The sequence below is a fragment of the Daucus carota genome, chromosome 3 (assembly GCF_001625215.2).
Source record: "Daucus carota subsp. sativus chromosome 3, DH1 v3.0, whole genome shotgun sequence".
NCBI classification, from domain to species: domain Eukaryota; kingdom Viridiplantae; phylum Streptophyta; class Magnoliopsida; order Apiales; family Apiaceae; genus Daucus; species Daucus carota.
The window spans coordinates 52,822,030-52,894,118 of NC_030383.2; the positions used below are offsets into that span (position 1 = coordinate 52,822,030).

At 36.8% G+C, this 72,089-nt stretch overlaps 5 protein-coding genes across 5 annotated transcripts; 4 read left to right on the forward strand and 1 right to left on the reverse strand.

The window, feature by feature from the left end:
* Positions 1–3,955: 3,955 nt before the first annotated feature.
* LOC108211600 (glutamine synthetase cytosolic isozyme) lies at positions 3,956–7,094 on the forward strand. The gene is made up of 12 exons (XM_017383237.2): positions 3,956–4,141; positions 4,282–4,318; positions 4,410–4,513; positions 4,607–4,655; positions 4,771–4,877; positions 4,985–5,072; positions 5,251–5,379; positions 5,522–5,596; positions 5,721–5,774; positions 6,002–6,039; positions 6,132–6,291; positions 6,706–7,094. The coding sequence occupies exons 1-12, from the start codon at positions 4,068–4,070 to the stop codon at positions 6,847–6,849; spliced, it is 1,059 nt and encodes a 352-aa protein (XP_017238726.1). The 5' UTR covers positions 3,956–4,067; the 3' UTR covers positions 6,850–7,094.
* Positions 7,095–25,559: 18,465 nt separating this feature from the next.
* Positions 25,560–26,171, forward strand: LOC108212674 (cytochrome P450 CYP736A12). The gene has a single exon (XM_017384395.1). The coding sequence runs from the start codon at positions 25,560–25,562 to the stop codon at positions 26,169–26,171; it is 612 nt and encodes a 203-aa protein (XP_017239884.1).
* Positions 26,172–44,956: 18,785 nt separating this feature from the next.
* On the forward strand, positions 44,957–47,159 carry LOC108212675 (cytochrome P450 CYP736A12). Its single transcript, XM_017384396.2, has 2 exons — positions 44,957–45,733; positions 45,927–47,159. The coding sequence occupies exons 1-2, from the start codon at positions 45,668–45,670 to the stop codon at positions 46,752–46,754; spliced, it is 894 nt and encodes a 297-aa protein (XP_017239885.1). The 5' UTR covers positions 44,957–45,667; the 3' UTR covers positions 46,755–47,159.
* Positions 47,160–51,798: 4,639 nt separating this feature from the next.
* On the forward strand, positions 51,799–53,798 carry LOC108213196 (uncharacterized). Its single transcript, XM_017384968.2, has 2 exons — positions 51,799–51,918; positions 53,125–53,798. Exons 1-2 carry the CDS (start codon positions 51,914–51,916, stop codon positions 53,549–53,551), a joined length of 432 nt encoding a protein of 143 aa, XP_017240457.1. The 5' UTR covers positions 51,799–51,913; the 3' UTR covers positions 53,552–53,798.
* Positions 53,799–56,096: 2,298 nt separating this feature from the next.
* On the reverse strand, positions 56,097–59,613 carry LOC108215170 (receptor protein kinase TMK1). Its single transcript, XM_017387549.2, has 2 exons — positions 57,135–59,613; positions 56,097–56,833 (listed from the first exon to the last, which is right to left on the reverse strand). The coding sequence occupies exons 1-2, from the start codon at positions 59,446–59,448 to the stop codon at positions 56,301–56,303; spliced, it is 2,847 nt and encodes a 948-aa protein (XP_017243038.1). The 5' UTR covers positions 59,449–59,613; the 3' UTR covers positions 56,097–56,300.
* Positions 59,614–72,089: the final 12,476 nt, after the last annotated feature.

A 72,089-nucleotide genomic window follows, 5' to 3' on the forward strand; every position in this document is an offset into this window, starting at 1 on the left:
CTAAATAATCTTCATTTTCACCGATTAGCAAATAATTTGTATAAAACATAAGGCAAAATGATGTTTGATCAGGTAAGCTAAAAATAAAAGAAAATAAAACATAACCCAAACAAATTGAGGACACAGGTCCAAACCAAAGGAGATCTTTTGGTTTAAACCTCTAAACAGTAATCCAATCTTTATCCACTCAGTTTACAAATTTCCATTCAAGTAAAGCCTAGACTACAGTTAGCTTACAAAGTACTAAATATAATAGACATTAACCGTAATAAAAGTTACCAAAATGACACATATTCGTCGACTGACGACAGATTATAGATAACCAGAATCGGTCCACAAAACCATCAAATATGACAATCCTGAAGGCACAATAATGAAAACTCAAGCCATAAAAAATGGCATCCAACCAGGGACTAAATTTCATTAAAGACACAATAAATTCATCAATAATGACCACCATAACAAGTACTAAATTTCATAAAGAATATTTATCCTGCAAGAGATTAGAAATATCACAATTACCCATAATATTAGCACATGAGATATGAAAACATCAAAATAAACTTTAAATTTGCAAAGTCTAATGCCTAAACATACCAAATTAGATCAAGATAATTTCCTTTTGAAAAATAACCGAAGGATTTGATTTTGTCCAATTTAAAAAATATTACACATTAATATACATACATATATATTATAGAAAAACAATGTCATATTTTTAAAAAAATTGATATTCAAATCAAAACGAATTTGTCATCAATAGAACATGTACCCATAAACATGTTAAAAAACCAAAAACTTTTAAATTAGAAGATCGACCTAATTTCGAATCAATATTCTGGCCGACCATAACAAATCCGGCTAAGACAAAATATATCGGAAAAATACCGGAAAAAAAATTGGTTACATAACTTTACTTGATCTACAAACTAATCTAAAAAAAAATTCCAAACCAGATACAAATTCATGATTTCGATAACCTAAAAAATCTATACAACCTTAAAATTGAAAGAGAAAAAGCATAAAATGATTTCTATGAAGTAGGTATGCTATCATAATGTATACAAAACTCACAACAAAAAAATATCTTTGATCGCAACAAGATCGATAATCGAGAAAAAAAACATTCCCTTTGAAAGAGAAGGGATAGTTTGATTACACATAAAATTGAGAGAATAATCTTACCGATTCCAAAAATAAAGTCCATAAAATCACCACTAACAAAATCACCTTTTGAATTGATGAAGACATTTGCTACCTGGGAAATGGCAGACTCCTAGAACATCTTCGTCCAAGAAAACTAATAATTTTTCTGAAGTCTAAGAGAGGCAATTTCATGAATTGTTGTAGTTAACTACATTATTTTGTTGATTTTCTTTTACGTACACAAAAATAGGGTCGAAAATGAATCTGAGTAATTCAAGTTCGAACTCAGATTCGACTCATTAAAAACGAATATAATTCGTATAAAAATGAGCGAATTCGAATCCGGTTTTATAATTCGAACGATTAACGAGTCGGATCCTACTATTCTGGTACTCGGACATATTTATTGAGAGTAGTTCGACTAAATTAAGAGTAGTCGAGTATATATATATCAAATAAAGATACTCGGATCGAATTTGTAAATAATGTCTATTATTATGTAAAATATACATCATATAAATAATATTTATATTAATATAATACTCTACAAATAATTTGATTTTAGTTATAGTAAATAATTATTCGAGTATTCATAATTTTTTAATTATCTTCTACGAATTTGAATACGAATGTACAAAAATGAATAATTTGGTATCCATTCGAGCCGAGCCGAATCATATCAATATTTTCAAACTCGAGTCGAATCTGAATAAACTTATCTAGTTTTAGTTTGAATCCGTTCCAAATCTAAACGAGTAATTATAAATTGGGCTTTTTTTTATAAATAACAAAGTTTAAAAAATTTTTTTGCAAAAATACTGTCATTTTTTAAAACAAATTGCAAAAATACTATGTTCCTGAAATTATTTGCAAAAATACGGTGGTTGCATATGCAACCATATCTACAACCGCTAGCTACCATATATGCAACTAGAAATGCAACTTTGAAAAAATCGGTTAGAAATTACATTTAGTTGCATACTAAATTTCAGGTGGTTGCAAAAGTCGAGAAATGAGTACCCCTGCGGGACCAATACTAATATCACAAAAGCAACCACAAAATCAACTAAAAACAACACCAAAATCAATTAAAAGCAACCACACTCCCTCACCACTAACTTCATCGCCATCTGCTGCGACATCTCCACCAGCTCCATCAACTCTTGCACCGTCAACGTCTCCACCAGCACTCCGTTAACCTCACCCGCCATCTTCAAGGTATATCCAGCTTCAACCGCTCCAAAATATCGCAAATCGAGGACTAATGATCGGAAAATTGAGAATAGAATGTGAAGATATGGCCCACCGATGATATTCCAAGACAAAATCAACGACGGAGCGTTGCCAGCTGAAGACGAGGAAGACACTAAGACTCCAGATGAAAATGAAGATGCGAGAATAAGGACCGTGACATGGTATGGTGTATCCTCCCGAAGATGAGGAGAAGAAACAAAGTAGAGTAGGTCGTAAAACTGGAATAACAAAACTGTAAAATAGTAAAAACACAATGAAATTTTTGGGACCATATTTTTGTAAATTGTATGCGTAAAGTCTTATGTCCAGTAAATTCTCTTATAAATTTGAGTCGAATCTGACGATACTATTATTCGTACCAATTCGACTCGTTTTCACGCCTATACAAAAAATGTCATATAAAAACGAAGAAGATTTAATTGGATTGAAAAAGGAACTAATGGAACTTGACCTTCTTCGTTTTTTATATATACATGTTTCTGATCACTAATAATCACTGGCTAATTTTCAGTCACTCTGGCACTCAAAATTTAAACCCCAGCATTATTGTAACTAATTTGATTGCTTATCTACTATTAGAAACAGAAAATAAATAGTAATACAAACGTTTCAACAGAACTTTCACGTCAATTGCAGTTTGAGAGAAAAGTACTAAACATCCAAAATCAACTATAAGCATCATTACTTAGAAGAGCAAAAAACAAATCAAGCATCTTTGGTAAATACCTTACAAGTTGTTGAAATTGGGCTTCTTATGCATTCAACTTGTATATATTCTTGTTTATTACAATTCGTTAGTTAAAAATCAAGAATACTGTCAGTTGCTCTGATATGTGGTCCTGTTTTGAAGCATAAGAATATAATCCAATAGTGTAACGTGAAGCCGGGATCAGAAATCGCAAACTCAATTCATATTACATTCAAATACATTGAACCAGCATTAATCGGATATGAAATTGACATTTTGGTGATTAGTTAAAAGCATGTTTCAATATTAAAAATGGGAACACAACCTTTGGTGACAGACTTGGTGCAATGGCCTTTCTGGAGACCAAAGAAATGTCTCCAAAATCACCATAAGCCATTATTTTAAGCTCAAGGGTTTTGCTTGCACCCCCATTATTTTTCTTCCTCTGAATAAAAATGTAATTGCATTGCTTTCATTGCACCTACTCTTATTTCTGTTGGCTGATTTCTTAGAGTTATTTTATTTTGGCTTACACATTGACTTCATCAACTATTTAATTATACTTGTGTGCATCTTACAACCAAGTGGTATCTTATTTAGGTGGCATGTCTTATAATTCATTAAGTTTTTTATAACCAAACCCAATGAGATAGCTCTGGTGGTAATAAGGGCTTATCTAACCTTGGTTTGATTCTCTCCCCGCCCCAGATTCTTAGAATATATACTCATTTATAAGGCATATAAGTCTTATTTATAAAAAAAAAAAAATACATATTTCATACTGAATCACCAAAATATATATAATATTTCTGCCTCCTAAGTCCTAACTGGGGAATAGTTTTTATTTCCAATGGTAGACCACCTGCCACCTCTATATAAGCTTTTACTCTGTTTGCCTCAATCCTCACTTCTCTGCACTACACCATAATTGTCCACACACCAGTCGATTTATAGTTACCTAGTGCATTTTACAAGTACAATGGCTTCACTCACCGATCTCATCAATCTCGACCTATCTGATTCCACTGACAAGTTTATAGCAGAATACATATGGTAAGTTATGGTTTTTTACTAATTTGTATATTTTCTTAGCTTTATTGAAGATTGGATAGGACTTTATAAATGGTGTAATGTAGTAGTCATGCAAGTTCTTACAGTCGAAGTAACAAATATGTGTATTATACTTTTCTCAGGATTGATGCTGTTGGCGGCCTCAGAAGCAAAGCAAGGGTAGGTTCTGATAATTTTGAATTGGTTTTAGAATTAATACTAATCATTAAGGGCCAGTACTCATGTAGTTTGTCGGTTTGACTGTATGCAGACACTTTCTGGTCCCAATAATGATCCCACTCAACTCCCAAAATGGAATTATGATGGCTCCAGCACTGGTCAAGCCCCTGGAAAGGATAGTGAAGTGATCTTGTAGTAAGTGTTCGCCACTCGAATTTAATCTTATTTAGTTTTCTCGTATGAATGAAACTTGGTTACTTATTCCTTTTGTGTGATATAATGAAACAGTCCTCAAGCGATCTTTAAAGATCCATTCAGAAGGGGTAGCCACATTTTGGTATGTTAATCCCCTTAACTTTTTGAATAATCCAGTTACAGATATTTAATAGCAGTTAAAGTTGTGTTGAACACCATGAAGCCTATCGTTGATCTCTCCTTTTCCTATAATACAGGTGATGTGTGATACCTACACACCTGCTGGTGAGCCAATTCCTACAAACAAGAGATGTAATGCTGCTAAGATTTTCAGCCACCCTGATGTGGCTGCTGAAGTACCCTGGTAAGCGTTTGAAATCTCAATGTGTTGTTATATTTGCACTTCATATTATGAAATGTTCATATTTACGGCACATAAGTTTATCCCATTAAGTATTATCATTATTACAGGTTCGGTATTGAGCAAGAGTACACCTTGTTACAAAAGGAGGTCAAATGGCCTCTTGGGTGGCCAACCGGAGGATTTCCAGGTCCACAGGTACTTTAGCCGGACCTTAGCATCTCATTTGTAGCACCTTATAATTTTTTGCTTGATGATTATATCTGGAATCTAAATAAATGAAGGCCCTTAAATGCTAAAGACTTAAAACTTCTAAAAAGTTTTCATCTCTATAGAGGTTTTACAATTTGATTAATCTTTTCTGTGATTACATCAGGGGCCTTACTACTGTAGTATTGGTGCTGATAAAGCCTTTGGAAGGGACATTGTTGATGCTCATTACAAAGCATGTTTGTATGCTGGTATTAACATAAGCGGTATAAATGGGGAGGTCATGCCAGGACAAGTATGTATAACATTTTGGTGATATTTATTGATAATTCTCATATATTCACTGTAGGCAGAGTAAACTATAAAGAGTCAGGTGTCAGGGTTCATTACCTTTCAGTAGGAATTAAACTCAAGATTTTCTTCATCCTGTTTCACAGTGGGAATTCCAAGTTGGCCCTGCTGTTGGTATCTCAGCAGGAGACGAGCTCTGGGTGGCCCGTTATATTCTAGAGGTATTCATTCCTATGTTCTTTTCCACGGAAAAGTATTGTGCACAACAGAAGGGCATTTTTTATATTTGGTTAACCACAATAAAAGAGTTTTCAGTAAAATTTATTAAATCTTCTTGGTATGCAGAGGATCACTGAGATAGCAGGGGTGGTTGTTTCACTTGATCCGAAACCTATTCCAGTAAGTTGTCGTTATCATTTGCTAGCCAAAATCTCATTCAGTAGTTCTAACATTATACAATTATATATCCAGAAAAAAAATGATATGTACTATGGCTAGTCTTCTGTTCTTCCTTCATATTGTTTTCACTGCCACCATAGAAAATTCATGTAATGGGATCACTCTGAATACTGTTATTAGGGCTCCTAGTCCTCCTAGATACATTAACAGTATTGTTTTTTCAACAGGGGGACTGGAACGGTGCAGGTGCCCACACTAATTACAGGTAAGAAGTGTGAAATCGGTTTCCTGTTTAACAAGTCCATATCCTCTAACTCGTGTCACTACTTTTGCATGACATGCTGAACATTATTTCAGCACTGAATCAATGAGAAACGAAGGAGGGTTTGAACTTATCAAAAAGGCCATTGGAAAACTTGAGATCAAGCACACACAACACATTGCTGCGTATGGTGAAGGCAATGAACGCCGTCTCACTGGAAGACACGAGACAGCTAGTATGCACAAGTTTTCATGGGTAATTTGCTTCTCTGTTGTGTTAATCTCCAACATTCACAAATGTTCAACCTATTCCACTAACTAGCAGAGCATCCTCTTTATGAACCAAAATTTTTACTAAGGATTCTTATGTTCATGTTATCTTCAAAACATAAGTAATATTCGACTGCATACTAGTAGGCGACTTGGTGTCGTGGCCTTTATGTTAACTTGAATGATACGTTTTGGGAACCCAAAGAGTTGAAAGGGACGCATTAAGACCTTTGTTCTAAAAATCGGTGATTAATCACCGATTAATCCCTGTTTCGTAACTCGCCAAACTGATTAAATATCTAATTATTAAATTAATCTCCGATTAATTCTTCTTCGTCACTTCACCAATCAAGTCTGATTCCCTATTTTACAACACTGAGTCTCTCTTTTTTCCCCACAGGGTGTGGCAAACAGAGGAGCGTCAGTTCGGGTGGGCAGAGACACTGAAAAAGAAGGCAAAGGTTACTTTGAGGACCGCAGGCCAGCTTCAAATATGGATCCCTATGTCGTCACCTCCATGATCGCAGAGACCACACTTCTGTGATTCATTCCTTGAGGGAGAATTCATGTGGTCACCTCTATGTGGAAGAGTACCAAAATTATGTTTCACAATAATCCCACTAGTTTTGTCTTTCTATTTTATTTCTACTTCTGGTTTAAAGGCTCATGGCCCGAGCATTGCTCGTTTCTTCTGGTTTAGCATATTCTGCCGTTCGAAGTTGGAGCATATACAAACTAGATCCATCCGGTCTGTCTGTTTATCAAATAAACAATTTTAAGTTAAAAGAATACTTATAGATTTATGATTTTGTTGTTTGTCAAGTAAAAAAAAGCGATTGTCAAGTAATTCATAAATCGAATTATAAAATTATGAATCTATGCATATTTCAGTTATATATATATATATATTTTAAAATTTACAATTGAACTCAATAATATATATATATATATATATATATATATATATTATTGACTTTCAAGACCGTTTGTCTTATCTTGTTTTTCTTTTTGCAAAAAAAAATATAAATGTCTTATTACTAATTTTTAAAGTAGAAATTATTAAGCTATAAATAAGTAATTAATAATAAATATTATTATGTAAATCTGAAAGTTTTAAGTGAGATGAATCTTTAATTCTTTTAAATAAAGCGGTCAAAATGCCGATTATAAATTATGTATTAGACATACACTTACTTAGTTTAATAATGAAATAGAGTAATCATAACACGTCTCTAATAAAATGGAGAAAAATTAAGTGAAACATCGAGCTTTTTAAAAAGATATTATTATTATTATTATTATTATTATTATTATTATTATTATTATTATTATTATTATTATTATTATTATTATTATTATTATTATTAAAGAGACTTGTTGATTCCTGTTAACGGGAGAAATTGGTTAACAACAAATGTGGGCACTTACGTGATTGTAGGAAGAATATCCGAAGAACACGGGACGAAGCGTGATGGATGGTGTAGCTGATCTTGTGGTTTGATCCTCGAGAGAAAGAGAGAAAGTGTTCTCAGACGTTTCCCATCAAGAATCAGCTTATTAGCCACAAGAGGCCTACGTACCCTATTTATTAGGGATTCAAGCTACCACGTAGTTCTTACGGGCCAAACTTCTTAGCAAGGGCTAAGTGTCAGTCCGGTCCATCAGGGCCCAGGTCCGTAGGACCTTGAGGGCTGCCGTCGGAAGAGGCACGTACTCGCATGGCCTAGGCCCATATGGCAAGAGGCTGTCATGGAGCGGGTCAGAGAATGGATATTGATCCAATAAGTCCTCGTATGGGTCGAGGGAGCCCGTTCATCCTCTATGGGGCGAGGGAGCCCGTTCATCCTCGCATGGGTCGAGGGAGCCCGTTCATCCTCTATGGGGCGAGGGAGCCCGTTCATCCTCTATGGGGCGAGGGAGCCCGTCCATCATCTTACGGGGTGATGTAACCCGATCATCCTCTATGGAGCGAGGGAGCCCGTTCATCCTCGTATGGGGCGAGGGAGCCCGATCATCATCTTACGGGGTGATGTAACCCGAAGTGGAAGACGTAGCCCTGATGCCAAGAGCCCAAAGGACTTAGTAGAATAAAGCACGTGACCTCTCCGACGAGGCCACCTTGTAGTTGAGAGGACGAGGCCTAGAGGCCTAGCTGGAGAGTGAGCCATGGGATGGGGACCCCCCCAGACTGGCAACCTTCATCTATAATGACCCCCAAGGATAATGAGGCCATGAGATAGTGAGGCCCTATGCTCACTGTTATATCTTCATGATGACTTTTTGGGATGATGAACCCTATAGAGTCCTCCTTAAGTCTTCATAAATCTTCTATGTAGCGGGAGCTCACCAGTGTGATGGCCTATTAGAATGATGAGCCCAAGGAACTCAGTCTAGAACAATCATTGAGTCCAGAATCCGCGGCTCAATCCTCTCTCCCGGCAGGAGAACCAGATAATCTTCATAAATAGAGGTGGACAGGCCCACCTCGGTGATCCATATCTGACTATGGGCCTGCCGAGGCCCATGCCGATTTTTGGGCATAACAATTACCCCCCGATTCTTGCTCGTCATTAGGGATGCGAGGAAGAATCTCAGCGAGGCCTTCGAATCCTATGTTGGCATGTAAATGACTCCGCCCAGCAGAATGATGAGCCCTCAAGCCTCTATATATATCTTCTAAGTAGTCAGGGCTCACTAATGCGGCGACCCAGCAGAATGATGAGCCGTCAGGGCTTCAAATATTTTTTAAGTAGTGGGGGCTCATCAATGAGGCGGCCTAGCAGAATGATGAGCCCTCAAGTCTTCATAAATCTTCTAAGTAGTGGGGGCTCATCAATGAGGCGGCCTAGCAGAATGATGAGCCCTTACGCCTTCAAATATCTTCTAAGTAGTGGGGGCTCATCAATGAGGCGGCCTAGCCGAATGATGAGCCCTCAAGTCTTCATAAATCTTCTAAGTAGTGGGGCCTCATCAATGAGGCGGCCTAGCAGATTGATGAGCCCTCAAGACTTCATAAATCTTCTAAGTAGTGGGGGCTCATCAATGAGGCGGCCTAGCAGAATGATGAGCCCTTAGAGCAACCCCAATGGTGTTACCTATTTTGAACCCCTAAAATATAATAAATTAATGGTTACCTAAAATATAAGTAACCAAAATGTTGTTTTACTCCAATGGTATTCCCTATAATCATCCCTATATTTGAAAAAAATAATATTTTATTATTACTTCTACCATGATGGTGGAGATACAAAAAGGAGGGAAAATAAAAATGAAAGAAAATGAGAGAGGGAGATGAGATGGAAGAAATAGGGGCTCACTTTTCTCTCCCCTAAAGAAGGGGTTTTATTTTCTCTCACCTAAAAATTTTAGGTAAGGAGAGGAGGGTTGGAGTGGACAATTTTTACTTAAACCCCTATTTTTGTCCACATAAGCTCGTTATAGGTAAGGGAGATGTTCCCTTGGAGTTGCTCTTACGCCTTCATAAATTCTTTTAAGTAGCGAGGGCTCATCAATGAGGCTGCCTAGCAGAATGATGAGCCCTTACACCTTCAAATATCTTCTAAGTAGTTGGGGCTCATCAATGAGGCGGCCTAGCAGAATGATGAGCTCTCAAGTCTTCATAAATCTTCTAAGTAGTGGGGGCTCATCAATGAGGCGGCCTAGCAGAATGATGAGCCCTCAGGCCTTCAAATATCTTCTAAGTAGTGGGGGCTCATCAATGAGACGGCCTAGCAGAATGATGAGCCCAAAGTACTTAGTCTAGAATAATCACGAGCCTAATGTACTCGATCCAGTCCTCCCTCCAGTTTGAAAGAAATTAATGTTTTTAAATAGAGGTGGATGAGCCCACCTTGGTGATACATAACCGAATATGGGCCTGCCGAGGCCCATGTCAAATTTGGGCATAACAAATACCCCCCAATTCCTGTTCGCCATTAGAGATGCGAGGAGGAATCCGAACGAGGCCTTCAAACAATGTGTATGTATGTACATGACGAGGATAGGACAACGATCCCAAAAGTAGCAAGGCCTCACCTAGCTACCTGGTGGAGCCAAGCCCAGGTGAAGCGACCCTCAAGGAGCGACCCGGAGAGAGCGACCTTGAGATACAGCGACTCCCGGTGGAGCGACCCCAGATGAAGCGACACTCAGGGAGCGACCCCGAGAGAAGCGACATCGGAATACAGCGACCCCCGGTTGAGCGACCCAAGGTGAAGCGACCCTCAGGGAGCGACCCCGAGAGAGGCGACACCGGGATACAACGACCTCAGGTGAAGTTACCCCAGGTGAAGCGACCCGCAGAGAGCGACCCCGAGAGAAGCGACACCGGGAGACAACGACCCCTAGTGAAGCTACCCTCAGGGAGCGACCCCGAGGGAGCAACACTTAATGAGGCGACCGAGATACAGCGACCCTAAGTGAAGCGGCCCTCAGGGAGCGACCCCGTGGGAGCGACCCCTGGTAAAGCGATCCCAAGATAGCGAGGCCTGAGTATAGCAATCCCATTTGGAGCGACCCCTAGTGAAGCGCCCCCAAGATAGCGAGGCCTATGGTAGCAACCTCGGGGGACATCATGTGAGCTCGTAATGACCCCTCTCTCGGGGGAGGACCTTGAACTTGATAAATCTTTTAAGTAGGGGAGGCTCATTTGAGAAATTCTTATGCCTTAATAAATCTTCTAAATAAGGGAGGCTCCCTAGCAGTCTTCAACAAGGACAACCCCGAGGTAAAACGAGGCCAAGAGGTAGCGACCCCTAGGCCCGTTGCTGATATGTATAGCGACCCCCATTGGCGATGACCCTTCCAGGGTGACGACCTCACAGGGCGAGGACCCCTCGGGGTAACGACCCCCGAGGGTGACGATCCGTCAGGGGGATGACGGCCCCTCAAGGCGAGGACCACTCAGGGTAACGACCCCCAGGGCGACGACCCCTCCAGGGTGCTCTTCAAGTCTTTTACGTTTAAATTCCCCAAACAGTCGTCCTCATTAAGGTGGCCCACGCTCGTAATTGTCATCATGGAGAGAAGGGGAGGATCATTTCTCCTACTGCCCCGAATCTTAGATTCTCCCTCATCCTCATTGTTCCGCAGCCTAGATTGTCGGCGGGAATGATAAGGAGGAGATCTCACCCGTCGTGGACCTTGAGTGGTGCGACCGCTCCCTCTTGTCATGATGAGAGGGGGATCGCTCCTTTATGCGCTAGCGCTCCCTTTCTCTCGTTACAAATTGTTTGGCCTCTAGCTTGCGGCACTTGGGCTCTCCCGCGCTAGCTTTGAGGCGCTACCAACCCCGTTAAAAGTGAGCCCTAGATGGTGCCTTATGTTGACAAGAGGAGGCGATTCTGAAATGGCCCGAGAGAAGGGAGCACGTGGCAAAATGGTTGGAGGGAGCCTCTTCTCTTCTTCCACTTGTACCAGCATCCTCCTCAAGTCATGCACGTTCAAGTTCCCCAAACGATCGTCGTCATTAAGGGGGCCACACTCATAATTATCACCATGGAGAGAAGGGGGAGGATCATTTCTCCTACTGCCCTGAATCCTAGATTCTCCTTCATCCTCATTGTTCCGCAACCTAGATTATCGGCGGGAATGGTAAAGAGGGGATCTCTCTTGTCGTGGACCTTGAGTGGCGCAACCACTCCCTCTTGTCATGATGAGAGGGGGATGGCTCCTCCCTGCGCTAGAGCTCCCTTTCTCACCTTGCAAATTGTTTGGCCTCTAGCTTGGGGCACTTGGGCTCTCCCATGCATGCTAGGCATGGGCACTTGGCATCTCCAGTATTAGCTCGGGGCACTTGGGCTCTCCCGCACTTGGCCGGACACCTCTAGCTTGGGGCACTTCGGCTCTCCCATGCTAGCTTTGAGGCGCTATTAATCCCGTCAAAAGCGAGCCCCGGATGGTGCCTCATGTTGACAAGAGGAGGAGGCGACTCTAAGATGGCCCGAGAGAGGGGAGAACGTGGCACAATAGTTTGAGGGAGCCTCTTTTCTACCTCCATTCGATCTAATATCCATCTCAGGTCATGCCATTCAATTTCTCAAGGCGCTCGTCCTCATTGTTGCCGCCACGCCCATCATTTTCGCTATGGAGAGATGGTGGAGGATCATTCCTCCCGCTGGGATGCATCCGGAATTCTTCATCATCCTCATTATTCCGCGGCCCAGATGGTTGGCGGGAATGATGGGGAGAGGATCTCTCTGGACCTTGAGTGGTGCGAACTCACTCTCTCATCCTGATGAGAGGGGGGGGTCACTCCTCTCTGCGTTGGCATTCTCTCTCCCTCCTAGCTGCTTGCTTGGCCTCCACCTCTCGTTCAAAATCATTCTCCCAGTTCTTGGGGGTCACTTTCGAGGCTCTCCTGTCTTTTTAGAAACGATCAGTCTTCTTGAAACCACTATTTTCCTTGGGGTCTCTCCTTCAGGAGTGTCCAGGGGTCCCCTTTCATGTCATCAGTATGAGGGACCGCACTGTTCTCCTTATCGAGGCCTCCTTGAGAGGTCCTCCCTGCTCTCTTGGGCTTGTTCTTCCTACGACATCTTTCTCCCTAAGATGTTTCGAGCTCCCACTGTGGTCGCCAAATTGTTAACGGGAGAAATTGGTTAACAACAAATGTGGGCACTTACGTGATTGTAGGAAGAATATCCGAAGAACATGGGACGGAGAATGATGGATGGTGTAGCTGATCTTGTGGTTTGATCCTCGATAGAAAGAGGGAAAGTGTTCTCAGACGTTTCTCATCAAGAATCAGCTTATTAGCCACAAGAGGCCTACGTACCCTATTTACAGGGGTTCAAGCTACCACGTAGTTCTTACGGGCCAAACTTCTTAGCAAGGGCTAAGTGTCAGTCCGGTCCATCAGGGCCCAGGTCCGTAGGACCTTGAGGGCTGCCGTCGGAAGAGGCCCGTACTCGCATTGCCTAGGCCCATATGGCAAGAGGCTGTCATGGAGCGGGTCAGAGAATGGATATTGATCCAATAAGTCCTCGTATGGGGCGAGGGAGCCCGTTCATCCTCTATGGGGCGAGGGAGCCCGTTCATCCTCGTATGGGGCGAGGGAGCCCGTTCATCCTCTATGGGGGGGAAGGAGCCCGTTCATCCTCTATGGGGCGAGGGAGCCCGTTCATCCTCTAAGGGCGAGGGAGCCCGTTCATCCTCTATGGGGCGAGGGAGCCCGTCCATCATCTTACGGGGTGATTTAACCCGATCATCCTCTATAGGGCGAGGGAGCCCGTTCATCCTCGTATGGGGCGAGGGAGCCCGATCATCATCTTACGGGGTGATGTAACCCGAAGTGGAAGGCGTTGCCCTGATGCCGAGAGCCCAAAGGACTTAGTAGAATAAAGCACGTGACCTCTCCGATGAGGCCACCTTGTAGTTGAGAGGACGAGGCCTAGAGGCCTAGCTGGAGAGTGAGCCATGGGATGGGGACCCCCCCAGACTGGTAACCTTCATCTATAATGACCCCCAAGGATAATGAGGCCATGAGATAGTGAGGCCCTAGGCTCACTGTTATATCTTCATGATGACCTTTAGGAATGATGACCCCGATAGAGTGCTCCATAAGTCTTCATAAATCTTCTAAGTATCGGGAGCTCACCAATGTGATGGCCTATTAGAATGATGAGCCCAAGGAACTCAGTCTAGAACAATCATTGAGTCCAGAATCCGCGGCCCAATCCTCTCTCCCGGCAGGAGAACCAGATAATCTTCATAAATAGAGATGGACAGGCCCACCTCGGTGATCCATATCCGACTATGGGCCTGCCGAGGCCCATGCCGATTTTTGGGCATAACAATTCCCCTGATGCAGCCTCTGGGCCGAAGGAACGAAGTCACTCCCGTCACGGAGGGAGGAGATCGAGCTTCAAGAGAAGGTTCTCCATGAGGAGTTAAAGACCGAGATGTTAACAAGGAGGGTGGAGTCCAAATCGTCAAAAGAAAAAAAACTGGGAGGACCAAGACGGGTATTCGGCTTCCGAATCACACTTTTGAAGATCAAGGCCCCAGGTAGACTAGGCCATTGTACTCAGAAGAAGAAGGGCCTTAGGTAAGGATCGCCTGTGCTGTATGGAGAAGGTGATGTTCTGGGACAAGAAGCTCACTCATGAGTTGGTTGTTGAAGCGATCAAGCAATACTGACCACCTCCAGGAAGCTAATTCCCGAAGATGACCGAGTTTTATGGTATGGCGACCAGATTGACCACTACAACAAGTACGAGTCCCTCATGACATGTATGGGCCACTATGATATTATGTTGTGTAAGATGTTTAAAACTCACGTGAAGGGATCAGCAACCACGTGGTATCGATCGCCGAGACCCCGATCGATCATCTCGTATGAACAGCTGAAAAAGAAGTTTCTGAGACACTATTTTTACCTGTTGCCGAAGGGAGAAAGATAATGAAGCTCTGATTCACTTTACGTAGAGACCGAACGAGAATTTGGGGGATTATTTGGCTCGGTTTAAAGAAGAAACCGAAATTGTGAACAACTTGGAAAAGGTAAAAGTAGTAGGGTTCTTAACGGCAGGCTTAGACCCAATAAAAGATAAGAAGTTTCGGTCCCCTCTTTACGATATATTGTCTAAATACTAGAATGATATATACTTGTGTGGTAAAAGTATCCGTAGAAAGGTGGAATATATAGGCAGTTACAAGGATAATTGTAGGTTTGACCGATATAGCTCTCGGTCGGATAATAGATTTAAAAAGAATGACATATAAGGACGGAGTTGATTGATCAACAGTCCATTCATGAAGGGCTTGAGAGTGGGCTTCAGTCAAGTTTACATGACCGAAGCTAGAGTCATGTTAGAGGGCTTTGTTGTCGGGACCCAGTATGGAGCCTCTGGGCCGAAGGTCAGACATTCACTGTCTGAGGCCCGGGCATATGTCGTTCCGTGGCCCCGCATACGACTAGACGTTGAATTCCCAACGTCTACAATGTTGCTTTTAGCGGGGCCATTCGTCCACCTCCGTGCTTCTCTCATCCACGATCAAAGAGATCGACGCTAATTTAAATAAAAGATTTAGTGAAGGTTGTTTCTTCATACTCATAATACACACACAAACACTTACGATTTTCGATTATACACTCACATAATATATTAACTTATTCTCACCGTGGAGCTGAATTGGGGGCCACACATTCTTCTTGCAGATCATTCGGACGATTGTTCTCCGGCAAAAATCTAGTTCCGATAATTATATATTTTATATTGTTAATAAACAGATACATTTGAGAAGATGTGTTGCTATAATCTAGGACGGACATAAAATATTCTGGTTATTGTAAAACTTTAATAAAAGAAATATAGATAACCTAATAAATAATAATAATCTGAATTAATTGATCACCTTTTACTGGTAGCGTTTAATATTTCACACATAATTAAAAATATTTTGATCCTATTTAAATTATAATATTTAATTTTTATTATAAATAAATATGTTGCTAATATTATAATTCTTAATTAAATTAACTTATACTAATAATGTAATCATATGATATTTTTTCGCAAAATTTAGAACAGATTTCATTAATAATTGGAAAGAGACTCAATCGGGATAAACCCCCAACTGATCATGCAACCAGGTTGAAAAACAAATAAACGAGCTAAATAATTAGCCGTTTTGTTTCCGGATTGCTTAACTATTTGAATACATATATTCTGAAAATTAAAAAACAAGATGATGATTTTTAGAGTAATCCAACCTGCGTGTCCATTGAAAATAGTAAGTTTACAATTGACCGTCACGGTAATATCATGGAAAGTGCAAAGTTCAGAGGACTCACTTGCAAAAACTGAGTTTAGAGCCTCTTGTCATGAACAAATATTTTTTGTTAAAGGTGAGCACATGTGATTTTCACTACCGTTCCAAACATACCCCAACTATCTACCTGCTGAACACCAGCTATAAACCTGCCAAAAGTGTTGTTGATGCAAGATTTCCGGATCTCCTAGTACACCATAAAATTCATTTTCAACACAACCAACACATCGCACAAAGCGAGACGCTCAAACACACAAATAATTATAACTCAAAAAGAAAGAAACGAAAAACCCAAATAGGTTTTTCGAGTTTTTGCAAAACTCGATTTATTGATGAGGAACCAAACCAAAAGATGATGTTTATTGATTGAAAAGATGGAGTTGGAGATTAAGGCTAGGCTTAAAGGAAGATGGCACGCCCGACTCTCATAGATGGGCAATCAGATTTATTTATTAGACATATGAATATAATCATATAATTTAAAATACATATCTATACTATACTATTAAAGCCGAAACATTAAAAGTTTGGTCGGTCGGTACTTGGGCCTAATTATGCGCCCATCTATACAAACAATTATCCTTTTTAACCCAAACATGTTATCTTTTTAATATTTTCTAACTAAAACAACTCAATCTTCTAAATTAACATTGAGCAACATATCAATTACCTTCTTTAACTAAAACACACCATCTTTTTAGATTTTCTAACTAAAACTCTCAGCTTCTAAAATAATACGGGCAACATAATATAAAAAAATAACATTATTATATATAATTATAAATAAAATAATCGATGATATTTTTTAACTAAAATTAAAATTATTTTTAAATACTCTAATGACCTCACAATAATACCGAAACATTAAAACTTTGGCCGATCGGTCGATATGTGAGCCGAGATACGAGTCTATTTATATAACAAATAATTCTTTTTAACTGAAATATATAATCTTTTTATATTTTCTAACTAAAAAAACTCAATCTTCTAAAATAACATCGAGTAATATAGTAATTAATTTTTTAACTAAAACATATTATAAAATTAATTAAATTTATAATATATACGATAACATAACAAATATATCAATCGCCCGTGCATTGCACGGGTTATAAGCCAGTGAAAATTAAAAAGTAAAATTAGAAATGGTAAATAGTCTTTAATGCGTTCAACAGATCCCTTTGTCATATGAGACCACATCGTCCTGAATAATTTCCTACTCGGTATATGGCAAGTAAAACCCGTGTTTACTGGGTTGCCTTATTTTGAACTAATGGGTTAGGACATAAAATAAACACCGATAACTTTTTTTCAGTACACTTATATCTTGACTTTGAATGTAATCCCGATTTATTTAGTAGAACTGGATAATCAGTAATCTCCTTAGCTGCTAGTTAAGGACATTTTGCAACATATAACAATTTTTATGAATAGTGTTACAGAAATCGAGAATCGGACCTAATCGGTTGAGCTACTGATTCAAGGATTAATCGGAAATCGGGGATTAATCGGAGTGAAAATCGGGTTTATTTTAATATTAAAATATTATTTAATATTTAGTTATTATTATATTAACTATTTAGTAACTAATATATTTACTATATTCATAAATTCTATAATTATTCATATTTAAAGTAATATAGTATTTTAATTTTAATAATTTATCATATATACTTCAATTAAGAAATATATATAAGGATTAATCGGATTTCAAAAATCGGATCGGTGGCCGACCTTGCAGGGGATTAATCGGGGTTAAATCGGGGATTTTTAGAACACTTACATGTGTATCGTATATTCTTTCTCCGCACATATATGACTTTCCCGGATTATAATATGGGTTTCTCTAGTGTGTGCCCATGGGCACATGCTAAGAACTAAATTTCATGAATTTGGAGGTTTTTTATCGGTGTGGTGGTTGCAAATGCAGGGGTCCACCATTATTAAGGAGGGTAAGCCAATCAAAACCTTCTAAATTTATAGGTTTTAGTGCTTAGCATGTGCCCATGGGCACACACTAGAAAAACCGTTTTATATATATATATATATATATATATATATATATATATATATAACTATTTCCTTCATCGAACTTATTCCTCAATAATTATTTCCCATTACACCACATGTATTTCAAGATTTTATAAAGTATATATTTTAATTATTTAAATTTTTTTATGTATAAAATTTAAATATACTATTTTTGGTCGGGATTATTTTCTTAAAATAATTTACAAAACTATACTTTGTAAAGATTCAAAATACGTGTCAAGGCCTCTCTCTCGAATATGTATAATTCATTAGGATGGAAGGATCGAGTCGATCTTATTAAACTAAATGTCGATATTAGATTATCAGTATTGCATATTTTGTTGCAACTTGTGTGTTGTCCATTCTTGGAAAAATTAAATATATTATCAAGTTAGGTGTATTATATTTTTATCCAAAAATTTAAAGAAAAGTTGTTTATATTATCATGAGTTAAATTGTCTACTAAGCATAAAAGTGTGAATTAATGATGAAAGAAAGCAATTAAGGATTAGATTTCCTCTTTAATTGTTGTGAATGTTAATAATTGTGATATACGAGTTTTTACTTTATTAAAACCTGTTAGGATTTATGTGTGATAGATAACAGTGAACGTAACATTTTCATGTATTAAGATTTATCTAAGTAGAACATACTGTCACAGCCAGAGTATGTCTTTGTAGTGTCTTTTGTTTATTGTCAAATGTAACACATGTATGCTTGGAAAAAGTTCAGTTCATATTGTTCATGCCCCAAAACGCAGAAGGGAATGACCGCAAGAATAAAAGACTACTATTGTCAAAATGGTTGACAGTACTACACAAGGCAAACAGTTGCACGGTCATGACAGCAAGTTTGTTGTTGACAGAAATTTTGGTTATAGCTGCGTAGACAGTAAGTTTCCGCTCGCATGACAGCAGAACATTGGCATTGCTACCTAAAATGTACTTAAAAAGGCACTGTCATCTCAATCATTGTTTGACAGCAAGTTTTGGTGTCCCCATGTCACTGTCATCGGAGATCTTAGATTAGATTTGATTCCACATCAAGTCAATCATGTGGCAGATAAGGATGTTCAACTTTAGGATTGCTACAGAAAAGATGTTCTGTAGCAGACCTACGTACCAAGCCTACAGCTTGAAGCTCAAGGATACAAAAAGTCGTGGATAGTTACTTGGAAAGGAGACAAGTCAATATTCATTCACTTCTGTTATGCTCAAAATAGTATGTTCCTAGGTTGCTTTTCTTACAATGTAACAACTGTTGATTAGCATTTTAGGAATGTCACATCGGCTGTAATCTTAAAGTAGTTGAAAAAGCGAAAGTCTACTTTATAGATCTACAGAACACGTGGTGGCCAAATTAGGTTTAAACTCTGATATAAGTATAAGAAACATAACTTGAGCCATAGAGTGATTGAGAAGATCAAACAGAGAGAACACCAAGGGAGGGAAACACAAGTGTATTCCTTGAGATAATTGAAACTCGAGAATCATTTTCTTTGGGAAGTAAAAGTACAAGTGTTCATAACTTAGTTTGCATCTTTCTCCACCGATATACTTAAATCTTTAATTGGTTGTTGAATTAAGATTTGAATTTAACAGTATGCATTCAACCCCCCCCCCCCCCCCGCCCCCCTTTGCAATACATTCGAGGACCAACAAAACCAATCCTTCTATTTTTTTTATAATTTTATCCCTCAACAAATAATATAATTTTTATAATTCAACTTGATATTACTGTCACTCTCGTGATCAACCTTGATGTTAACGGAGAAATCGGAAATTAACAAAGATTGAGGTCGTAACTGTGTCACGGTGGATATTTTTTAGAACGGGTTATCAGAAAGTGACGGTGGTGTGAGTTAGGGTGGCTGTGATTGTAGATTTAGATTTGTGATTTCAAAGAAATATTAAGGTTTTCAACAAAAGTATCTCTCTCAAGAATTCCGTTATCCACAATGTGCCTACGTACCCTTATTTACAAGAGATCAAGTGATATGTAATTTTTTCCGCCTAGAAAATCTATTGTGTTCAACCGCATTCCTAGGAAGTTGCCCAATATGATGAGGTCTAGTCATGGGCCTCAAGTAATGTCCGTCCGTCTAAAGCTTTTCGAATGACAACCATCAGATTTTCACAAACATGTCACAACCATCGCTTTATGACTCACCCAAAATGTAAGGAGACGTCCTTGGTCCCCAATAATAACAACCCACTAGCCTCTAGAGCAACTCTTTCAAATTGATATACTCGGAAAGATCCTTTAAGCTCCTTAGTTAGAGTATCAACCGAAATACAAAACAAAGCCTCCTCATCTTCCCCGATAAGGATGGTTTACCAGAATTCGGAGTATAGTTTACGAAGCTCGACGTTGTAGTCCACCTATGCTCAATAGCATCAGTCTAAACATAATGTGACTTCTCACGCCTGTCACATATTCATGCATATCATTTCCATATTCTGTAAATTAGAACATTGTTTTCTTCCACGCAGGGTGGGCCCAATTTACACGTCTAGCTGGAGGCGCCCAGGGGTTGGGCACGCCCATTTTTCAAGCAGCCCGTTTCTGATCGATTCATGGTTTAATATCACATCCTCCTAGGCCAAGTCCATTGGTCGAGCTTATGTTAAATTTTAAGTATAACAACTACTTTCGAAGCCTCAGTTATATTTAAATGTGAGAGAGAGTTCTTTAAGGCTCCAAAATTCGGTATTCATACCTTGACTTCCTTAAACTCTAGCGCGTCTTGAACTCTGTTGTATTTTTTACTTCATCCATCTTCTTTATCAAACTTCTCATTTCTCATCGATGTTCCTTAGTCTAGCACCGGCCAACATATAAGACACACCTTCCCTACGCCTTTCCAACCTTTGCAATTCCTTGTGGTTGATAGTTGTTACCCATTCACTGTATTTTGATTTATTTATTCAGGTCTTTTCCTGAAAATATAAATAAGCATAATTTCTCTTCATTTTCATTTGTCCTCCAGTTTCTTCTCTTTTACAACCCTCTAGCCACTCTTCTTCTTTGCATGATTGTTTCGGTCGCCGTAGAAATATCCATCATACTACTTTTCCATTATTTATTATTATTGATCCAAATAAAACATGATTAGACCTAATTAGCAATTTCAAGAATAATCTGGTGTAACACATATGGATATAGTGAAAATGCCATAAACTGAATATGATAAGAACAAATGTATGTTTTGCAACTAAATTTTATACATAGCTAAAGGCGATGAAGAACAGTCTGTCACTACTGCATTCTATGAATCTCTAAACACCATGTGCAAGATGATCATCCTACAATCCTCTTTAATATATGTAATATGCTTGATTTGTAACTTGTGGTTGTCCAGAGAGTTGTGCGGGATATTGTTGCAGAAATATATGAATATTGTTGTTGGATATATGCTCCTGATATGTATACGAGATTGTATTAAATGGTAAATTAAAAATTATTTTATTCCTAAAATAATCTCAGTCACTCTTTACATTTATGATCCAATAATAGATTGTTTGATCTAAAATGACTACAAAAAAAGTTGTACTACACTGATCCCAACTCATAGTTAAATATGAGAAATAATATCTGATTTTATATTCTTATATAGTGAAATACAACTTGATATGCAATTAACTTAGGGTTTGTCGGGGATGCCGGTAAAAAGTGTTGTGTTGTTAGAAAAGGTACGTACCGTAGAAAAGGTGATATTTTAGAAATAAGAAAACTATATGATAATCTTTCTTATATTTATATATTTTAAGTTATTATATGAAAAAAAAATATTATATTTAATTAGGTTTGACAGCTATATTTATGCACTTTTACGAGAACTCAAAAACACTGTTTTTCAAAAGCATTAGAAAGTAGAGAAATGCTTTTGCGAAAGCAGTTTGCTAGCTTGAAGAGCTGATTTTCAATTTCTAGAAAAAAAAATTCAGAAAAAGATGTGATGTTTGTAACAGTAATATTGTCAAGCTAAATCTTATTGTTAGAATATGCCTTGAATCGGTTAATGCCCCAACGCTGGGACTTCGGGGATCACGCTTCCCGGTCAGCGAGTCGGGGTCGAGGAACGAAGCGTCCTGGTTTGGGCCTATTTATCTAGGCTTTTCTGTTATACACTAGGGTTATCTGTTTTGGGCCTATTTCTCTGGACTTTTCTGTAAGAGCCTAGAGAGTATTATATAAACTCTCTAGGGCATAACCTAAACGTATGCCGTATGTTGTAGCCATATGCTGTAATCTGTGTCCTCAAGATCAATAAAACTTTTCTCTTCTTCTTATTTGTGTTCTTTCTTTACGTTTATTATTAGTCTTTATTGCTTCCGTTATAACAAACTGGCATAAGAGCGAGGTTACAGTCAAAAAGATGTCTGGTGGTATTAACGTAAAGGTCGACAAATTTACTGGGAGGAATAGTTTCAGTTTATGGCAAATCAAGATGCGTGCCTTGTTAAAGCAACAGGGGCTCTGGGCGCCTTTGAACAAGAAATCGAAGGATTCTGAAAGCGCTGATATGGCCAGTCTTAAAGAAAAGGCACACTCAACAATTTTGTTGTGTCTTGTAGATGATATTATTACTGAAATTGCGGAGGAGGATACCGCGTCTGGTTTGTGGTTAAAGCTTGAAAGTCTCTACATGACAAAGTCTTTAACAAATAAGTTGCTTCTGAAGCAACGTCTGTTTAGTCTACAAATGCAAGAAGGTATGCCTCTTCGAGATCACTTAGATCAGTTCAACACAATTTTATTAGAATTGCGTAGTATTGATGTTAAAGTTGAAGATGAGGATACTGCTTTAATTCTGTTAGTTTCTTTACCCTTACCATATAAAATTTCGTACAATCATCTATTGTGGGTAAAGATACTATTTCTCTAGGGGAGGTTAGATCTGCTCTTCATTCTAGAGAACTGCGCCATAAGGCGGCTGGTACAGGTACAGATAACCAGGCTGTTGGGTTGGTAGCCAGCGGAAGTACCAGACATGGAAAGTCTGGGAAGAACCCAGCTCCTAACGGTTCGAAATCTAATGATGTCTGCAATTACTGTAAAGAGAAGGGACACTGGAAATCTGATTGTCCCAAGAAAAAGAAACGACAGGATAAATTGGCGGATGCTGCTGCAGGTACTGCTGCTATAGCTGATGCTGATTCTGAAGATGATATTGCTCTAGTTGCTGTCAATGACACGCATCACTCTGATGTGTGGATTCTTGACTCTAGAGCGTCTTACCATATATGTCCGCGCAAGGATTGGTTCACAACCTACGAACAAATAGACGGTGTAAAAATTTCTATGGCTAACAGTTTTGTTTGTGAGACGGTTGGAATAGGCTCGGTTAAACTTCAGACACATGATGGTAATTTCTGCACATTGAATGATGTTAGGCATGTCCCACTTATGACGAAGAATCTGATATCTCTGAGTATGTTAGATAACAAGGGTTTCAGCTTTAAAGGTGAAGGTGGATTTCTACCTGTCTGCAAGGGTTCTGATGTGATTTTGAAAGGTGTTAAACGTGGTACCTTGTACCTTCTTCAAGGTTCTACATTAACATGTTCTGTTGCTGTTGCGTCCTCGGAAATTGAAAAGGAGCATTGGCAAGCTGTGAATGAGGGGAATTCTAGGCATCATACAGTCAGGGATACGCCAAAACAGAATGGTGTCGCAGAACGTATAAATCAGACACTTCTGGAGAGAGCTAGATGTGTGTTCTCTAATGCTGGACTAACTAAAAGTTTCTGGGCAGAAACGGTTAGTACATCTTGTAATATTATAAATCGTGGATCTCACATAGAAAGTGGTGGTGTTGAGAAACAGGTGGAGCAGGGAATCACTCAAGATGATAACCCAGCTGATATGTTCACTAAGCTGGTTCCACATAGCAAGTTTCAACATTGTTTGAACTTGTTAAATGTTCGGAGTTGTTGATTGCCCTTTCAAGGCAAAATCTGAGGCAGAAGAGTTTTTTCTGGTAAATCTGTTTTCTGGTACGTCTGGCATTATTATGATGCATCTGGTACATTTGTTTTCTGGTACATCGAGCATTATAATGGTGCATCTGATTTCTGGTACATCTGGCATTATTATGGTGCATCTGGTATATCTGTTTTTGTGAGAGGATTCAAGTCAAGGTGGAGATTTGTTAGAATATGCCTTGAATCGGTGAATGCCCCAACGCCGGAACTTCGGGGATCACGCTTCCCGGTCAGCGAGTCGGGGTCGAGGAACGAAGTGTCCTGGTTTGGGCCTATCTATCTGGACTTTTCTGTTATACACTAGGGTTATCTGTTTTGGGCCTATTTTTTTGGGCTTTTCTGTAAGAGCCTAGAGAGTATTATATAAACTCTTTAGGGCATAACCTAAACGTATGTCGTATGCTGTAGCCGTATGTTATAATCTGTGTCCTCAAGATCAATAAAACTTTTCTCTTTTGCCTATTTGTGTTCTTTCTTTACGTTTATTATTAGTCTTTATTGCTTCCGTTATAACACTCATAAATGGGTCTGAAGCTATTTACTCGACCTATTTCATATCTGACAAATTTTTAGAACACTTGTAGATATAGTGGGTGTTTGGGAGTGATGACTTATGGGCTTAAAAGCCTCAAAAGTCCGCTTTCACTTTTAACTGCCTGTTTGGCAAAACTCAGGAAGCTCTTAATAGAGCGAAAAGAAGCCCAGCAAATAAGCTTCCTACCCTAGCTTTTTTTGGAGACCCAACTTCTGCTTCTTTTTATGACAGAAAACGTGGACTTCGACCTTCAGCAGCGACTAAATAAATATAGGTATCACAGGTGTCTTGTGCCAAGGATGAGTGTCTCAGTAGTTACCCCTGAGCTTCTGTAGATTCAAATCTTTTAATTAGTGTATATGTCGGAAAATTTTGTATTATTTGTGGTTATTAATATTTTATTTTAATGCAGATTTTAAAATTTTGTAATGTAAAATATTTCATGTATTAACAATAAAAGATCTTTTATAATTACAATTTATTTTTTACAAGAAATAAATTATTATATTACAAAATTACCAAACTAATACCAACTTATAAGTTAAGTTATCCAAACACTTAAAAAACTTATAAGTCACGGTATCCAAACACTTATGGTAGCTTATAAGTCCAAACCAACTCATCACTTATAATCCACTTCTTTACTTTAAGCAATAAGTCACTTCTTTTAAGCTCAGCCAAACAGCCCCATACTTATGAGCCCAAAATGGAGAAGTGGAAGCTGACGAAAATAGGCGTTATTATATATACCGCCCACGAAACTTGAGATTGTTGCTTAAATTTTTTACCGCATTGCAGTTCTAGAGAAACAAAAAGGGAAAAAACATGGTTGTTGGTACAGAATAAATAGGCATTTTCACGTCCAAATAAGTTAGGCCACGATATATTCAACAATTGCAAAATTCTATTTTCATCAGCAGAGCTAAAATGTCTCTGTACAACTTGGCTATCTTCTTACTTTTTCTGGTAACCTTACTGTGGTTTATACATGGTCTGATACTGACATTGCTACCATTCAAATCAAATGGCCGCAAATTACCACCAGGTCCCCGAGGCCTACCGTTCATCGGAAGCTTATACTTGTTAGGTAAGCTTCCTCACCGTTCCCTTAATGACTTGGCAAAGAAGTATGGTCCAATAATGTCCATGAAGTTAGGAAATGTCACAACAATTGTTGTCTCGTCTCCCGAGTTTGCGGAGAAGGTCCTCAAGACTCATGACCTGGTTTTTGCTAGCAGGCCTCATACGGAAGCTAGCAAGTATCTATCTTACGAACACAAAGCTCTGGCATTTGGCCAATACGGACCTCATTGGCGTAACGTTAGAAAGTTGTGCACACTGGAGCTATTTAGCGCGAAGAAGATTGATTCTTTATCAAAAATGAGGAGGGAGGATGTCGTGCTGATGGTGAATACAATTAAAGAGGCTGCGATGGCACGACAAGTGGTGGATATCAGTGATTTAGTTGGAGATGTGATTGGGAAGATGATTTATAGGATGTTGTTGATGGGAAAAAGTGACCACAACGGCAACAACTAAGTGCGGAATCAACCTTCGTTGGACAATAGTTATCCCTACTTGTATGAACCTTCGATGAAACAAACAAGTAAAGCAACAATAAACAATAAACAAGACACCAAGAATTATACGTGGAAAACCCCCTCAATGAAAGGAGTAAAAACCACGGGACCGTAGTCCACCCAAACAATTCACTATGATAAATTATATGGGTAATACACCAAGTTCTTCTCCAGATAAAACTAGAGGAATACAATCACCTTCACACTCTTGGAATAACTCGTCAAGAAGTATGGAACCAAATAAGCAACAAAAGAACAAAGACCCACGGCTAGGTTCAGCCTCTCCATGGCTCTTTAGCTACTGCCCATCCCCTCAAATACACCTCCGAATCCGATCTGCACCGTTCAGAATTTAGATATCGGTGTTAGGAAGATGCTGTCCGAAATTCAGGACGATCCGACCGTTGGAACTCCGGGAAACGCAAAAACAAGGCAGCCAGCGCAACCAGAAAATTTCCTGCGAATTTTCACACAATATATCTCTTTTGCCTATTTTCTCTCTTGCTTATTTTTCACAAATATCCTCCTATATTTATATATAGGGTTCCCTTTATTTTTATCTCCTTGTGGGTCAAAACAAGGGTAATCCTATTGGGCTTTTAATCTCATAGATAGAAACCAAAACCCAACAAATCTCCCCCTTTCTAACTATGAGAAAGAGTTCGCCATTCCGGCGATCGAACAACATACCTTTAGCTTCCCTTTAGCTAAAGACTTTGTCAACATATCAGAACCATTATCATCGGTGTGTACCTTTTCCACTTCAAACAACCCTTCTTCAAGAGCGTCTCTAATCCAATGATACCTCATGTCGATATGTTTCGTCCTTGCATGAAATGTTGGATGCTTAGCTATATCGATAGCTGCTTGATTATCACAAAGAACCACATAGCGTTGTTGCGGGAAGCCAAGCTCCTGCATCAACCGCTTTAACCACAACAACTCTTTATAAGCTTCAGTTGTTGCTACATACTCAGCCTCCCCCGTAGAAAGTGAAACACCCTTTTGCAACCTAGATTGCCATGAGACTGCTCCCCCTGCAAAAGTCATCAAATATCCAGAAGTGGATTTCAATGTATCCTTATCACCTGCCAAGTCAGAATTTGTATATCCAATAAGCACTGGTTTATCATTCCCAAATGTAAGACCCAATTTGGAAGTACCTCGAAGATAACGCATAATCCACTTAACTGCTTCCCAATGCTTCTTACCCGGATTTGTAAGATAACGACTGACAACCCCAACTACAAAGGCAATATCAGGTCTCGTAGATACCATAGCATACATCAAACTTCCTACTGCTGAGGCATATGGAACTCCATCCATCTCTGCAATTTCTTCCTTCGTAGAAGGAGAATCCTTTTCAGTTAACTTAAAGTTGGTAGTAAGAGGAGAACTAACAACTTTAGCTTTATCCATGTTGAACCTGCAAAGCACCTTCTCAATATATTGCTCTTGTGATATATGCAACTTCTTGGCCACTCTATCTCGATGAATACGAATGCCAAGAATCTGTTTCGCTGGCCCCAAGTCCTTCATGGCAAAGGACTTACTCAACTGTTGCTTCAGTTGGGAAATTCTTTCAGTATTTTTGCCAACAATAAGCATGTCATCCACATAAAGCAATAATATGATAAAATCATCATCTGAAAATCTCTGAACAAAAACACGATGGTCAGAAATAGTCTTACGGTAGCCTTGCTTCTTCATAAATGACTCGAACTTTTTATACCATCGCCTTGGTGCTTGCTTCAAACCATATAGACTTTTTAGAAGTCTACAAACATACCCCTCTTTACCTTTAACCTGAAAACCTTCAGGCTGCTCCATATAGATTTCTTTGTCCAAGTCACCATGTAGAAAAGCTGTCTTAACATCCATTTGTTCAACCTCCAAATCAAGACTAGCTGCTAAACCAAGCACCGTACGAATTGATGTCATCTTAACAACGGGAGAAAAAATCTCATCAAAATCAATACCCTTTTTCTGACTGAATCCCTTGACGACCAACCTAGCTTTGCACCGTGGTTGTGAAGTATGCTCATCTTGCTTCACTCTGTAAACCCACCTGTTCTTCAAAGCTCGTTTTCCCTTAGGTAGCTTCACCAACTCAAAAGTATTATTCTCATACAAGGATTTCATCTCATCTTGCATGGCATAAACCCACATCTTCTTGTGCTCATCTTCTATAGCTTCTGCATAAGATTCAAGTTCACCACTATCAGTCAATAGAACATACTCATCAGCAGAATACCTGTTGGAAGGATGACGATCTCTGTTAGACCGCCTGAGTGGAACGAATGGTGGAACATTTTGTACCGGTGACTCCTCATGGGCATCATCATCCATGTCACTATTTTCGGGAATATCTGTATTAGTGTCATGTTGGTCATTATCATGAGCATCGTCTCCAACCTGCGAGTCCACATGTCTTGCAGGAACTGGATCCAAATCAACCAGATCATTGTTATGTTGAGGAACTGACTCTGCCTTCCCAACATCTTTCAAACTCTGATCTTCAACAAAGATAACATCTCGGCTTCTCACAATCTTCTTTGAAACTGGATCATAGAGCCTATAGCCGAACTCATCTTGGCTATAACCAAGGAATATGCACTCTTTAGTCTTCACATCTAGTTTAGACCTTTCATCTTTGGGAATATGCACAAAAGCCTTGCATCCAAAGACACGCAAATGATCATAAGAAACATCTTTACCACTCCAAACTCTATCTGGAATATCAAACTGTAAAGGAACACAAGGTGAGAGATTTAATACATTTACCGCAGTATTCAGTGCCTCACCCCAGAAAGACATCGGCAACTCAGCATGTGAAAGTAAACATCTGACCCGCTCCACTAGTGTTCTGTTCATCCTCTCTGCCAAACCATTAAGCTGAGGTGTCTTTGGTGGAGTCTTTTGATGCCGAATACCCTGCTGTCTGCAATACACATCAAAGGGACCTGTATACTCCCCTCCATTATCTGTACGGATACACTTCAGTTTCTTCCCAGTTTGTCTCTCAACTAAAGCCTGAAAATGCTTAAACACGTTTAATACTTGATCTTTAGTCTTCAAGGTATAAACCCACAACTTCCTTGAATGATCATCGATGAATGTAACAAAATATAATGAACCACCATTGGTTCGGGTTTTCATGGGACCACAAACATCGGAATGCACCAAGTCAAGTATATGCTCTCTACGAGAGGGAGGACGACTCTTAAAAGAAACTCTGTTTTGCTTGCCAGCAACACAGTGAGAACACCTTTTCAAATGTATATCAGTCAGACCAGATAGTACCTTTTTCTTCGACAGCATATTCATTCCTTTTTCAGTCATGTGAGCAAGTCTCTTATGCCATAAATCAATCATATCAACATTCTCCACAGCGTTAACAATGCCAGTAGAGACTTTAGGTTGTGTCATATATAATTTCGGACACCTCTTTCCTCTTGAAAGGCATATGTTCAGCCTATTTGTATTTAAAGAGGTACAACTCAACTCAGATCAGAAAGCTCAGTAAATAGCAAGTCATCGGAATCAGTACGAAGAACGTCAAATGATTTATGGAAATCATATGTCAGATAAGTTCCAGGATGCTGCTGCACGCCACTGAAAGAAGTTCATTAATATGTTCAAGCCTCAGTGCACAAATAATCTTCTGTGGCACGTCCAGGAATTCAGAAGACATAAAGTTTCTGTACTTTATTTCATCAGAAGATTCCATTTAATGAAGATGTACGTACAAGACGAAGACTCGACGAACTAACCAAATTCTTATTGTTTATTTGACGAAGAATATTTGATTTAACTAGATACAGATGAACCAGACAGTACATCTGTGTATCAGTTATTCAAATTAAATATTTGAAGTCAAGCAGAAGTGATAGTTCGTTCGTTCGACAAATCAAGAAGAAGTTATTCAAGTTTAAAGAAGACCGGAAGCTGTTCTACTGAAGATTGTGTGATTAAATATTTTAATAGACTATTATTTCACTTCTCAAATAATTATATTAATTATGTAATTTATTTATTAAATTAATTCACTCTCGAATTAATTTAATTTATGAATTTATATGATTAAATTAATTAAGTGAATAATTTTCTATTTTAATATACTATTTTATTTCTTTATTTAATCACAAAAACCTCCTCAGCAAGACAATTCTGGATTGTCTTGCCGAGTGGCTTCATTTGGCTTCCAAGACAATTCTCCATTGTCTTGCCGAGTCAAGTGAATGGTGTGCAAGACAATCCTGGATTGTCTTGCCGATTCATTTCAGCTGTTCAAATGGTGTGCAAGACAATTCTTGTGAATTGTCTTACCGAAGGATTGTGTAAGACAGCAAGACAATCTCTTTGTCTTGTCTTGCCGAGTCAAGTGGATGGTGTGCAAGACAATCCTGGATTGTCTTGCCGATTCTTGCAATTGTCTTACTGACTTGTGCAATTGTCTTCCCTTCCCTTTGATTGTCTTTCTGACTTGGTTAAAGCTTGGCAGACAATCTGTGATTGTCTTCCCTTGCCCCTTTTTGTCTTGCCCAAGCCTAGATTGTCTTACCCTTCTTGTATTTGTCTTTGCTAGCTTGTAATTGTCTTGTCTAGTGATTGTCTTGCATGTACAATGCTTTGCCTATAAATATGGCATCCATTCTTCATTTTCAAGTGTTCATTCACTTTGTATTCAAAGCATTTGTAAAGCTTTCAAGTTGTTAGTAACTTGCTTGTTCGTTATATCCACAGTTTTCTGTGCTTTGATAACCCGGTTGTTTTAATCGCTAAATCTAGAATATACCCTGTCGAATTTATTCTACGAACTTTAGTGGACATTAAAACTGAACCATTTTAATTATATAACGACGTCAAACATTGTTATATTAATTAATTATAATCTGATTAACAAATCATATCCAATCAGATTCACTTCCGCGACGATTTGGTACTGATTGTATTCAACCCCCCCCTTCTACAATCATATCTGGACCTAACAATTGGTATCAGAGCGAGGTTGATACCATTTTTCCGTATCAGATCCTATACACACTCTGTAACGTCCAAATATTTTTTATTCGAATTAATTTTATTCCAAAAATTAATTTTAATTTAAAATATTTTTCTTTCAAAAATCCAAATCTCATCCAAACACTATTCATTTCAAATCCTTAAACATGAGTACACAAAAGATCAGTAGCATCAAAATCCCACCGTTCAGCCAGGAACACTTTGGCCTATGGAAAAGGCACATGTTCCTATTCCTTCGAACAGCGAACAGAAAATACATTGGGATTTTAGACAAAGGTGTTACTACTCCTATGAAGGTCATATTAGCACACGAAGAGGATGGTGTGTTGATACCTCATCAGGTCATTCCGAAAGAACTTTCTGAGTTCACAGATGAAGAGAGTGAACAGATGAATTTAGATGATGCTCTTCAACTAATTTTGGTTGAATCTCTAGATCCAGTGATGTACAATGCTGTTGTAAATTGTAAGAACGCCAAGCAAATCTGGGATACGTTAGAGATTATCAATGAAGGCTCAGAGGAAGTTAGGGAAAACAAGAAAGAGATACTGATGGCTCAGTATGAACAGTTTGGTTCCCATCCCGGTGAAGGGATTTCAGAAGTATTTATCAGACTTAATAATTTGATAAATAATTTAAATCTGAATGGGAAATTCTACGACAAGAAAGAGGTCAACATGAAGTTTCTCTTAACCCTTCCTGAACATCTGGAACACAGAATCACTGCCATCAGGGAAAGCAGAGATCTGAATGAGATTTCTCTGGAAAGACTCTACGGAGTTTTGAAAACTTATGAACTGGAGCAAGTTCAAAGTAAACAGAGATATGGCTGGGGAAAAACACAGAACCAGTCAAGAGCTCTAGTTGTTGAGTCACCTGTACTGGAAGAAAAGAAGAAGGATGTTGTTGTTCCTTCTAAGACTACTCAGGAATTTGTTGTACCTGAGATGGGTCAGACTGCTTCTACCAGTGGTGACGAAGAGTTCTATACAATGGAAGAGCTTGAACAGTTAGAAGATCAATCTCTATCACTGTTTGCCAAGAAGTTTGGAAACATGAGATTCCGGAAGAACCCTTCCTATAAATACAAACCTACTGTTAGTAAGTTTCAGAAGGGAGGCTATTCATCTTCTACAAGCAAAGGAGGATACAAGACTGGGATGGTGGACAGAAGCAAGTTCAAATGCTTCAATTGTGGTGAACCTGGACACTTTGCAACTGAGTGCAAGCAGCCCAAGGTTCAAGGAAAGAGAAAGGATTCGTATGATGAGCTGAAGCAGAAGTATGATGCCTTAGTAAGAAAGCATTATGGTACTTCTGGAAGTCAAAGCTTCAAGAGCAAATCATATCTAGCAGAAGGGAAAAGCTGGGATGATACAGATAGTGATGAAGAAGAGCAGATTGGGAATGTTGCTCTCATGGCTGATGCTGGATCATCTTCACCTCCTCCTGCTGGAAGCTTTCAGGTAGATCCTACATGCCCTAAACTGTTTATGCAATTAGGACTTGAAAGAGATGATGCTATTAAAAAGTTGAAAGCTGCTAATCTTAAAATTGATACTTTAGTCTTAGAAATTCATGCTTATAAAATGAATGAGATGAAAGTATTAAAACCTAAAATAGAACAATTGACTATGGACTTAGGATTACAATGTGCTAAAGTCAAAGTTCTAGAGAAAGGTGAGATTGCTTTAAAACTTCAGCTAGACGAAGAGAAAGTGAAATGTAAAGCCTTTAAGGATGCCTCCTTGATAGTCAAAGAACTTAATGATAAACAAGAGATCAAGAGAACTGTTGGAATAGGCTTTGACTATAACAAATCTGTAGGTAAGGCTAGTAACATTACTCCTTTTAAGAAGAGTGCTGAAGAGAGAGGGATTCCTTTTGTTTTGAAAGATTCCCTTAAACCTTTGTTTAAAACCTCAGAAGCTGAACCTCTTTTAGAGACTCCTGTTGTCATTAGATATGAACTCAAACAGGAAGACCTTAAATTGAAAGAGAGTAATGAGAAGAGAGATGAGATCTTGACATCACTGAAACCAATCAAAGTGAAAGGCAATGTTAGGTTGCCTAAAGCTGGTTTAGGTGTCAACTCTGAGAGAACTAAATTCAACAAGCCCAATAATTTTGTTAATAGTAAGATCAAGAACAATAGGTGTCATTCTACTGAGAACTTTAAATCTGATAACAAGGTTAGAGTAGAATCTATTGATGTTCCTACTACTATGACTGATACTTCTGTTGTTCCTGCTTTTGATGCATGTCATAAATCTTGTAGTATTGATAATTGTATGACTTGTGCTTTCAATTTGATGTCTGCTTTTAAAAATTTGCATGCTAAAAATGAAAACACATCACCTAGACAACACACAAACAACAAGCATGCAAGATCAAAGACTGCTAGTCCTACTCATGTTAGGAAGGAAACTTATGTTCCAAAGCCTAAAACTAAGGTTTATAAGGCTGTTGTTAAGGAAGTAAGTTCAGTCAAGTCTGAACCAAGTATCAGTCCAAGAGGCTCTGTTGTTACACCTGATAGAAATCAGTTCTTTAAGTTTGCTGGACCCAATCAAGTGTGGGTCCCAAAGACTGTCTAATCAAGTTGTCTTTTGCAGGGTGCCAGTGGAGTTGTTCGTGTTACCTGGGTGCTTGACAGTGGAGCGTCAATGCACATGACTGGCAATAGATCCCTGCTGGAAGACATAAGAGAAGGAGCTGGCCCTACAGTGAGCTTTGCTGATAATAGCAAAGGTCGTACTGTGGGATATGGCAAGTACAAAATTGGAAGGATCATCATAGAAGATATTGCAATAGTTGAAGGACTTCAACATAATCTCCTGAGTGTCAGTCAATTTTGTGACAAAGGTTATTATGTTCATTTTGAAAAGGAGATATGTATCATTAAACATATCAAAGATAAGCGTCCTTCACTATGTGGCATAAGGAAAGGCAATATATTCGTAGCTGATTTGTCTTCAGGACCTGGAAACGAAGTTCACTGCTTCTACGCCAAAGCATCTGCTGAAGATAGTTGGTTATGGCATAAGAAACTCTCACACCTCAACTTCAAAACCATGAACTCTCTAGTCAAGAGAGATCTAGTGAGAGGTTTGCCTTCCCTGGAATTCTCATCTGATGATCTCTGTGAAGCTTGTCAGAAAGGAAAAGCGAAGAGAGCATCTCACAAAGGCAAAACCATCAATACCATTACAGATCCACTTCATTTGTTGCATATGGATTTGTTTGGCCCTGTTAATGTTGCATCTATTGATGGAGGAAGATATGCCTTAGTCATTGTGGATGACTTCTCGAAATTTACTTAGGTTTACTTCCTGTCTTCTAAGGATGAAACTCCCCTGACAGTAATTGATCATATCAAGTTGGTTGAGTTGGAAAAAGGTGTTCCTGTAAAAGCTGTAAGATCAGACAATGGAACTGAGTTTAAAAATCAAACTCTAATCAACTTTTACTCTGAAAAGGGAATTAGAAGGCAGTATTCAGCACCAAGAACTCTTCAGCAGAATGGAGTCGTCGAAAGAAAGAATCGTACACTGATCGAAGCTGCAAGGACTATGATTGCTGAAGCAAAGCTTCCTCTGTACTTTTGGGCTGAAGCTGTGTCTACTGCCTGCTATACCCAGAATAGAACTTTGATCAACAAGGATCATATGAAAACTCCATTTCATCTGTATAACAACAAGAAACCTTATGTCAAACATCTTCATGTCTTTGGAGCCAAGTGTTATGTTCTCAAGGATGGTGAAGAGAACTTGAACAAGTTTGAGCCAAAGGCTTCTGAAGCAATTTTTGTTGGTTATACAAATAATGCTTATAGAGTTTTTATAATTGATACTCTGTCAGTGAAAGTTAGTGTCAATGTTACATTTGATGACACTAAACTTCCAAGTATACAATCTGCTGATCCATCTGAGTCTCTGAAGTTTGACAACTATCCAGACTCTGATTCAGATGATGATATACCACCTGAGGTTGCAACAGGAGATGACAACAATGATAATGATCCAGGCAATGGTGGAGGAAATGGCAATAATGCTGGAGAATCCACTGATGCCAGTGGTGGATCATCAAGTCAACCTGGCAACAACTCAGGGGGAGCTGATGGATCAACTAGTCACACACTTCAGCTTAATGATAATACTGCTGAATCATCAAGGACACATCTTCCAAGGGAAAGGATTTGGAGCAGAGATCATCCCTTTGATCTAATTATTGGTGATCCTGATGTTGGTGTAAGGACTAGAAGTGCTACGACAAATGAATGTCTGTTCTCTGGTTTTCTATCACAATTAGAACCAAAGAAAGTTGATGAAGCACTTGCTGATCCTGATTGGGTTCTTGCCATGCAAGAAGAACTCAATCAATTTGAGAGACAAGAAGTCTGGGCCCTGGTTCCAAGACCAAAAGGAAAGTCTACAATTGGATCTAGATGGGTCTTCCGTAACAAGTTAGATGGTGATGGCATTGTTGTAAGAAACAAAGCCAGACTGGTTGCAAAAGGTTATTCTCAGGAAGAAGGAATTGATTACGATGAAACCTATGCTCCAGTTGCTCGTCTTGAAGCCATCAGAATATTTCTTGCATTTGCTGCACATTCCAACTTCAAGGTTTATCAGATGGATGTGAAAAGTGCATTTCTGAATGGAAAGCTAGAAGAAGAAGTATATCTGGAACAGCCCCCTGGCTTTGAAAATCCAGAGTTTGCTGATTTTGTGTACTTCTTATTCAAAGCTGTCTATGGGCTTAAGCAGTCACCAAGAACATGGTATGACACCCTCTCTGAATTTTTAATTGAAAATAAATTTACTAGAGGTGTCATAGACAAAACTCTCTTTTACAAATTGCATGATAATGATATGATATTTGTTCAAATATATGTTGATGACATTATATTTGGTTCTACTAACGATAACTTGTGCAAGAGATTTGCTAAGTTAATGCAGAGTAACTATGAGATGAGTATGATGGGTGAGCTGTCCTACTTCCTTGGTCTTCAAGTAAGTCAAAAGGATGATGGAATATTTATTTGCCAATCCAAGTATGTCAGAGATCTTCTTCGAAAGTTCAATCTAGAAGACTCTTCACCGGCAAAGACACCCATGGCCACTGCCACAAAGCTTGACCAGGATAAATCTGGTAAGAAAGTTGATATCACAAGCTATCGTGGTATGATTGGCTCTTTACTTTATCTTACTGCAAGTAGACCAGATATCATGTTTGCAACATGTTTATGTGCTAGGTTTCAAGCTGATCCTAAAGAATCACATCTTATAGCCGTCAAAAGAATCTTTAGATATCTTAAGGGTACACCTGGTTTAGGCATTTGGTACCCTAAGAATACTGGTTTTGACTTAACCGGCTATACAGATTCTGATTATGCAGGATGCAGGATTGATAGGAAGAGTACGTCTGGAAGCTGTCAATTTCTAGGACGTCGGTTGGTTTCCTGGTATAGCAGGAAGCAGCACTCAGTGTCTACCTCTACTGCTGAAGCTGAGTATATAGCTGCTGGTAGCTGCTGTGCTCAGATCTTGTGGATCAAGAATCAACTGAATGATTATGGTGTTGTAGTAAACAAAATTCCTATATTTTGTGATAATACAAGTGCCATAGCCATTTCCAACAATCCAGTTCAACACTCAAGAACCAAGCACATTGATATCAGGTATCATTTCATACGAGAACATGTCATGAATGGTACAGTGGTGTTACATTTTGTACCCACGACTGAGCAAATTGCTGACATCTTCACGAAACCACTGGATGAATCCACTTTCTCTAAGCTGGTTTGTGAGTTAGGGATGTTAAATATGACATAGTTCTCTTGTATATGTTTTTCATATGTATTATATGTGTTTGTATACTTTTTGTGAATTTTCTGTGTACTTATATCTATTTTATTAGATTTTATATGATTTCCTGTATATTGTCTGATAATATTCTAAGTAATTATGCATGCTTGTAAATTAGTAAATGATTTTCTAAGTGCTCATATACTCCCCTGTAATATTCTCTAGGCATTTAGATAATTATTTGTAATTATTTTGTATTTTTCAAAATTAATTAAGCATAAATATTTGATTTTAAGTTAATTCATTTTATTGAATTAAAGTTAAAGTCGTAAATATTTATATTTAACTAAAATTGAAATTTACAAAATATTCGTGTATTAAATACTATTGTTGTTATTATAGATTTTTGATTTTAATTGCAAAATGTTTTATCTTTTAATATAATCAAAAATCATATTATTATTAATTGTTTTTCTGCATGACAATGTAATTGTCTACATTTAGGCTCGGCAAGACAATTAAATTGTCTTGCTGAACCGGTTTTTCGCCGTTTTTCAATCAACTCGGCAAGACAATCTCATTGTCTTACCGAGTCTGCCAATAGTCATGTTATGTATCAGTAAGACAATTCAATTGTCTTACTGACACAGCCGTTTGTCTGCAATACTCGGTCTCGGCAAGACAATTTTAAATTGTCTTACCGAGACTACTCTCCTCGTTGTCTTACTACGTTTATATATATATCTGAAAGACAATCGTGCAAGACAATTCGATTGTCTTGCTGATCTTACTTCATCTTCTTCAACTGCCCACTCACACACACGATTTCCGACCTCTGGTTTTCAAGTTTCACCACGAAAACTTGCTGGTTTAAATCTTCTCAAGCGTTTGCTTGCTGGTTTGGTTCAAATCGCCGGATTTCAGCCGAACCTCTGCCGGATTTTCGTCGGAATCTCGTCGGTTTTTAGTCGGTTTTCAAGATTTTTCGACTGGGTTTGCGTACAATCTGTGTTGATTGTGTGTTCTTCGAACTGAGTTAATTGAATTTGGAGTTAGGGTTTGTGTTGATTTTGGGGCTTTTGAAATTAAGGACTCGTTTGGCTTGTGATATTTGAAGTGGATTAATTGACTAAGTACCATTTTAATTAATTAACTTTTAATTCGAGATTATTCTAATATTTCGAATTAATAATTAATTAATCAAGTTTAATTATTAATTGAACTTTGCGAGATAATTGAGAATTAATTTATTATTTGAAAATTTCTCGCTTAATTCAATTTTTAATTACTAAAAATGGCCGGAGAATTTGAGATTGCTGAGACCAACTATTGTGCTAACCTGAACTTCGAGGATTGTTCTGATCGTTTCAAGAAGTGGATCCGCTTTCTGACTCAACAAAGTCTTATCAGTACTGCACTAACCGCTGATGTTCCTATACAAGTGCAACCACTCTTCGACTTCTACTCTAATGCCGTCAACTCTACAACTCTCGAGAATTATAAGTTGATTGGTGATCTGCCAAATGGACGAAGGATTGTTATAACTGTCGATGATGTGAACCGGATTCTAGGGTTTCCAAGGAATAACTTTCAAGTGGAACCAACCAGTGCTGAACTCACTCAATTCTTCCAAGACATCCACTACCAGGGACAGATTTTTCTCCCTAGAATGTCCAAAAGCAAATTGAAGGCTGAATGGGATGTCTTCTTCGATACCTTGGCAAAGGTATTTGCTCCAACTACAAGGCAGAATTTTCACAATATATCTTCCATGTTACAAATCTTTGGATTCTCTGTGGCTTACAATCGTCGAATTAACTTCGGGAAGATATTACTCAAGGAGATTATCAGAAAAATGGGTTCTGTCTCTCAGAGATCCATTCATGACAATGACAAGGTTGAGTGTCACTTTCCACGGTTCTTAATGCTATTCTTAAGTGACAAGATGAATGATGCAGATAGAGCTATGTACGTTGATTCTGCAGTGGTGCCCATTCTAAGAACTTGCACCAAGATTCAATCAAGACTCGCTAATCAAAAGAAGCATGAGAGTGTGCCTCTTGTTGTGACTCCTTACATGTTGGAACAGTTTAATGTTCCCCTTCAACCTGTCCAAGTTCCTCAGCCACTACAACAACAACAATATCAACCTGATCAACCACAACCGGCTCAACCTGAACTTCAAGAAGAACAACCTCAGGAACAATCTTCTCCTCAGAACTTCCAACCACTTCAACTTCTCCAAGATTATCAATCATCCAGCCAATCCTCACATTACTCTCCCTACAACCCTCCTTACAACTCACCACAACAATCACCTCACCAATCCCCTCCACAATACAACTTCTTCCCAGACCAACAAGCCTCCATTCTTCCCTCTCAATCTGAACCAACACCTTCACCTACACATACACATACCATTCCTCCACCACAATCCACCTCTCAGCCTCTGCCTGCTGATTCTGCTATCAATCCTGAACTACAGGACTTCAGGACAGATTTACAGGTAGCTCAGGTACTTTCTAATCTCACTGATACCTTTAATATTGATATTGCAGATTTTGATTGTGATATTGGATTTGATTTCCAGACTCCCAGCATTGAACCTGTAAACACCCAGGTTCATAACCAAGCCGACGTTTTCGTTTCAACAACTGATTCTTCGTCAAACACATCAACCGACACTACTCATACACCAGTTGTTCGAAAGGTAGCCCGGAAACGGAGTGGGAGTGCAATTCTGAGAGAACCCGCAGCTCTGTCTCATAAGAAGCAAAGGGTGGCAGAACCGGAGACAACTGCAGCCACATCCATTTCCTCCCAAAAGGATTTGGACACTGATATGGTAAATATACAGTCTCTAGATTCATTCTCTCCACAGAATGCATTTATTGAAATTGGCCGTCCGACCGCGGTATCCTGTAAAGAGTCAAGCACACAACTAGCACTCACGCTAGTTGAACCTTTGTCTTTTAATTCTTCACTTAGAGAGAGCACAGATATTCAAAAATTGTCATATGAAAAACTTTCTGATCACTCTTTCTTTTTGGATCAGGATCTACTTGGCAACCTGCAAGTACATCAGCCTTCACAGGCATCTGAAAGACAATTTGTTCCTTCACAACCTACAGTTCCATCTCAGGGAACTATGGTTGTCTATACAGGTACTGGTGACGGTGTGAAAACTACGAGTGAAATCAGGCAAACACCGAGCGAAACACATGCACGAGAGGATAGTGAAAAATCTTTGAGTGTTCGTGAGGTGAGTGCACACACCAACACTGATCTGTTACAGGAACAGTTGGCTGCTCTGAAAGCTGAGATTTCAAGATTGAATGCAGAGAATGCCAGATTCAGAAGTGGAGAGTTGGTGACTCTACAGGAAAAGGTTGTTGATCCTTCATATTCTTCTCTCAAACAGGAATTAGATGCTCATGTCAAGGGTATTCACTCTAGGATGGACAAGTTTGATCAATCTCAGGAGCTCTGTCTGACAAAGCTTGGAAACTTGGAGCACACTCTGGCTCAAGTTATTCATCACTTAAAGCTTAATCCGTCAATAGCTCAGTCTACTCCAGAGGATCCCTCAACTAAGGGGGAGAAGGATAAGGAAGATAAGGACAAAGATGATCACAGCAATGCTGATGCTGGTGATAGGAGTAATAAGGATGATGCTGACAGGAGTGACAAGGGTGGAGAAAGAGCAAGAGGCAAAAAATCTTCTGAAGCTGATAAAAGCTATAAAAGGTCTAAAGGCAAAGAACCACTTCATCAATCTGAAAATGTCTTCAACACTGACAATTATGATGATTATCCCAAAGACATGGATGATGATGACGTATTCGATGCTACCTATCGTCAGGCTGAAGAAGAAGGTAAATTTGATGAAAGCTATTTGTTTCAGGAAGAACCTGTTGATCCTGAACACGAGGAGAATGTCAGGAAGTTCAAAGCAGAAAATGAAGCCAGGAAGCGTAAGCTTCGTGATTATCAGAAACTTCTGGAAGACAAGTTGATCACAGAGGAACAAATCAAGATTGAAAAGCAGAAAATCTATGATGCTGCGATCAAGCAGAAGAATCTTGAAATTAAAAGAAAAGAAGGAAAAGGCTGGGACATTGCTAGGAGAATATTCAATGGACCTCAAAGGGAAACTTTCGATAATAAGAAGTTCTTATCTCTGATCTATGATCTTCGAGAGGTGAACCCTGATGAGGATGTGTTTATGCATGCCTTTGCCTTAGAACTGGAATATGTAACTGTTGCTGTTAGGGGACTGCTAGAAGAATGGGAGCTGATTGTCTACACACAGAGAAATGGTTCATTCAGACTATCTGTCGAATTTCTCAAATCATTCTCTGTATCTGAGCTCTGGGTACTTCGCAACAAAGTCAAGCGTTGCTCAAACTTGAATGAACTTCTTCGTGACAAACTGCTGGATTGTGCTGTTTTCAACAGTCCTCAGGTTGTTAAGAACCCATACTGTGTCAAGTTTGTTCACTTGGAAATCCTCTGCACTGTCTATCTAAATGAAGAGGCTTTGCCAAAGTACCCTGCCAAACGTCTGGCTCTAGCATCCACCTTACTAAGGACCAAGGGCTTCGCATCTAAAGCCAAGTCTGATGCTGATGATGTAATCTCATCCTACTGCACTCGAAGAAACATTTCTCAATACTTTCGGAGGATGAAGGGTGTAACAAAATCTCAGCCATCTGACTTTCGTGAAGACCCTGTGGATCTGGAAGTTCTTCACCAGCTAGCTCTGGCTCGTGAAAGAAAGAAGCGTGGAGAATCCACTGCTGCTGAAGAGCCTACTCAGAATGAGCCTTCTACTCCAATTATTCACTATTCTGATGCTGAAGAAGGAGAAGTCACTCGTTCTGAGTGAATAGATTGATTAGGATATTTGTTAGATATGTTCAAGGAACATCCTTTTGTAATCTATTTATGATCATGGTTTAATGTTTAATGCAAGCCATAAACTTTTGCTATTTACATTCTATTGGTTAAATCTTTGTCTTATCTGTTAGTTGAGTTATCCTCTAGGAAATTTGCATGTTATGTTAACAAACAAATAGGGGGAGATTGAAAGGCATATGTTCAGCCTATTTGTATTTAAAGAGGTACAACTCAACTCAGATCAGAAAGCTCAGTAAATAGCAAGTCATCGGAATCAGTACGAAGAACGTCAAATGATTTATGGAAATCATATGTCAGATAAGTTCCAGGATGCTTCTGCACGCCACTGAAAGAAGTTCATTAATATGTTCAAGCCTCAGTGCACAAATAATCTTCTGTGGCACGTCCAGGAATTCAGAAGACATAAAGTTTCTGTACTTTATTTCATCAGAAGATTCCATTTAATGAAGATGTACGTACAAGACGAAGACTCGACGAACTAACCAAATTCTTATTGTTTATTTGACGAAGAATATTTGATTTAACTAGATACAGATGAACCAGACAGTACATCTGTGTATCAGTTATTCAAATTAAATATTTGAAGTCAAGCAGAAGTGATAGTTCGTTCGTTCGACAAATCAAGAAGAAGTTATTCAAGTTTAAAGAAGACCGGAAGCTGTTCTACTGAAGATTGTGTGATTAAATATTTTAATAGACTATTATTTCACTTCTCAAATAATTATATTAATTATGTAATTTATTTATTAAATTAATTCACTCTCGAATTAATTTAATTTATGAATTTATATGATTAAATTAATTAAGTGAATAATTTTCTATTTTAATATACTATTTTATTTCTTTATTTAATCACAAAAACCTCCTCAGCAAGACAATTCTGGATTGTCTTGCCGAGTGGCTTCATTTGGCTTCCAAGACAATTCTCCATTGTCTTGCCGAGTCAAGTGAATGGTGTGCAAGACAATCCTGGATTGTCTTGCCGATTCATTTCAGCTGTTCAAATGGTGTGCAAGACAATTCTTGTGAATTGTCTTACCGAAGGATTGTGTAAGACAGCAAGACAATCTCTTTGTCTTGTCTTGCCGAGTCAAGTGGATGGTGTGCAAGACAATCCTGGATTGTCTTGCCGATTCTTGCAATTGTCTTACTGACTTGTGCAATTGTCTTCCCTTCCCTTTGATTGTCTTTCTGACTTGGTTAAAGCTTGGCAGACAATCTGTGATTGTCTTCCCTTGCCCCTTTTTGTCTTGCCCAAGCCTAGATTGTCTTACCCTTCTTGTATTTGTCTTTGCTAGCTTGTAATTGTCTTGTCTAGTGATTGTCTTGCATGTACAATGCTTTGCCTATAAATATGGCATCCATTCTTCATTTTCAAGTGTTCATTCACTTTGTATTCAAAGCATTTGTAAAGCTTTCAAGTTGTTAGTAACTTGCTTGTTCGTTATATCCACAGTTTTCTGTGCTTTGATAACCCGGTTGTTTTAATCGCTAAATCTAGAATATACCCTGTCGAATTTATTCTACGAACTTTAGTGGACATTAAAACTGAACCATTTTAATTATATAACGACGTCAAACATTGTTATATTAATTAATTATAATCTGATTAACAAATCATATCCAATCAGATTCACTTCCGCGACGATTTGGTACTGATTGTATTCAACCCCCCCCTTCTACAATCATATCTGGACCTAACACCTCTTGCAACAATTAAAGAACCCCGAGTGAGCTTCCATTGACCATTACCAAAGCTGCTAACATACCCTTCATCATCAACAAGGCCTGTTGAAATTAAATTCATTCGCATATCTGGAACGTGCTTCACATCATGAAGAAATAACTCCATGCCCGTGTCAAACTTCAGACATACCTCACCGACGCCAACAACTTTTGATATGCCACTATTACCCATTTTAACATCTCCAAAATCACCAGAAGTATAAGATGTAAAGAAGTCCCTTCGTGACGTAACATGACACGAAGCACCACTATCAATAGCCCAACTCATATCATCTTGTGCAAGGTTAACAATATCACCATCACAACAAATCAGGTGCTCATCAGTAGTAGCAATCACCACAGAATTATCATTACTACTGTCAGTTTTTGTCTGATCGTTGTCTGAGCTCTTTTTATTTTCTCGCTTCAACTTTCTGCAGAACTTTTTCGTATGTCCCTTCTTACCACAATGATAGCACTCAACATTAGAATACTTACCTCTAGAACTACTCCGTTGATTACCTCTATTAGTTGGGCCTCTGCTTTGAGCTCTCCCCTTCCTTTCGGTGACTAGGACTTCTGACTGTGAAGAGGAACCCTGTGACTTTCTTCTCATCTCTTCATTCAGAATACTGCTCTTAGCTAGTTCCATACTGATAATACCATCCGGAGCTGAGTTCGACAAAGACATCCTGAATGTCTCCCAAGAATCTGGTAAAGTACCCAAAAGACACAATCCCTGTATCTCATCTTCAAACTTGATACCCATTCCAGCAAGCTGATTCATAATTCCTTGGAATGCATTCAAGTGATCAGAAATTGTAGTGACATCTTGATATCGTAGAGACATCAACTGTTTAATCAAATACAACTTATTATTTCCCGTCTTTCGAGCATAGAGTTGCTCGAGCTTGTTCCACAAAGTACGCGCATGTGTCTCTCCACTATTATGGTTCAAAACATTATCATCCACCCATTGCCGTATATACCCACAAACCTGTCGATGCAAAATAGTCCATTCTTGCTCGGTTTTATTTGCAGGCTTCTCCGTAGTAAACACGGGTAGATAATATTCCTTCACATAAAGAAGATCCTCCATATTCCCTTTCCAAACATAATAATTAGAACCATTCAAATTAACCATTCTACTCGTATTCGTTTCCATCGTTCAAACAAGTTCAAAAAACACAACCTGACTCTGATACCAATCTGATGGGAAAAAGTGACCACAACGGCAACAACTAAGTGCGGAATCAACCTTCGTTGGACAATACTTATCCCTACTTGTATGAACCTTCGATGAAACAAACAAGTAAAGCAACAATAAACAATAAACAAGACACCAAGAATTATACGTGGAAAACCCCCTCAATGAAAGGAGTAAAAACCACGGGACCGTAGTCCACCCAAACAATTCACTATGATAAATTATATGGGTAATACACCAAGTTCTTCTCCAGATAAAACTAGAGGAATACAATCACCTTCACACTCTTGGAATAACTCGTCAAGAAGTATGGAACCAAATAAGCAACAAAAGAACAAAGACCCACGGCTAGGTTAAGCCTCTCCACGGCTCTTTAGCTACTGCCCAGCCCCTCAAATACACCTCCGAATCCGATCTCCACCGTTCAGAATTTAGATATCGGTGTTAGGAAGATGCTGTCCGAAATTCAGGACGATCCGACCGTTGGAACTCCGGGAAACGCAAAAACAAGGCAGCCAGCGCAACCAGAAAATTTCCTGCGAATTTTCACACAATATATCTCTTTTGCCTATTTTCTCTCTTGCTTATTTTTCACAAATATCCTCCTATATTTATATATAGGGTTCCCTTTATTTTTATCTACTTGTGGGCCAAAACAAGGGTAATCCTATTGGGCTTTTAATCTCATTGATAGAAACCAAAACCCAACAGTTGTTTGGAAGGACGGATGTCGATAGGTTTGATCTTAAAGGCGTCACACATGAGATCATGGATCAAGCAGGAGCTTTCAATATAGCGGATTTTGTCCCAGTACTTAAGCCATTCGACATTCAGGTACAAAGATTTTGAACTCATTATCTGTTTCTTTTCAAGTATTTTCTCTGACCCACACTACTAGAAAAATTGTCTACGACATCGGTGCTTAGACATCGGTTGCTTAGCTGATCGAAATTCTCATTTCATCATACAAGTATTCATGTTCTGTTCATTTATCTAATTTTAACCGCCCATTAAAAACTAAATACAGGGATTGACTAGAAAAATCAAGGTTATGCGCAAAATTATGGACAAAATCTTGGATACTTTTATCACTGAGCATGAAGAAGCTGCTGGCACTACTAGACCGAAGGGGTATGAGCCAGATTTCGTTGATATATTGCTCTCTGTGTTCGACAAACATGAAGAAAACAGAGGTGATTCAATAGATGTAATAGACAGAGATAGCGTAAAAGCAATCTTAGTAGATATGATTGTAGCTGGTATTGATACTTCGCGTACTACAATTGAGTGGATCATGACAGAACTCTTACGCCATCCAAGAATATTGAAAAAGCTTCAACAAGAAATCAAGATTGTTGTTGGAGATGCAGACATTGTCGAGGATAAACATTTAAGCAAGTTAGAATATTTAGATATGGTTATTAAGGAAGATTTCAGGTTACACTCTACTGTTCCTCTGTTAATTCCTCGCGAGTCGATGGAGGATATTGTGATGGATGGATATTTCATACCTAAGAAGTCAAGAATTTTGATTAATTGTTGGGCAATTGGACGTGATCCTGCTGTATGGTCTGAAAATGTTCTGGAATTTATTCCCGAGAGGTTTGCCGATAAGAAAATAGAACTTAAAGGGCATGATTATGAACTTTTGGCATTTGGCTCCGGCCGAAGAGTTTGTCCAGGGATGAACTTAGGACTATTAAAAGTTCGGCAAATCGTGGCGCAGTTGGTGCATAGCTTTGATTTTGAGTTGCCCAATAAAATGTTAGCAAGCGAGCTTGATATGGATGAAAAATTCGGGTTGGCATTGCCTAGAGATAACCATTTATGTCTACTTCCTACTGTCAGGATATGAAGTAGTCTTCACTTATTAGCTCAAGTGGTTGGTGCTTCCTTTGCATTGAGTTGTTGTATTTGTTTTTATAGTTTTGTAATAATGCTGCCTTGTATTCCTTTAGCAGTGTCATGTAAGGTTCGTCACTCGCCAGTGTTGCGCCCGGTTCTTAAAAGTGATGATGTTTCCCAGCAAATATTGCCTTGACCCTTCCTTGATGTTAATCTGATTCTAGGTTATGACATCGAATTGAAGAAGATTGGAGCTGAAAACTAGACTTGGACAACGACCAGACGGATTCAATTTTAAAGAGAGGTCGAAGTTTTTGGAGGAGAAATATGCATACCCTTAATTATCTGTAACACTTGTAACAAAAATTATTTTTTAATTTACAGCTTATTATTGTCCAAACATGACTGTTATAAATTATATTCCTATTATTATATTTTTATAGATAATAAGTCTAAATAGGATAATTCGGTTATCTGAGGGTGTTGGCCCTTTGGTTATACGAGGGTGTTGGCTTTTGGAGTTACGTTAAGCACCGGTATGGCTTCAAACTCACCATCACCGAAAAAGTCCTAACTATTATACCAAAATGCAAGTTTGGTTTGCATTAAACACAAAACGCAATTTCGGTTGAATTTTTAACCTTTTTTAATGGAGAACGCAACTTTAAGTTGTGTTTTACTTACTAAACGCAACTTAATATTGTTTTAAACGCAAATATGAGCTCTAAAATATTAAAATTATTGATTTCAAGTATTTTTTTTTATAAATAAATACCTAAAGCGTAACTTTGGGTTACGTTTCTAGTCACTAAAACATATTTGTTACGTTTCCGCTTATTTGATAAATGAAAATGCTAAAATGTGATTCCATGTTGCGTTTTAGTGAAAAATGAAAAACTTAACTTGAAGTTGTATTTCGAAATGATAGTGAGGGACATTTTCGTGGACAGTGACATTTGGGGCATTATGTACTTAAATCAAATTCCATTGTTACAAAAAATATATTAAAAAAATATTATATATAATATTAAAATTAATAAATCAAATTTTGAGGATTAAGCACTTCTCAAGTCAAAGATACAAAGATACAATCAAAACCTGATTTGTTCATTCCGAATATCCCCTTGTTAAAAAGCGATTGGATCTGGTTTGATAAGCTTGTACTATCATATAATATGTGGATCCTGCTCCATTAGTTTGTACTTTTTTATACCTTGATATGTGCACTTCTAAGCTCAATTACAATTAAGGATGTATTTATTGTGGGGATCTCTACTCAAGTCTCTGATCAAAGATAAAAAATATTTGTCTAGAATAAAAACAGTCAAAGCAATTGGAAGGAGCTAAAAAACACGTCTTGATTACGCCTAGAGCGGATAATATTATATTAATGTGATGATAATGAGTGTTAATGGATGTACGCGTCCCAATACTATTCTTACTTGTAAAGTCTAATTTTTTTTTTTTTAATACATTGAATCAAATCTTTGGAATTGAATGTTGTTTATATATTTCGCTTGACTATCTATCTCACTGTTACATGGCTCTCTATTTGAATACTTCGACGGTAATACACAGCTGTGGGTGTCATTGTAAAAGAGTGAGATGGAATGTACATGCACCAACAAATTTAATAGCCTGGATTTGCAACTGTTCTAGTTGTTCTTTGAGAAGAAACACCCACTTCATTGTCCCTTCGGAAAGATTTGAATTTCTTGGAGATTCAAAAGAGTTCCTTTCAGACCATAATGTTGAACACAAATCATTAGTAAATCATCCCGATTTCTGAGCACTGCAATGCTGAGTGGCTGACAGTTGTGTTCTGTAATAAAAATATAAGGATAATCACAAAAACTTATACAACAAAAAAAACAGCACCCTATCCATTCTAATTCTCGAGGAACCCCCACTTACCAATTTTATTATACAAAATCACAAAAGATAAAAGAGATTAAAGACTAATAATTTATCCAAGAATTAAGAAACTCATGAACAACCTTTTCTTTGAAATGAAAAACTAAGATATATATATATATATATGAAAAAAAGAGTAAAATTATCATTATTAATATATATTAATTTTAAAAAAGTATTTACACATAGGTAATGAAATAGTATTGTTTCCATTTCACAATTACTATTAAAAGAATATTATAAAAAATAAAATTAAAATAAAATTCGATTAAAATTTAACACATGCGTTTCGGGACTTTGAGATCAGACCTTTCTATTCATCTGTGTTCCATGTGATCGATCCAAACACAATCCATTTATGTCGTGATTGTGTAATATTGGTTTGGTGTCGCTTTAAAATAAGGATAAAATTGTCCGTCAGGAAACAAGTTCGGGGATAATATCGACAAGCAAAAATCAGTCGGTTTTATCCAGAATGACGCTTTGACTGATTTAAGAACATAATCGACCAACAACTCGGTCGGTTAAGTGTTTGGATATCTTCAATTGGGACTCAAGTCAAAATTGACAGTAAGTTCGGTCAGTTTTAACTATATTTATTTATTTGAAAATGAGTAATATATACGTTAGCGATGGAGCATGACGTCTTTTAACGTCATAACCGACCGATGTGGTAGTCGGTTTTAACTCGTTATTTTTGGTAATGTATAAATCTCTTTCTCCCTCGATTATGGTTGGTCAAATTTAAAAAGCTCTAGCCACTTCTGTTATAAACTTGATCACAGTGTGTTAACAGACCACCTTTGTCGGTTGGTTACAGATGGTCATAACCCCCAATAACCTAACTTCTCCTGTTATAAACCCAACCAACGTCTTTAAAATGACAACCCATATCGGTCGGAATATGTGGTCGTTTCTAACATATTATAGATTTTCCTACAATAAACCCAAACATTGGGTTAAAATCGACCTCTCGGCGGTCGGTTGTACTCTGCTCCGAAAATATTTGACATTTCAGGTCAAACATTGTAACCGACCACCAATCACGTCGGTTATATGTGCACATGTGGTAATTGCGTCCAAATGGCACTAGCTAGCAATGTAGGTCCTAACAGATTGAGTAAACAATAATAAGGATTATATAAATTTAGATCTTCTGCAGACACATTAAATTGTAAAAAATGAATTTAGAGATATATAGTCACCCGTGCTTTGCACGAGTTTAACATGAAAAATATTATCATACCTTATTGAAGACGAAGTTCCGGTATTTTATTATTTTCATCTATAATAATTTAAGATAAGTTAATGATAATTTAAAAATCATTTTAAGAAATATGTTGTAATTTATCTTAAAACAATCATATATATTCAAATATTTAAGAATCGAAATTAGTTATCATACAATACAATAATTCAAAAAGATAAACACTGAAATATAAGTAATAATGACAAAATTAGTAGGAAGAGTTATTACTCTAGTTATATTTTTATGTAAAATAGCAAATGGAAAAATGAATTGAAATGAGTAATTTTTTAGTACAACGTGGACATTAAATTGGTGGGACTAATCTCCATATTCAAAGTTAGCTACCAAATATACAATTATAGATATTAGTAACTAAAGGTGACTTTTACCCACGTATACGCAATGGTAGGAAAAAAATTAGTAGGTAAATGCATAATTTCTTGTAGTGGCGCGATCTCTTATTGATTAAAGTTGTGTTCCATTAGCCTTGGCAGGTTATGAGAAGCGGTATTCCGAATATTTGTGCGGTTGCTCTAGCACTTAATGAAATGGGGTGTCACTAAATTTTTTTTTTTCTTATCTCTTTTGGATCAGTTTTAGTTGTTAGATATATGTCATGTCCAAAATTTTACATGTGTGGCAATTTACTTTTTTAACTTCCCTACAGTCATTTATATAATATTACTTTTACTACTGTCCATAACTTATAGCAATATACTCACTGTTCTAAGCAGTGGGCACAGTCTACAACAATGAAATGCCTATTAATTATATAGACAACAGTTTTATACTTAAATTAGATAATCAAACATCCGTCAATTAGTTAAAATTGATGTCATAATGAGCATAGACAACAGTTTTATACTTACATTAGATAATCAAACATCAGTCTATTAGTTAAAACCGATGTGATAAAGAACATAGACGTACAACGGCCCAAAATCGATGTCTAATGACTGTCACATAAACATCACCGACAGCAACATCGGTTGCGATGGTCAATAGATAATGGCCAAAAACTGATGTCAATTTACATATTTCTAATAGTGATTTATATATTGTTTTATGCATTGTCTCAGATATTGTTCTTTATCATTATCTCATCGAGACGGACATGTTGATGCATTTTCAATTAATACAGGGACACGAGGTTGATGCATATAGAACCGGGACATATTTGGTTACATGCTATGCTCAAGCTTCTCTAGTTTGTGTTTTCTAGCTTGTTGAAATTAATAATGAGCCTTTTATTAAACTTTCAAAAGACAGTCACAAATATTGATGGTTCATTTCTGTTATGTAACTTGAGTTATTCTTTATGTATTAAACTTCATACTACTCTGTAATTTTTTTATAAAGAAGATCAAATTGATGGTTCATTTTTCCTATGTAACTTGAGTCTATTTTTCTGATGATATTGAAGTGCTAGATGCTAACAACAATATAAACAATATTTTTTTTTTAAAAAATACACTTTAGGTGTCGGTAATTCAGATAACCGACGCTATTGGTCATGACTATAGAGTCAGAATTTTTGATAATCAACGGTAGATTCAGGACGCTATTGTCAGGACAATAGCGTCGACTTAACCGACGGTAAAAACCTGCACCTATACCGTGTCCTGCATTTATTACGCCACTTAGCCGACGCTTTAATGATAATTTGACCGACGTTGAAAGTCCAATTTGTACTACTGGTATAAATTTAGGCACATCTTCCTAAAAAAAATTTGATCAATTTTTACAACAAATATATGTTTAGACACTATCTTTGTGAAAAAGTGAATACACGGCTTCAACACCATATTATATAACTTTGAAGATTTAAATTTAATAAATTTAATATTATTTTATTATTTTAAATTATTTACCATATTAAAGATTTTGAAGTTAAATTAATGAAAGCAGTAACAAGTGAAACGCAACTTAAAGGCCCTTGTGTAATCATTTGGCATATAAGACCACACCCCTGGTCGGAGCACATATAGACGGAAGACACAGAGTGAATGAGGTAAGCTCCAACCTTTATTCTTAAAAATTGTTGTCTTTCTTTTCCTAGGATAGCATCTAGTTTGCTAAAATCTTAATTTGAATATGAACTGATTTATAGAAACTACTAGCATGATTTTCTGACCGAATTCAGTGGAGAGTTGAGTGTATTATTACTTTGCTGTATTCACTCTAGATTGTATAATCTTCTTTGTATAGTTATCAAAAGTATAGATTACAAGTGACTTAATTAGCAACAAAGATGAAACAAGGGTTATCAAGATTGTGTACTCATTGGAGTTAGTGCATGATTTGGCTCATATTTGTCTTATCCCGCCTTTGTTGAAAATCTGATAAAACTAAAGTGAGGAGGTTAGGCTGAAAATTTGAATTTTACTGCTGTGGAGTATATGGTTTTGTTTCATTGCAGTTTTCAGGACTAAGCTCTTCTCAAGTCAGGGAAACTAATATAGAACCGAAACCTGATTTGTTCATTCCGTTCATTCGGAATATCCCCTTGTTAAAGGGCGTCTGGATCTAGTATGATAAGTTTGTACTTCTTTATATCATTACATCTGGATCCATTAGTACGAGGATTCCAAAGATTTTTGAGTCCCCTTTTACATGTCTATTTTGACTTTTGACCAGTCAAATTGACTATATTTCGACTGAACTTTACATGTATCATATAATTGAGAAAAATAATAAAAACTATACCATCAGAAAGTATATTTAGTCTATTTTAATATGCAATTTTCAGATTTTAGAAATAATGAGTAGATAATTTGTAATGTTTAGTCAAAAATTGGTCAATTAGACTCCTGGAAAAGCAAAATGGACATGTAAAAGGAGACGGAGGTTGTACTTCTTTATACCATGATATCTGCACTTGTACTCTAAACCATTAGGATCTATTTGTTGAGTGGGTGTCAACCCAAGTCCCTCATAATAAAGATAAAGAATATTTGTGTAGAATAAAAACAACCAAAACAACTCCATTAGTATGAGGATTTTTTTTTTTTTTTTTGAATTAGTACGAGGATTTTTGGAAAGAGCTCAAAAATTTTAAATCCGTGCGGGCTTGGTCAGGGTCCAGAGCAACGTCCCAACACTATTGTTGCTGCTAAAATCTAATTTTTTTTAATACATTTAAAATCTTTGGAATTGAATGTTGTTTACTTGTCTGACTATCTACCTCACTGTTACATGGCTCTCTGTTTGTCTATAGAATGGATACTTCGATGGTAATACACAGCGGTGGATGTCATTGTAAAAGAGTGAGATGGAAAGTACAGGCACCAACAAATTTAGTAGCCTGGGATTGCAACTGTTCTAGTTGTTCTATGAGAAGAAACACCCACTTCATTGTCCCTTCTGAAAGATTTGAAATTCTTGGAGATTCAAAAGAGTTCCTCACGACTTACACTTTTGGCACTCACACAGCACAGCACACTTTCTGTAAGGTTTGTGGCATAACTTCATTCTACATTCCACGGTCCAATCCCGACGGAGTGGCAGTTACTTTGAGGTGTATTGATCCCGGAACAGTGACCCATGTTGAGATCAAGGCCTTCGATGGAGAGAACTGGGAGAACTCGTATACTACGTCAGGAATCGCTTCATGTTCAAAAGTACTGCCTGTAGAATTAAATTGATGATTGTTAGGAGTTGAAAGGATATTTGACCATATTAATCTACATTCATGTGAGATAGATGTTGGAGATGCTTTAATATGAAAACAGGGCAAGAGTAAACTGGAGCTCAGAACTCTTTATAGATATTACAAGTCTGCTTAGACACTGAGTTCGTTTCCATAAGTCGATACACTAAATTCAGATTAAAACTGTTAAGTGTTGCATTAAAATCAAGAATAAGAGTGTTAAATTTAATTTGGGTTTTGCATGTCTTGCATGTTTTGAGTGTTTTTATGCAATTTGTTGTTCGGGTGAATGTTTATCTTGATGTTTAAAGATTTGTTACTTTACGGTCTCCACGTTTTCACCTCTCAACAGCACCACAACGGATCCCTTTTCCGTTGTAGTTTCACCCCAACACTTCCTTCCGTTTATAAATTGAAATTCGAGGATCGAGATTAGAAACATACTTCACAATACCACAATAAGGAGGAGAAAGCAAGTAATATAAGGACGATATGAATTTTCGGTAATAAATTATAGTGAAAAATAGATATAATTCCCTGTTCTCATGAAGAGACAATTAAACAATATATTAAAGATAATGTCTATACAAATATAAGTATTCATTTCATGCATTTTGGTTGAATTACTCGAACGTTCTTCATCATATGCCCTCATATCGTCAACTATAACTGCGAGTTCATATAAAATTTCATCACCAAGACCTGCTTACAATTAGGAAGCGGAAACGAAAACAATCTGAAAATCTAAGTCAAAATCGAATAAAAGCAAACTGAAAATAAATCAAATCATAAAACAAAGATACAAGAGTGTTATAAGTGTTTAGATGATGATGCTCGGTATATTAGACTAGCGAATTTATTTTTTGTTTTAAAATATAGATATAAATTGAAATATATCACAACGTTATCACTGTTGGACGATGATCTGTTGTACCTGTTAAATTATGAAGCTTGGTACTCATCACTCATGGAGTCATGTCGGACCCATCAACAACGAAGGTGTTTGGGAGCTCATAGTATTTTTATTCGGTTAATTAAATTCAAAAATTATTCCATATTCGAACTGTTACATACATATTAAATTAGGAGAGTGTTATTTCTTTTTGCGGGAAACAACTGGATGATGCATGTGCTCCTGAGCTGATGGGTCCAGTTTTGATGATAACAATTAACAGAAGTGGGAAAAGAACACATCATTGACACGATATTTGCAAGATCCTCTGGAATAGGTGACCCAACGTGCACCCATGTGTTTTTTTGGCCAAGATGCTGCTGCTCCTGCATCAACACATTTTTTAATGCTACTCTGTTTTACTCCGATTACTGCTACTGCCACCTGTTACAGCTTGCTATGTTTTGTGCCTTTGCCGTTCATAGTAATAGGGGAGAGCATGGGCCGGTTCGGCTCGGTTTCGGAATAAAACCGGAACCGCAACCATATATCCTCGGTTTTTAAAATCGAAAACCGCAACCGCCGGTTCGGATTCGGTTTCGGTTTCGGTTTAAAAAACCCCGGTTCGGTTATAAGCGGCTCGGTTTCGGTTACAAAACCGACAACTATAAAATTAAAAAATAATATACAAATAAGACAAATTTATGCGCATAATCCAAAGATAAAAATTCGAGCAGACACTTGCATTTTCATCACTGAACATATGAGATGTAGATTGATCTGCAGCAACACTGGCACTAGTAGCAGAATAAACCCCCTACTGAAATTAAATGGATAGAAGTAACTTCTCAGGTTATATAGTAATTTTTTTTATCTTGCTGCCTGCAGCTCTTAGGATTATAGTTCTACGCATGTCTCTTAACCTTCTTTCTATATTCAAGTTTGGCATGTTAAAAGCATTACATAATGCAAAATCACACTGCATATACATAAATGGAACTAAAATAACTATACGCCATCACAAATAACATTATATATTATATATTTATTAATATATAATATATTTATGATATACATTATATATTTATTAATATATTATATATAATATTTATTATTTAATTATTATTTTAATAATCGGTTCGGTTCGGTTTTTATCGGTTCGGTTGGAAGGTATAACCGGAACCCAACCATTTAAATCGGATCGGTTTTTAGTTTTTCGGTTTCGGTTTCGGTTCGGTTATTTTCGGATCGGTTTTCTCCGGTTTTCTCCGGTTTCGGTTCGGTTTCGGTTTTAAATCGGTTTTTTGCTCAGCCCTACATAGTAATAAGGGTTAATCCGCCCATGGGCAGATGCTAAGGGCGGAAGTTTATAAGTTTGGGACATTGTGATTGGTGTGGTTGTCACATGTGCAGGAGGTCCACCATTATAAGAGCCAATCAAAATTTCCAAACTTATAAATTTCCGCGCTTAGCAAGTGGCACACGCTAAAAAAGTTGTACTAATAAAACAGTATATTAGAGCTGGTTTGCACATCCAGGATGGGCTATCAGGAAAAAGAAAGAAAGAAACAAACTCCAGTACTAATTTCTGGATAGTAATATATGAGGAGAATGGATAGACAGACAAGCAAACAACTGGAGTTTGACAGATAGAAAGACACTGTGCAATCTTTGAATTGAATTCTTTTCAAACTTACAAAAAAGTAAAGAATATCCAGACTAGAAATCTAAATAACAAAAAGGGTGACAGCAAAGCTTACAAGATCACAACAATATAACAAAAAAAAGAAAAGACACAGACAGAATAACCAGCCCCATATTCATTATCACTACAATTTCAATTTTCTATCTGTCACCTTCCATCTGCTGATGTGAATGATTCAGCAAACCCATAAGGCAGTGTTGGTATACTTGTGGTAGTATTATCTAAACTTGCAACAAAGGAAGAAGAGGCCGACGAATCTGCGTGACTTCTGCCTTCGAATGCTTGCCATTTCTTAAGTGCTTGTGGCAAAGACATGTCGAGATCAATCCCATATATGTCGTCCGAGCTTTGCTCTGATGGTTGCCATAGCTCTACAAGAGAGGATAACACATTCACTGCATGACCCATGTCAGGCCTCTGATATGGTTCTCGGGCACAGCAATGGCCTGCTAGTTCAGCTGTAGTGTGTATGCTGGAAAGGGTCTCGTCGTTTAGGTCTAGTGTGGGATCAATGGCCTTCCGGAATGTGTCTTTGTTTAGGTGCATTCTTCGGAACCATGTTACCAGATGCATGCTTTCTTCGGGTTGGCTTTCATCAAGTGCCTTTCTACCTGTGATTAGCTCCATTAAGATCACGCCGAAACTGAAGACATCAACTTTTGTGGTCACGCGTCCAGTTACTGCAATTAAATATCATTCAATAAGAATTAGGACGGGTTCGTGGACGTGAGAATTGACAATGTAAATGTGTATTCTGATAGTTGATGCTAATAAAACATAGAAAACAAACTAAAAACTCCATTTCAGAATGGTTCAAAGTATGCTTTTGTTTCTTATCTGAGATATAAATTGAAAACTCTAATTCTAGACTGCTCTATGCACAAACAAATGAATTAGCCAACATAGCAAAATCAGAAAAGAGAAACATGATTATGTTATATACAAGACAGTTTTTTGGTGATAAGAGAAATCAGAACACACCTGCATATTCTGGTGCTAGATACCCAAAAGTTCCAGCAATTCTTGTCTCGACGGACCCCTTGCCTTCAGGAGCCAAGCGTACAAGACCAAAATCTGAAACCTTGGCTCTCATATCATCACCAAGAAGAATGTTGGATGGCTTTAGGTCCCTATGTATAAAACTTTGGTGGGCCAAACCATGAAGGTATTCAACACCTCTTGCAACATCCAATGCAATAGTCAACCTTCTTGTCCAGTCCAGTGGCTTTAGCCCTTCTTCTGCCCAATTGAAAAGATGGCTACTAAGTGTTCCTTGAGGCATGTATTCGTAAACAAGAAGCTTTTCATTTCCATCTAAACAGTAGCCAAGCAGTGCGACAAGGTGTCGATGTCGAACCTTTGTTAAAACAGCAATTTCAGACTTGAACTCGGTCAGGCCCTTTCCTATGATAACCCCACCGTCCGATCTCTTCACAGCAATCTTAGTTCCATCATGCAATTCCCCCTTGTAGACTGTACCGAAGCCTCCTTGCCCCAATATATTTTCATCACTAAAGTTGTTTGTCACATTTTTCAGAACTTGTATGGAAATAACCATGTTGCCTGCCTCAACCATCTGGATGTCATTAGTCGTTTCACTGGCAGGAAGTGTGTGTACTTCACTAACAGCACCCACACTAACACTTGATCCAGCAACTGTGATCTTCATACTTTCATTATCCGATCCAGAAAGTCGAGGATGGATCACCATAGCATTGGGGCTTTGTACTCTGCTAAAGCGCTTTTGCTTACTTTTGTAGAAACAAAAAGCAGCTAAGCCAATCAAGACTATCACAAAAACACCCCCCAGCAAAGAAAGCACAATGATGCCAACAGAACTTTTAGACTTCTTACCACTATTTTCGGAATTATCATCATTACCTGAACTTGAATTGCCATTGGAACTGCTGCCAGGAGACGATGAATCACTCTTGTCCTTTCCAATATCTGTGTTCCCTTCTGTTTTCAAATTCAAATTAGCCTTAAAAGCAGGCAACTTACCATGGAGCTGATTGTATGACACATCTAGCATAGTTAGCGCAGGTAGAGTAGCGAGTTCTTCTGGGATTGTTCCAGTTAAATTATTATCGGCAAGAACTAGTCTTTGCAGAGATTTCAGTGCAACAAATTCAGAAGGAATTGTACCTGTCAGCCCCATCTTCTCAAAGTTAACAATAGTAATATTTCCATTGCTACAAGTAATTCCCACCCAACTTAAACAAGGATCATTCCCCTTCCAGTTGTCCGCAAATTTCGATGGATAACCGAATGATTTTACAATAGAAAGCAATGAATTTACCCTAGGATCACAGTCCCCGGGTTTAGGCAAACAAAAGCTATTACTGTCCTTCACCATATCCACGCTAACCGAATTCTTGAACACAGGCAAAGGTCCTTGAAACATATTATTTGTCAAATTAACAACTTTCAAGGACTCCAGATTTACCAGAGACTCCGGAACCGGACCAGTAAATGAATTATCACGAATACTCAAGCTTTCCAAAGCCTTCAACTCAGAAAGATCTGGAAGCGGACCAGAAAATGAATTCGAATGCAACCAAATTTCCTTCAAAGATGTCATATTCTGCAAAACATCAACACGTCCACCAAGTTTACCACTTCCCATCTGGCCATTAACCCAAAATGACTCAATTTCCGAACCCGAAAAGCTCAAAGGCAATTCACCCTCCAAGCTATTAAAAGCAAGGTGCAAATTGACCAATCCCGGAAACTCATCAGGCCCAAAAAAGTCAGGTATTTTCCCAATTATATTAGCAGAATTAGCCGAAAAGTTCTGAAGAGCAGAAGCATTTCGCAAAGTCTCCGGAATCTCCCAAGCAGAAAAGGGATTATTATCCATTTCAACAGATTGCAATGAGTTCAACTTGGTGAAAAAATCAACAGGAACAGAGCTAAACTGATTATTACTAAGCATTAGAACTTGTAACAAAGATAGGCCACTTAAAGTGGGTAAAGGCCCAGATATATTATTCCATTGCAACTCCAAACGCTCAAGTTGAGTAAGCTCTGATAAGTTGGGAGGGAGTGTACCTTGCAGATTTTGATGCCCAATTTGAATCTTGGTGACCCTCTTTCCTTCTGAGCAAACCACATGGGTCCATTTGCATGGATCAGGGCCGGTCCATCCAAGTTCTGGAGATGGGTCGAGAGTCTTTCTGAGAGCTAACATGACTGTAGTATCATCAGGCTGTGTCTGAGAGTCTGAAGAGAGGAAGAGCAGAGATGTGGAGGTGAGAAAGATGAGCAGCAGCTTGAAGCTGAGATGAAATATCATAGTGGTGTGCTTGTGCAAGTTTGATTAGAGTTGAGTGTGTGTTTGGGGAGAGTTGCCAAGAGGGAGGATTGGAAGGAGCAAGAGGAGGAGGAGGGAGGGGGAAACTATACTACAGCACATGGGGGGATCCACGTATATACAGGGGACATGTATGTATGTATGTTTCTCGTATGTTTGAATGTTTATATTTCACTTATTTAGGAACTGTCAGTTAGTTTAGTTAGGATATTGTTTTAAGTAATTACTCCCTCTGTCCCATTTAATTGTATACGTTTCCCTCTGTCCCATTTAATTGTATACGTTTCTTTTTAACTGCTCGACACGCATTTCAATGCTCTTATAAAATATAGTTCCGTAACTTATTTTTGCGATTTTCTTTTTCTGTATAAAAATATAACATCCAAACTTTAATTCAAAAAAGAAAAATTTTAAAAATAGATTGCACAACTACATTTTGCAGGAGCATTAAAGTCCGTGCCGCGTCCCCGTCCCCCAATGTATACTACTCAGGGGGACGGAGTGAGTAACTTTCTAGTATCGTGAACAGAGAAGTCCAACGAATTTGAAATATCAAATCCATTTTGTAAAAGATCTGAACAAGTCCGAGAGTGCAACAGGTCTAGTATTTTAAAAAAATCCAAATTTTTATCTGAATTTTGAAAAATTCGAACATTTTAGGAAGTAATCAGGTCTAGTATTTTTGAAAAATACGGACCCGATCTTGTCCGATTTTAAGAAAATCCGGCCCGATCTGTTTTTAAAAAATCCAAATTTTTTGACCGAGATTGGATTCGACTCGAACAGGTTTTTTGTATATACGTAATCGTGAACATGATTATTCGTCATTTCTGAGTTGATAAAGCTAGATTGGATGTTGTAATATATAAAAGTGTATCCAACTCTTATTTAGTAAAATGCAAAATGATAATTGAATGTTATTGGTTTTTATGTTTCAAATAAATGATTAAAACTCGTCTTTATGAAAAAACCCAGGGTATTTATCACATATACGACATTGCATATAGTTATTGCAATTATACGGTACTTACAAAATCATCATTTCATGTTCATGTGCTTTTTCAAAAATAATTGCAAGCTTCTGGTGTTCCATCTCTACTCCCCCCTCCCTCTCTCGCGTCCTCCCACTCTCTCTTCAGCTCTCTCATTCAAAAAAATGCAACGTCGGCTGGCGGTTTCCACCACGATCACCGTACCCTATCTCTCTCCACCACATCGCCACCTCCATCTTCCTTCAACCTCTATCACTGCCACATTTCGGGACTGGCATCAGCCTATGAGATCTCAGAGATGAAGCGAACACCGGAAAGGACACAAGACGTACTAGAGTTATCATCGTGCTCAATTGGTTGTTCTTGTTGATGCGATAACAAAAGCAACAAAGCGTAAACGCAAAGAAAACTAGTTTAAGGATACAAATTTTATATTTTCTTTGATTTTTGTGTTTTAAATTTAGTTTTTAACTTTTTAGATTTAATTGTTATTTAGTTGATTTTGTGGTTGCTCTAAGATTATTTTGTGGTTGCTTTCGTGTTATTTATAATGGCTCCGCAAAGTACTCATTTTCGTCATTTGCAACCACTTGCAACTTATTATGTAAATAAATGTAATTTTCAACAAATATTTTCAAATTTGTATTTGTGGTTGCATATATGATTGTTAGCGGTTGCAAATATAGTTGCATATGCAACCTCCGTAGGTTTGCAAATATTTTTTGAAATATAGTATTTTCACAATTTATTTTAAAAAATGACAATAATTTTGCAAAAATTCTTTTAGACTTGTGTATTTATAAAAAATGTCAAAAAACTAATCCCTTTTTTTGCTAACAAAGTGACTCTCAGTCATCTTTTATGAATTGTGAGTATATATAACTACTGCAAATTTGAAATTTTCATCGTCAAAATAAAAAATGATGACATTCAGCCCATAATTTATATTTTCTTCTTTTTTATTTAATTTTTTTTTTGAAATCTCTTTTTTATTTAATTTAAGAATATACTATCATAACATTTGCGCCTTATTTTTCATTTTTAAAATTATTAGTGTTCGTAAAAAGCGATATAGGAGAGAATTGAATCCAAATTTTAGCGGTGATTAATGAATTGCATTTTTTTAGTTGGTCCCTAACCCCGCATGTGTGTGTCTAATCAACCATCGAGGAAAGAAAGAAGGGCGACAAAGTGAAGTTCAGATTTTTTTGATCAAATAATTATATCCTCCAACTATACAAAGTTCTTAAACAAAAATAGTTATAAAATATTACAATCAAATATTTTAAATTATGTGAAAGAATCTTGGTTCCAATGGGACGTACTCTACTATAATTTTAGTCAACCACTTATGTTTAGTAAAAATATATTAAGCTAGTATATATATTATTTATAAAAATTTAAAATAATAATAATGTTATGTAAATTGAAAGTTGAGAGAGCTAGATATGAGAGAAAGGAGTAGATATCATTATATATTCATATGATTATACAAATGGCCTTTATATAGGATTACAAGTGTTAGTTACAAGTAAACCCCAATGTCTAGCTAATGAAAAGCCAAATGTCTAGTTAGTGAAAACCTGACGAAGGACATCCACATAAATATATTATTTATAACACCCCCCTTGAATGTTTGCCAAATGAAATAATGTACTGTTATAGCCTTCCTTGAGAAGCCCTTTCGGAGAAAAACCAAGCAAAGGAACAAAAATATTTATTTCATAATGTGCACGTGAGGCTGCCTCGTTAAAAACCTTTCCAGGAAAACCCAGTGGGAAAAACCATCGATATGGGAAAAAGAGTACAACATGCATTTTCTCCCCCTCATGATAATATCAAATAATATCTTTGAGTTGATCAACTCCTTTGTTCCAAAACTTCTCAAATATAGATGTTAAAAGTGCCTTCATTAAGTTGCGTAGCTATCATCATAAGCAGTCATGGGAGCTTTCATATATTGTTGGTGGAGTTCCCATCTTTGTAAAATATCATAATCTTGTCATGCTACACTGTTTTTCCAGCTTTAGCCATCTTAGATTGTCGAAGTCAAAATATTATGGAAGAAATTTCTGCAACAACTCATGTTATACCAAAAGGGAAACTCGAATTTAATTTATTCAATTTTGATCCACCGTTATCATAATTGAAATGAGGACTTTGCTCTTGTAAAATTAACTTAAAACCCTTAAGAAATTACTGGAGATAGAATAAAATTTTAGGATTCACACGCGTTTAGAGCGAGCAATTACTTATCAATGAACACTAATCAAAAGCGAAAAACATGCTTTTAATAAATCTATAATTATGTCAAATATGTTTAATAAAACATGTTTTACATATATAAGGTACGGACCGAGAATTTCTTTCTTTTAACTTTCCAAGAAGTTCAGTGTACTATATTTATAATCCTTTTGTGATTCATATATAACAAAATATCACTCATTGAGAGGTATTCTTTTTCAATATATAAACACGAAATATTTTATCACCAAAGTAACATAGATCTATTTTAATGATGAGGTGCAACTTCGTTCAATGTCAACTATAAACACAGTCTAGTTTCCATCTGCTCAGAGACTTTATGAGTTGTCACCTATAATTTGGTATACAATGATAACATGTATTTTGTGTTGGACTAGTAGTCCATTTCATTTGAGGATGCTATGTTGTGGAGAGTTTGTTATATGGTAGTTAAGATTCTTCTAGGATAATCATGGTGAAGTGGGCCATATAGAACTTAAATTAAATCATCACATATTGTGAGATTATTTAACAATCAAAAAATCGTATCCACCACAAGATACTATTATTCTTCATCACCAATACAAGGTCATCATATAATTGTCTGAGTTTTACATTCATAATTTCTCAAACTTCATTTTGTTTTCACACAAATAATTATTCATATCCGCTGACTTGACTGACACCTTTAGGTGTGTTAACTGCAGTTTCAAATATTTCTCTATTTTTCAGAGATAAAAAATCGTAGGTAGCACTACTTTCACAACTTCAGGTGTGAGAGGACTACTGGTCCAAATAGTTTTTCTTTATAATTGCCTCAATTATGTCCCTTTTTTTTCTTGGCCAATTTTATCTATATTCTCCAATAGATTTTTTTTTTTCATGAACCTCATTATCACTATTAACCTCAAGTTGAATAAATATCATCGACGTCGATTCGATTTATGATCTCACATTATTCTGGACATGACATAGTATATTGAGACTTTAAGTACTTTTATGTTTTCTCTAATTTGTCATGTCGATAATCTCTTCTGGAGATCCTTCGAAAATTATTGACTTTCTCAAACCAATTATCATAGATACTTTTACTACAACATTAACTTGTCATGTCTATAATCTCCTATGGAGATGTTTCTTGAGTTATAGACTTCTCAATCTAGCCATCATTAACCACTGCTCCCTTTTATTTTAAATATTTTATTCAAATATGGAACCTGTTATTTTATCATATTTCAGGCATTTTTTATAGACATAAAGTTGTCCTTCTACGACATTAATATCATTGGAGCATATGTAGCCGGTGTTTGTGACGTAGTCACTATTTCTGGTCATCTGAAAAAATTATCTTATGAACTTCTGGTTCATATTCTTTATTTTAAGGATCAAGAAGAGGCAATGATAATTTATTCTTATATTTCTATTTTCACCGGCTATGTATTTTCTCCCCCTGATTTTGTGATAACAAACTCATTAAATCTAGTCATAACAACTACATTTTGATGATTCCAAATGCACTCATATGTAATATATATCAAATTGATGAATCGATCTTACTGACGTGGTGGAAAATCTGTGATAACCAAATAATTTGTTTATGATGGGGAGAGATTATGAAAATTTGTTTATATGAGTTGAATCGAAAAATATGTGATAAAAAATAATCAACAATTTTTATGGAAGAGATAATACTCATTGTGAGATTCACCATCGTCATTATAAGCATATTACATATATTCTAAATAATGAATCTTGCATACTTCAAACTGCAAGTTGATAATAACTTCGTATACAATCTATTGATCACTAGGTAGGACTCTTGGATCGAAGAGTCACTTATGACTAATAATTTTTGGATTCATTTTAAATCAAATTGATTACAATTTTACAATCTAAACTTGCCTTATATCCTATTTGGCAAATATAAAATAATGTTGGAGATCACAAAAGCGAATCATCATACTTGATACATGAATAATTAAGATTATATTTATCTCCAAAGTTAAAAGAAATGAATCCCAAAATTTTATATAAAGTTTACACGTATTTGATAATGACATAATAAAACTATATGATCATCCATAAAAGGGAATTAAAAATATATATAAGACATTATCACTGAAAATAAAACAATGGAACAAGAAAACTATTAATCATATCGAAAAGGGTCAATTTCGTATGCATATACCAAATCAATCGGTAACAACAAATATACAGAGACACAAGCATATTAAGGTTAAATTAAATTATCACTTAAATAGGTAAATATTAGTTTAGAGTACCCACTACTAAAATCATATATATCATCAATGTATGCATGTTGAAGAATTAACATGTCTAATATCAAACATACTAACCAACTAAAACTGTAGAATATCAAGGGACTTTTCAGAAGTATCTAAAATTTCTCAATTCTGATGTAACATTAATTTGATATAATTTTGGAGAAATGCAAAACTATCATAACTCAAAGATACACGTTTTGTATAGTACAATAAAATAAAAAAAGGATGATGGAGAGAGGCGTACCTTAAAATCTTACATTCTTTTACGTTCAAGATTTTTTACGTCAAGAAAAATCATTACACAAAGTAATGATAAGAATCTTTAACATCTGAAAGTATAACTCATTCTTTGCAACACAAGTCCTCGTTGATTACCTCATCTAAATTTTTCAAACCATGATCCTATTTAATATGAAGTACAAGAATATGCGAATAAAGCAGAAGAGCGAGTCTTACAAACAAAGCAGAAGAGCAAGTCGTACAATATACAACAAAATGAAAAAGCGAGTCGTGCTGATAACGTGTTATGTAATAATATATGTCAAAAGAAAATTGAGAGAGTTATATATGAGAGAAACGATTAGATATCATTGTATATTCGTATGGTTATACAAATAGCCTTTATATAGGATTACAAGTGTCAGTTACAAGTAAAACCAAAGGTCTATCTAATGAAAAACCAAAAGTCTAGTTAGTGAAAATCCAAAGGACACCCACATAAATACATTATTTATAACAAATAATATATTATCGTTATAATATAGTCAATAAATACAACAAATACATCAAAATACAATGGCATGATGATTAGAGCATGATAACTTTTTAAATTTATAATTGTGTTGTGACTAGCAGATTAGAGCATGATAATTTTGAATTCATAATTGTATTGCGACTAGCATATCCAATAATCATATTTGCTCTCTTTGAACCGTTGCGGGCTTTGTTTGATGATCCACCACTTTGACTAACTATTTAAGAATGATTCTAAGATTTCACATTATTTCTGTCATTTCCTCTAGATGATTCAGGATCAGCATGTTCAGTACTTGTATTAGTGTTCCAACTGGCAACTTTATGTCTATATACTTTGATGTAATAAATATCTTCAAATTCCAGAGTCTCAAACTCATCTTCTGGAGCTTGTTATCGTGAAACGTTAAATTAAGACTTTCTATGAACTTTTGATCATCGACCAAATAAATCTTGTAGGCTTTGACTCCATAGAATAGCCAAGAAAATGTCTTCATCAGATTTTGCATCAAACTTCCATAGAAGTTCATCTTTATGCACAAAGCATTTTACACCAAATACATAAAAGTATTTGAGTGACGGTTTTGATTGGCCATAACTTCGTATGGTTTATTTTTCAGATCTTTATTTATCAGAGTTTGGTTTTAAATATAAAAAGCGATATTCATAGCCTAGAATAGATTGGAAATTTTTATTGACTCAACATTGTCCTTGCAGCTTTAGCCAACGACTATAGATGTTAGGCCAGGTTTATTCGAAACTCGATGTATATTTTTACGTATAACAAAAACCAATTTTTTCTTAAATTAGGCGTTGATAAAAATTTTGAATATATTTTTCATGTTTAATATAAAAGTAAATACAAAAAAATGTGTAGACTGAATATATCGAGAGTATATAATTTATCTTATTTTTAGAAAATATGAATTTAACTTTAAAAAAGAAAATTTATTTTCCTTGAATATATACTTATTCTTATAATAATAAATACATATACTAATTTAATATTTACTTTTCGTACACACACATATATATGAAAATAAGTTTTTACAGTAAAATACTCGTTCGATCCCATTTTCTGCGAGCTATTTTACTTTTCTGGAAGTTCTAAAAAGAATAAGCGTTTTACTTTTAATTTTTTTTTTAGATTTTTATAACCATATATATAAAATATAGTTAGTTAATATTTATTAGTTCGTAAAAGACTATCCATCTCAGAGAGGTCTGTGTTGTCCCAATTACCGAAACCTTTTTTATTAGGTATTTTCATTTTTCAACTATTATACGAGGCGAAGCCGGACGCCGGACGGGAGGAGTAAACCTTTTAGCCAAAAACATTCAAATGCATGGTTTGACAAGGAACATGTAGGTTGTTTGATTCGTTCTAAAGAACATGGGAAAATGGCCAACTTGGAATCGTTGGAAGATGTCTTTTACTTGCCTAGGCTAAGTCTTGCATGTGAAGCCACTGACACCTACATATACGCTGTTGGCCACCACAAGTGTATAGGCTTTTGCTCGTGAGGTGGCGTTGCTCAAGTAGCTGAGGGTATACGAATTAAGTTAATTATAAATATAGTAGTATAAGTTTATTATAATAATTATAATAATATTATAATAAGTAGATATACTGTATAATTTTATCCTTATTAGATTTTTCTTGAGGTCCCACGAACAGGAGTGTATAGGGCTGTAATTCGAGTCGGGCGGCTCGCGAGCTCGCCCGGCTCGAACTCGTTTAAGTGGGCTCGGCTCGGCTCGACTCGTTAAACGAGCCGAGTTCGGGTAAAGGTTTCGGCTCGTTTAATTAAACGAGCCGGCTCGACTCGACTCGTGAAATTAAACGAGCCGAGTTCGGGTAGAGGTTTGGGCTCGATTAAGTGTAAAATTATACGAGCTGGCTCGCTCGGCTCGTTAAAACCGGCTCGTTTAGCTAAACGAGCCGGCTCGACTCGACTCGTGAAATTAACCGAGTCGAGTTCGGGCAAAGATTTAGGCTCGATTAGTTAATCGAGCCGGCTCGGCTCGGCTCGATTAAAATTGGCTCGAATTAGGCTCGGCTCGAAACTCGCCCGGCTCGGCTCGAATTACAGCCCTAGGAGTGTACATCGTATTTGACAGCTGGTTGGTAATGTTTTTAGCTATCCGGTTTGAAATTTTATTCTAAGTAATAAAAAATAAATTCATGATCCGAAGATGTATGGGTTCTGATCCCCGGTATATGATTGTTGGGGAACTAGTAACCAACCCACATACTTCCCAACGTTAGATAAGTCTATGGACCGTCGACATTTAAAACATACAACACTTCTTATATATAGCCGTTTTAAACCACTACTAGGCTTACAACGTTTTTTACAAGCCTAAACCACACTGAGCTCAGAGGGGTTTTAGCAGTACATAGAAAATTTAGTGTTTAGTGTTTAAAAAGTGTTGTACGTGCGGAATTTTTTTTAAATCTGAGCCGTCCATAAACTCATCCAACGATAGAAAATGTATGAATTTGATACTAGTTTGTGAGCAATCATATGCAAGAGACGAGGACCCACTACTTTTTAGTTCAGATTTGTTTGGATCAGTTTCGATTTGTTGTTCAAACATATTTGAAATTAAGAAAAATCTTTATAAACAGAATCAATTAATTTGATAGGCGCGTTTCGGAATTCCATATTGTTATTTTAATTATCTTGAATTTTTTTTAACATGTATTCACGTTTCAAGTAACTATTGAGGTCAGATAAATATTTAGTCTATCGGTAATATTGTTGCATAGGGTTTCCCAAAACTTGCAACTCTCATCGTACATTTGATTTTTAATCTTGTATTTTGTGACTCAACTAGTAATTGTGATGTCAATGACATTCAGATAAAATTGTTTTAAACTGATTTTTTGAAATTCATTTACAATTTTCAATGATTTTGATTAAGAACTTGCTAATAATTAAGTATTAACTTTAATAATATGAATGAAAATAGACACATATAATTAAAATCTTCAGGTATAGTAAAAAGGTGAAACTCATACCCAATCTATTATAACTGGATTGAATTATAAGATATATACCATTTTAAATTTAAATGATGTGATTCGATCAGGTCTACCACATTATGGTCCGAACTTGTAAAATCATGTTCGTTAAATCTCATGTCGTCGCTGGTAATCAATGTCACTGTATCTTACGTATAATTAAATTAAAACATTAAGAAACAAGTTCAATATTATTTGAATCGAAATTTCAAATTCATAATAAATCATCATGTATTATTTTAATTCATCAAAAAGTGATTACATCCACTTTTTCAAAAAAAATGATTTATGTTTTTACCCGTGGCTTGTAGCTAGCATAATTAAATATTATTAACATGTTGATACATAATAAATTTCAGGGGTGAGCAGAAAAAACCGAAACAGCAAAAACCCCCTGAAAAAACCCGAAAAACCACACCGAGAAAAACCAAACCGAAAATAAAACCGAAAATAACCGAAATAAAAAACCGAAATTAATGGTGCAGTTTTATTTTCGATTTTATGCTAAAACCGCACCGAAATTAACCGAACCGAAATATATATATATATATATATATATATATATATATTAATAATAGTAATAAAGCACCTCAATCATTTTTACACTTCACATCTTATTTTATATCGAGGCTTCCTGTCCAGAGACACTAACTTGTTGAGTCACTTAAATAACTGAAGGGCACCCAAATATTTAAAGGAGCGTTTACTCGAAGATCAGGACTACTGTAGTTTGCAATAGAGCAGAAATATTTATGTTGTTAATCTGCTAATCAAATTTTATTATGAAACCTATTCTACTCTTTTTATTTATGTACTTTTTGAAGACTTTTTATTTGAATTTTATGATTAGTTACTTTTGAAATATATATGTTTTAGTTTTTATTGTGTATTAAGTTTTTTTAGATGAAAGTATGTAATGTTTCCTATATCCTCGTATATGGAAACATGAGTAACCGAACACACTATACATGTTTATGAAAATTTTATATTTTTTTTAAAAAAAATTTATTATGGACAAAAGTAGAAAAACCAAAAAAAACCGCAACCGACTAATGGTTAACCACAACCGAAAAACCTTTTTAATTGGTGTGGTTACGGTTAATGATAATTAACCGAACTGAACCGCATTTAACAGTTTGGTTACGGTTAATATCTGGAACCGCACCAAACCGCACCATGCACACCCCTATTAAATTTTATATCTCAAGAACAATAATTAAAATAAGTATATCAATAATATTAATATATTTCTAATAAATAATAAATTTCAAAAATTTATATAATCCCGTGCACAGTGATAAACTAGTAGTATGATAAAACAAAGAATACAAACCAGCCTAAAACAAATTTATCTAGCGGGATAGCGACGTCGTGAGATCGATGCCCACACACTCGATTACTGATTCTGGTTTGGCTCCAGTCTGACCAGGCAATGCCCAACCCAGGGCTAACACTGCTGTCATAAGCTCGCAACCCAGAGACAAAGGTAAGCGTAATTAAACTCAATGAGGGCAATGCATTGCTGATGAAGGATTCCAGCGAGCTACTAATCTTGTTTGAAGACGGCTCGTTCTTTCAGGGGTCAAAATCTTTTGGTAACATGATTGAAGACTTTGAGATGCCTCCGGGTCACCGTTTTCTTGCTAATGAACTTATGCTTCAATCAGACGAGCCCCCTCGCACTGATAGCGACCCCCTCACTCTTTCCTGAATTATTTCCCGGGTCGCTTGATGATGATAACTCAGTTGTCCGCAATGGGTCTTATGAATGGGCCAGTCAAAAAGCTCCGCCAGGGAAGCAAGTATCTAATTAGTTTCAGTTCCTTTTGGGGCCTTTGAGTGTTACTATTAACTCAAATCTGCATGACCATAGTTATTTCCTCTTCCTCTAGTTGTTAGGTGAATGATGTTTTGTCTCGGCGCTCCTTGCATATATATATATAGGGTGTACAAACCACCTTAGCGTACAAACTACAAACTAAAATTAAAAAGTCTCTAAATCAAATCGAAATATAGCACATATGGTATGGAAATTGATCGTTGCGAGATGAACAAAAATACAGTGAAGTCGGATTTCAAAAAAAGTTGACCGATTAACGGGAAAATTTAAATTAAAAACGGAGGGGAATCTGCAGATCATGTGTGACAGGGTGTATATTAACTGGTGTGTGGTTGCCCCTGCGGGACCATTGGATTAGATTCATCCAAGGTCTTATATTGAGTTTGTAGTTTGTACACTAACTTAGTTTGTATTTGAGCACTTCCCTATATATATATATTGCGTGTTAAGTTGGTTAGTTTGCAAGCAGGCTATAGCCTATAAGCCTTTCTGTGGGGGTGATGTGATGCTGATCATCCTTTTATAAGGGTTCCAGAGATTTTATTAATATCAATGCTTCGTTTATCAAATTGAAAAAAGAGACCTCAATTGTAATATATTGTTTTTTATTTTCGCTTTCTTTTAAAACTATTCTTTTTTCCTCTTTCCACTTTTAATTACAAAGAATCATATTTGTTTAAAAATTATCATTTTAAAATAAAAATCAATATATAATAATTACGTGGATATTAGTTCCAGACTATTCTTTAAACTATAAAATCTCTTATTTGAAAGAAACAAGTTTAGTATTAGATTATCAATTTTTATAAATTTTAAGTTATCTTTTTTCGATTGAGTAATAATGTATTAACTAGTTTTTTAGTCCATGCCTATAACGGTAAAAGTAATTATTATACTCATTTTGTATATATCTCATTTCTTTACAATTTTTTTAAACAGTTTGATATGTATTCTAATGTGCATATAAAATATAGGTTGCCAACTTTTCTAAAAAGATTCTTATTCTATATACGAGTTTAGTCATTAAATTTTTTTCAAAAGGAAAATATTAAAAATATATATCAAAATATATTTTATGAGAGACAGAGGAAGTAATAGATTAGTTATATGATAATTAACATTAGCGACCACATATCTTATAAGATAGATGTTAAAATAATATACTAATTTGTTACAATGTGGGAATCTCTTGATTTTTCTAAAAAAACTCTTAACTTTGCTAAGACAACCTCTTCATTTTTTCTAAGACTTTAACTCTTGACTTTTGTCATTTTGTAATCTACTGAATGAAATACAATTTGATATGAGGTCTTCTATCTCATATTTATGTTACATATAATATAGTGATTGACACTTTGCAGCCTTATGTTTAGGCACTTTAATTTGGTTTCAAACAATACTCTATTTTTTTATGAATGTGACCATTACTTGTTTTGCTATAACACATACTTGATAATTTTGAGCTTTTATCATTTTAGTAA

Bases quoted from the DNA above. Each gene is read 5' to 3' on its own strand.
- LOC108212675 (XM_017384396.2), top strand. From the start codon at position 45,668: ATGGATCAAGCAGGAGCTTTCAATATAGCGGATTTTGTCCCAGTACTT. The intron at 45,734-45,926 runs GTACAAAGATTT...AACTAAATACAG, and splicing joins TTAAGCCATTCGACATTCAG to GGATTGACTAGAAAAATCAA.
- LOC108215170 (XM_017387549.2), bottom strand. From the start codon at position 59,448: ATGATATTTCATCTCAGCTTCAAGCTGCTGCTCATCTTTCTCACCTCC. The intron at 56,834-57,134 runs GTGTGTTCTGAT...ATTTAATTGCAG, and splicing joins TCTAGCACCAGAATATGCAG to TAACTGGACGCGTGACCACA.
- LOC108211600 (XM_017383237.2), top strand. From the start codon at position 4,068: ATGGCTTCACTCACCGATCTCATCAATCTCGACCTATCTGATTCCACT. The intron at 4,656-4,770 runs GTATGTTAATCC...CCTATAATACAG, and splicing joins GAAGGGGTAGCCACATTTTG to GTGATGTGTGATACCTACAC. The intron at 6,040-6,131 runs GTAAGAAGTGTG...ACATTATTTCAG, and splicing joins GGTGCCCACACTAATTACAG to CACTGAATCAATGAGAAACG.
- LOC108212674 (XM_017384395.1), top strand. From the start codon at position 25,560: ATGTCTCTGTACAACTTGGCTATCTTCTTACTTTTTCTGGTAACCTTA.